Source organism: Helobdella robusta, assembly GCF_000326865.2.
Source record: "Helobdella robusta unplaced genomic scaffold HELROscaffold_54, whole genome shotgun sequence".
NCBI lineage: Eukaryota > Metazoa > Annelida > Clitellata > Rhynchobdellida > Glossiphoniidae > Helobdella > Helobdella robusta.
Window position 1 is genome coordinate 159,115 of NW_008705287.1, and position 65,134 is coordinate 224,248.

At 33.0% G+C, this 65,134-nt stretch overlaps 9 protein-coding genes across 9 annotated transcripts; 6 read left to right on the forward strand and 3 right to left on the reverse strand.

Annotated features, from left to right (window-relative positions):
* Positions 1-2,615: 2,615 nt before the first annotated feature.
* HELRODRAFT_86766 (hypothetical protein) lies at positions 2,616-13,441 on the forward strand (the record flags this gene model as incomplete). The annotated part of the gene is made up of 15 exons (XM_009028215.1): positions 2,616-2,688; positions 3,008-3,125; positions 3,495-3,590; positions 4,124-4,212; positions 4,836-4,893; positions 9,195-9,288; positions 9,437-9,519; positions 9,815-9,875; positions 10,509-10,634; positions 11,040-11,106; positions 11,568-11,751; positions 12,078-12,177; positions 12,472-12,529; positions 12,825-12,943; positions 13,124-13,441. Coding segments are annotated over 15 exons (1,644 nt in total), but the record flags the coding sequence as incomplete, so codon positions are not given.
* Positions 13,442-15,025: 1,584 nt separating this feature from the next.
* HELRODRAFT_185976 (hypothetical protein) lies at positions 15,026-17,216 on the forward strand. Its single transcript, XM_009028251.1, has 3 exons — positions 15,026-15,930; positions 16,019-16,221; positions 16,385-17,216. The coding sequence occupies exons 1-3, from the start codon at positions 15,105-15,107 to the stop codon at positions 16,634-16,636; spliced, it is 1,281 nt and encodes a 426-aa protein (XP_009026499.1). The 5' UTR covers positions 15,026-15,104; the 3' UTR covers positions 16,637-17,216.
* Positions 17,217-18,357: 1,141 nt separating this feature from the next.
* On the reverse strand, positions 18,358-20,747 carry HELRODRAFT_193555 (hypothetical protein; the record flags this gene model as incomplete). The annotated part of the gene is made up of 6 exons (XM_009028252.1): positions 18,358-18,541; positions 18,770-18,900; positions 19,425-19,599; positions 19,719-19,818; positions 19,886-19,992; positions 20,744-20,747. The coding sequence occupies 6 exons, from the start codon at positions 20,745-20,747 to the stop codon at positions 18,432-18,434; spliced, it is 627 nt and encodes a 208-aa protein (XP_009026500.1). The 3' UTR covers positions 18,358-18,431.
* A 7,437-nt stretch (positions 20,748-28,184) lies between these two features.
* On the forward strand, positions 28,185-32,922 carry HELRODRAFT_185978 (hypothetical protein). The gene is made up of 12 exons (XM_009028253.1): positions 28,185-28,333; positions 28,502-28,565; positions 28,655-28,789; positions 29,360-29,419; positions 29,596-29,709; positions 30,210-30,313; positions 30,567-30,677; positions 30,884-31,046; positions 31,127-31,306; positions 31,604-31,751; positions 31,974-32,210; positions 32,312-32,922. Exons 1-12 carry the CDS (start codon positions 28,197-28,199, stop codon positions 32,455-32,457), a joined length of 1,599 nt encoding a protein of 532 aa, XP_009026501.1. The 5' UTR covers positions 28,185-28,196; the 3' UTR covers positions 32,458-32,922.
* A 37-nt stretch (positions 32,923-32,959) lies between these two features.
* Positions 32,960-41,937, reverse strand: HELRODRAFT_193557 (hypothetical protein). The gene is made up of 20 exons (XM_009028254.1): positions 41,565-41,937; positions 40,989-41,094; positions 40,632-40,767; positions 40,090-40,335; positions 39,270-39,394; positions 38,904-39,039; positions 38,463-38,617; positions 38,006-38,312; positions 37,616-37,704; positions 37,080-37,182; positions 36,522-36,620; positions 36,045-36,304; positions 35,690-35,927; positions 35,425-35,535; positions 35,242-35,302; positions 34,982-35,066; positions 34,675-34,801; positions 34,355-34,526; positions 33,955-34,109; positions 32,960-33,718 (listed from the first exon to the last, which is right to left on the reverse strand). Exons 1-20 carry the CDS (start codon positions 41,599-41,601, stop codon positions 33,644-33,646), a joined length of 2,823 nt encoding a protein of 940 aa, XP_009026502.1. The 5' UTR covers positions 41,602-41,937; the 3' UTR covers positions 32,960-33,643.
* A 1,625-nt stretch (positions 41,938-43,562) lies between these two features.
* On the forward strand, positions 43,563-45,943 carry HELRODRAFT_179397 (hypothetical protein; the record flags this gene model as incomplete). The annotated part of the gene is made up of 4 exons (XM_009028255.1): positions 43,563-43,812; positions 44,505-44,573; positions 45,088-45,536; positions 45,842-45,943. The coding sequence occupies 4 exons, from the start codon at positions 43,563-43,565 to the stop codon at positions 45,941-45,943; spliced, it is 870 nt and encodes a 289-aa protein (XP_009026503.1).
* A 1,974-nt stretch (positions 45,944-47,917) lies between these two features.
* HELRODRAFT_179398 (hypothetical protein) lies at positions 47,918-51,143 on the forward strand (the record flags this gene model as incomplete). Its single annotated transcript, XM_009028256.1, has 3 exons — positions 47,918-48,047; positions 49,628-49,778; positions 50,480-51,143. The coding sequence occupies 3 exons, from the start codon at positions 47,918-47,920 to the stop codon at positions 51,141-51,143; spliced, it is 945 nt and encodes a 314-aa protein (XP_009026504.1).
* Positions 51,144-51,989: 846 nt separating this feature from the next.
* HELRODRAFT_179399 (hypothetical protein) lies at positions 51,990-59,589 on the forward strand (the record flags this gene model as incomplete). The annotated part of the gene is made up of 14 exons (XM_009028257.1): positions 51,990-52,738; positions 54,834-54,966; positions 55,380-55,466; positions 55,774-55,878; positions 56,411-56,476; positions 56,626-56,726; positions 56,960-57,094; positions 57,285-57,412; positions 57,664-57,812; positions 57,875-57,918; positions 58,025-58,162; positions 58,416-58,546; positions 58,777-58,925; positions 59,371-59,589. 14 exons carry the CDS (start codon positions 51,990-51,992, stop codon positions 59,587-59,589), a joined length of 2,334 nt encoding a protein of 777 aa, XP_009026505.1.
* A 1,106-nt stretch (positions 59,590-60,695) lies between these two features.
* On the reverse strand, positions 60,696-61,286 carry HELRODRAFT_86767 (hypothetical protein; the record flags this gene model as incomplete). Its single annotated transcript, XM_009028216.1, has 1 exon — positions 60,696-61,286. The coding sequence occupies one exon, from the start codon at positions 61,284-61,286 to the stop codon at positions 60,696-60,698; it is 591 nt and encodes a 196-aa protein (XP_009026464.1).
* Positions 61,287-65,134: the final 3,848 nt, after the last annotated feature.

The window sequence follows — 65,134 nt, forward strand, 5'->3', positions numbered from 1 at the left end:
TTGTTGTTGTGTGTGTGTTGTTGTTGTGTTGTTTTCACGTATTTTCCATTTTTGCCCCTACGTTGATGTTCAGTAATTTCGTTCTGTGGTCAGCTGCTTACTAAAAATTAACAAATAATTTATATCTAGGCATAAATAACCTAACAAACACCAATATTAACAACAATTGAAACGTACGAACAAGAGAAAATAAAAAATTCCACTTTTTATGATGTGGATGTGTCGATGATGATGTTTTGGGTATCACGAACACGAGAAGAACAGTTGATTACCTTTCCACTTCCTGCCTCTCCACATCAAAAACATCATCACCGTCATCATCATCATCACCGTCATCACCATAATTATTTCGTCTTCAGCATCGCCATTGCAAGCACCATCATCATTACTATCTCAACCATAACCAATCATCATCATCGTCATTATTATCGTAATCGTCATCACCTGTCTCTTTCTTAAAAGCTTTCTGTATAACCGGAAACTCTTCAACCTCATCCACTTCCGGTGAAAATTTGCCTGTTGCTTCCAGTGTAAAAGTGCATCGACGAGTGCTAATTAAAATGCAAGCGCGGATTCCATTGAAAGCTTTTAAATGCGCATTTTTTTCTTCCCATTTCGACATTTTAAACGTGTGGCTTAATGAATTTATAAAAATGGCAGATATCCCCGCTGAAAAGTCTCTTTGTTGTTGTTGAGGTTGTTGTTGTTGTTGTTTTTTGCGCGCGAGTCCGTAACCAGGTTGCCGCTGCTTCAAAAGTGTTCTCATGAAATTTTAAAGAAGGTATTGACTAAGAAGAAGTGCACAGGCGGATGCATTTGAGTCTTCCTATCTCATCTTTTGCAGCTCACAATGTAGAAGCGACAAGAGTTGAAGCCGAAATGAAAAAGTATGGAAAATGTATTTTATTCAGTTCAACTTGAATATTTTTTTGAGAAGCACACACCAAAGTTGACATCACGATTCGTCGAATTTACTGAGTCACCAGTTGAGTGATGATTTTTGTCCCAAAACTTCTTGATGCTGATTGGCTGGAAAATTAATAAAAAATTGTATGAATGTAGTACATTTACATGCACGTACATTGTTATTTAATGTTATTTAATTAATATTTTCACCGATTGAATGGAATTCAATTAGAAAGTATATTTTCAAAGTGCTTTCATACAAATGTATAAAATTGAATATAATTTATTGTTCTTATTTACAAATATGTTCTCTAATTAAATGAAGAATATACTAGTTGTGGAAATTATTATCTATTCTCATCAAGTTAAATTAAATAAGAATGTTTTTGATCGCTGGAAAAGATGTTATAACATTTTGATGACGTCAAAAAGAATCTATACATTCGAACTCTGTCTCTGTATCAGGCACCTTAACCACTAAACCATGGCGATGACCTAATACATACGAAGGAATAGAAAGACATGTAAATACCACCAAACTTTCAAAATCCATGGTAAAATATTATTTCTCCAGTTAGACTGTCAATCTGACGCTTACATCACATCCCAGTGACATCATCATCGTCGTTGTCGTCATTCTCATTTTTATTATTTTAATTACGTTCTACCTGGTATTTACGGCTATTAGTTTTACCTATCTTTAAATCTTTGGAGAAAGGTTTTCAAAATCTATTTCGTAAAAATACCTAATGACAGGTATTTCCGTTCGTGCTGAAAATTGGTTATTGTGGTTTTATAATTCACCTTGAGAGTTATTTAAAATTTAATATATTTCAATTAAAATCTATTTTTATAAACAAACACTCCTTCTAACTCTTAATAACTCTTATTTTATGTCATGATCAACACCAATCAGATCTGATCAATTAACTTTCACCCTACTCTAAAAAAAAGTTTAATAAACTCTACCTTTCAAGTACCTACCCCGCCTGACTGCCTACCAGCCTGCCAGTGAACGTAGATCTAAGTAAATTGGCATATAATTGGAAATCAAATATTAATAGATAGGTGCATAGATAGATAACTCATACATAGAACAAATAATATAACTAAGAACAAAGATACATAACTACTGTAATTAATCATTTCAATTGATTAATAAACAACTGATAACCACCTTATGATGGCATCTTCTTCTAATGAAAGCAATGCTAGCTCGCCAACGACAGCCACACAATCATCGACCTTGAGCAACAAACCCAATAATGTAACCCTGAGAAGCATGAGCATTGAGCTGCTGAACAGCACCGGAATGGGAGACCTGACTGTTGCCAAGACATATAAACGGGAAACTAAACATAGGTTCAGTCAGTTCATTTAGTATTTTTTATAATTAAAATTAAATTAGGTGTTTGATTTTAAATTTATCTGTAATTTAATTTAAGCAAAATGAATCGATTGTGCTGTTATTATATTTATTGAAATTAAAAGAAATTAATTATTAGTGTTAAATTATTTATTAAAATTTAAATAAATTAATTATTAGTGTTAAATTATTTATTAATGTTTAAATAAATTATATTGAAAAAGTTTTTTGCCATTCAACTTTTTTTTATGAAATTTTTAAAGAAAACATTGCCAAAATTATAAAGCTGAAATAATTTTACTAGCTAGTAATTTTTAGTATTTTTTTTAAACTCTACTAAAGGATATTTGTCAATAGAAGTTTACACCTGGAAAAGATTAAATTTTTTGGTTTTGATATGGATTACACTCTAGCTGGTTAGGATTGAAAATCATAGTTCAAAATCAAAGAATTTTCCTCATTTATAAATTGTAATTATTCAATAGATTCCTGTTTATTTAAAGATGGCTGTAAATAATTTTCTTAATATTATTATCCTGAACTTTACAGTCTTTAATTTTTGAAATATTGCTCATTTATAGTATACTATAATTTCAATTGAAATTATTATTCCAGAAGTTAATAATTTTAATTTAATAATTAAATATCCACCTTAAATTATTAAAAGTTCTTTCTCTAAAAGTAAAGGATATATTTTTCTAAAATACGTTGATAAATCTTTCCCTCCACGCCAAGTTTACAAATCTCCACAAATGGAGTCGCTGGGTTTCAATCAAGCAGTTGATAGGTTGGTGGCCATCGGTTACCCGGAAGCCCTCAAGATATATCAGTACGATCCTACTTTCCCCGTTAGGTAATCTCTGCTTTCCATACCTACCTCCTGTTGAATTAGATATTTTATTAGTGACATGTTAGAAGCATCTGTGATATATATTGTGATATATGTGGTTGTAGTTTGTGTGGATTTGTATTAATTTTTATAATTGGATGTAACATTTATGTGTGCAAGTATAAAATGAATAACAAAACTGTGGTTGTGTTGTTGTTATTCTAATGTTTGAATTTATTTTCATTTTTTTAAATTAAATAATTAATTTAACAATAATTTACTAAGTTATCAAATAAATATAGTATTGAATTCATAAATAAAATGATCAACAAGTAAATAAATGAATAAATAGATAAATATATGAAAGTATTTGATCATCGTGTTATCATGAAGAGGTTTGTGGTTTGACACAAAGTATGGAAACCTGTTGAAAGTTGATCCTTATGGGAACCTGCTGGTCTGCACTCACGGTTTCACTGTTCTCAAATCGTTTGTTCCTCTTCATTTGTTTCTTTCATCATTATTATTTTTTATTACTTTTTTATTATTATTATTATTTATTACATCTATATTATTATTGTTGTTGTTGTTTGTTTGTTGTTGTTGTTGTTGCTGCTGCTGCTTTTGTTGTTGTTAAGATTATTGTAGGTTTAGTTACATTTGTTCATTTCTGTTTCTAATATAAAAGTGGTTTTTTTTATATAAAATTGTTGGGCTTGTTTGTGACAATGCTTACCTGTATAATTTTTAAAAATAAACAGAATCAGCCAAAAAATACATAAATTGTTTGTTGTTTTCATTTTTGTTTACAGTTTTTAACTCTGGCCTTCAAAATATATTATTATCATATATATAATATATTATTATTATCATTGTATTGTTACATTGTGTTTTGTTTGCTAGATTAAATTTGACTCAATTTTTTATCATGTTTTTGTAGTAATAATTTGTTTTAGAAAAACTTTGCTTTAATTTTCTTCCAGAATTTTTTCATAAACTTTTTAATTTTAATTTGTTTGTAGTTCAGAAATAAGAACACTCTATCCTAACAAGTTCATTCAGCTGGATGAGAACAGGATATATGTTCTCAACACATTATTCAATCTTCCTGGTCAGTGTCTGCACCATGATGGTCATCTGATTGGGTGATCGGTTGATTGATCGGTTGATTGATTGATTGATTGGTTGATTGATTGGTTGATTGATTGATTGGTTGGTTGGTTGATTGATCGATCGATTGATTGATTGATTGATTGATTGATTGATTGATTGATTGATTGATTGATTGATTGATTGATTGATTGATTGATTGATTGATTGATTGATTGATTGATTGATTGATTGATTGATTGATCGATTGATTAGTGGGGACTTTTGATTGGCTGATTGACTGACTTATTGATCAATTGAGTGGATTGATTTATTTGTATTTCGAGAAATATTGAGTTTATATTGGATTGATCATTTGACCACAAAATAAAACTCATTGGTCATTTTCATCTCTCTTGCTTTGCACTGTTAAACCAATTGATTCACTGACTGACTGGCCAACAGTTAATTTTATCAAATAATTGAATGACTGATGACAAACTGAATAAATAAATGTTTAATTGACAGACTGAGTGATTGATAAATTGATTGATTGACTAATTGATTGATTGATTAATTGATTGATTAATTGATTGATTAATTGATTGATTTACTAATTGTGTGATTCATTGGGCTCGATCACAGAGACTTACCTTCTTGCCTGCCTTATAGACTTCTTCAGCAATTCACCTGATTATGTGCAGTTAGTGTATATTCATTTAAACGGTTTATTTGATATAATAATTGTTTATTCAAGTCCAAACATAATTTTAATGAATCCTTCACATAGCCGATGACGTTATTATAGATAATTCATCAGTCTCAACTTTTAATTAGAAACTCGTTTATTTTTATTCATTTTCTGTTTAAATTTTTTTTCCATATCAAAAATTTTTTGTCTTATAAACCTATTGAAAAAATTCTGTGTGTGGGTTGAATCACCTAGGTTTTTTAAAGTTCAGGAGTAGTGCTAGAAATATGTGAGTGCCTGAGAAAGTGAGAGAGAGAGATAGAGAGGAGGAAGGGAGGGATGGAGTTTAAAAATATGCTAGAAATGAAAGAGAAATATATGTAATGAAAGAATTAGGTATGAAAAGACTAACCTAAAAATAGGATTTGATGTACGTTCACTCACGTCTTCAAACGTGCAGTAGTAGTATCATCAGTAGGAATGTGAGTGCAAGAGAGAGAGAGAGAGAGAAATATAGAAATATATAAAAAGAGGGAATATAGAGAATAATGTATAAATATGTAGGTGTAGACTCATTCATGTCGGTTTCTGAAAACATTGGGTATCAGTTGGAGTGTTTCTAACTGAAAAATTAAATTGAACAACAGGCTCCAATTAAATTTGTTTTCATAAAAACATGTAAACTTTTAGTAAGTCACTTAATGATAAAATTTGTAAACAGATCTAACTTGCCGTGAGTTTTATGATGTATGCATGCCTGTCTGCTTTTATGAGTGTATGTAATGGTAGATGTTTGTTTGTTTATTTGTATACTTGTTTGTTTGTTTGAGTGTTTGTTTGTTTTTTATTATGTGTGCATGTTCCTTCGTTTTTTACCATCTTTAACAACTTTTGTATGTTTGTCTTCTTCAGTGTGAGTGTAGTGTATGTAGTGTACTTAACTAACTTAACTTGCTGGGGGAAAATGTCGATGTATTTTTAATAATATCTAAGCACCGCTGCAGATGACTATGCATAAATATATGTCTGTATGTATGACTGAACGAATGTATGTATGTTTGTTTGTATGTATGTATGTATGTAGGTATGTTTGTGTGTATGTATGTATGTATGTATGTATGTATGTATGTATGTATGTATGTATGTATGTATGTATGTATGTATGTATGTATGAATGAATGAATGAATGAACGAACGAATGAATGCATGCACGCATGCATACATGCTTGAATGAATAGATGAGAAGATAACCAGATGAAAGAATGCTTAATCAGTGGAGTATGTAAACAAAATATCCTTGGATGACACGACAGCCACACGGCTTGTATGTGTGCATATTTGATTTTACTGACTTTCTAATATTAGAAACAATTTTTAAGAACTCGTTTTTTGTAACATTTGCTCTGAATCAGTTGACGCTTATTTTATGCAGCATATCATTCGTCAGTTTCTATCTGCAGTGATTTGGTGCTTGCTTGTTTAAATTCCACACTCTCATCTGTTTAATAATTATTTCTTTTATTTTTGCCATCACCGTTGTTGGTGCTTTTATATCCACAATGAAATCAAACTATTCTCTAAATATATCATCAGACCAAATAAGAAATAAACCAAATTTTTTTTATAGAAGTTTATTTTATGAAACGTAAAAACGAAACATGAAAAAAGGTTACAAAGAAGAAAATAAAATTCTAAATAATATGGAACCCTTGCATTGATATATCACAAACCAATTGTCACAATATCAAAATATCACAAGTGAAAAATAATTAAAAATAAAAGTTAACAATAAGCTAAAATCATGTTCAAATGTTTAAAAGCCGATCAAACCATTCAGTTGGGCGAGGGTCCGTCTGATAGCCCTTGGAAGTAATTCTTCTGAAGGATCTATTTTTGGTGCTGGAGGAGGCCATCGATCGAGCAATAGCGGCGACTGGTACGACTCAGCGCCGGCTTTAGCAGTGTTTGTATGTAGGCTCTTTAAAGCCGTCTTCAGAGTGTTATCGTCGATTATTGTTGGTAGAACCGCATTTATTGTTGATGACCATTTGCTATTCTCTTCATCTTACTTAATATTTTCTTTGTAAGTTTTATTTTGTTGATTAACTGACAAGCTGTTGATTAACAATTTGTTTTTTAAATCTTACACCTTTTTACATTTTATTTTATCCTTTACCATCATCTTAAATTCTTTTTCACCCGGCCAATATTTATAGTCCATAGATAGTGCAGATGCCAGCTCTGTTCTGAATGATTTTTTCACTTCATTTTATTACAACAGCCCTGCTCTTCTTTTAGCACATGTCCATTGAATTATTGCAGTAAATATCCATTCTACATCTACTAGCATTTAAAATTATAAATGTACACTACAAACATGCAAATATACGTTAACACGTGAGTGTACAATAAATATACAAACAAATTTTTAAGTGCGTACACAACAAACACGTGCATAAAAATTTGTACATACAAAGATGGTACCAAAAATGTGTATCTACTTTGTGCATGCAGTTTTTGTGTGTTTCTTTTTTGTTTGTCGATTTGTTTTGTTTGTCTGTTTGTTTGTTCATTTTTTTGTTATACCAATTCAACATCGTTGATTCTTTTGACTGTTTACATTTTTGTAATGTAATATTTCATTTTTGAACCGGTGTGATTCATTACATGGCGCTATTCACTTTTATTCACATTTGCATAAACTCTGTACAGTGCATGTTTTTAAATATTTTGTTGGTTTAACTAAGCCCTTATGTGCGTGCATGTGTATGTAAGTTTGTTGTTTGTTTGTGTTCGTGTGTTATTTCATGTTTGTGTGTGTGTGTGTGTGTGGTGTGTGTTTACAGCTAATAATGACTTTTTTGATTTCATATTTTTCATACTCTTATTTAATACATCGATCACAATTTAACAAATTTTTGCACTATGTATTTTATTTTATTTAATAATGATTGATTGGTTGACTGGCTGGCTGGATGAACAGCTGGCAAGCAAATTATTTGGTCTGTTTTTATCGCTTTTGCTATTATTATCATCATCATTATTATTATTATTATCATCATTATTATTTACCTAATTATTCAGAGTGAACTTGTGGCACTGAATTATATTTATCATCTCTAGCTGTTGAATTAAATTTCAATTGAATTTAAATTAGGACAATCTCATTTCACTCACTCACTCCATCCTGCTACCCACACTGTCGTCTCATCAATGATGATGATGATGATGGTGGTGGTGGTGATAGTGGAGAGGAGGAGGAGGATGACGTCATAATTTGATAATGACGATAACACCACACCAATTAAGACGATGATGGGATGATGATGATGATAATAATAAGAACAATGATGATGATAAAAGAATGATAAGATGACATCATAATTTGATATTATTGATTACGATGACAGGTTCAATGTATGATTTATAGAGGTTTACTTTAAATGATCTTCCGTGTACAAATTGTGACTTTACCACTTAGTGAATAATTGTGGATTTTATCACCTCGTTCTTATCATGAACAAAGATTAGAAATATTTCTGCCACACTCAGTCATCTTATTTCGTTGGTCGTCTTATATGGTCATCAAAATCGTTTCAAGTTATTATTAAACGTCATTGTATCCGTTTCCTAGATATTAAATGAAAACTTTAACTAATATGGCACATGATGCAAACTCACTCAAAAATATATAACCAGAATGACAAAATGTACGAAAATAATAATTTTATTGCTCTCTGACATTACCGTTACTACTAATGATTATATCCGTACGAAACTAGATTTATTTTGTAATATAAAACAGAAAATGACACAAGGTTGACCATGTTAAAATTTATGAAATTTATCCAACAATCAACAAACATCAATCATCTTTATTATTGTCATTTTTATTATTATCCCCATCATCTATGCCATTATTGAAGTAAGCATTGTTAGAATTTAGCTCTTTTAAGGTTATTTGGAGGTTCTGCCAAATTTTTTTAAATATTCATTTTTAGTCATTTTAAAGCTAAAAGCCACAACATCGTGAATTTCCTATTAAATAGGAAAGATAACTTTCATAAAATTAAAATTAAATTGCAAAATTTAAATAAAAATCGTTTGTGGGAAGCAGTAGTCCCATGGCACACCCTGCTAATGCTATCATTAGCACAGTCATTGTTTATATTATTATTTTATTAATTTATTTTTATTATAATTGTTTTTCACTTTCATCACTTTACTCACTTTTTATTATTATCCTCATCACTTTTGTACTTATCGTTGTCATCGTCGTCGTCGTCATTATCGTCGTCATCATCATCATCCAGTGAGCCGACAGGAGTGAAATGCAAAGAGCTTTTCATGTCATTCAAGTCTATTTTTCAGGATTGCAGAGATGTCATCGATTGGATACACGTACAGGTGATGATGATGATGATGATAGTGATTATGGCGATGATGACATCATTGCTGCTTGTTTATGATGATAAGAGGATGTTAATAGTGTGTGCTGATGTTGGTGAGTTTCTGACTTGCGCACATGTGCATGCCCGCCACCACATATACGTAGGGTGACCTGAAGTCTATAATATTGGACTCAATAGACCAGTACGTACATAAGGACGCCAGATTGCCTGTCATACTGAACAGGTTGTTTGTTTGTGTGTGTTTTTGTGTGTGTGTTTGTGTTGTTGCTTTTTATTGTTGATTGTTGCCCGTTATTATAGTTTTTTATTATCGAAGTTATTTTTTCAAAATATTGTTTTGATCATGTTAATGGTTTTGTGGCTATAATAAAAATGATTACCGTTTTTATAATTCACTGATTGCTTAAGAACATTATTACGCATTATACCGAATTAGATGGTGTAAAATAAATTAGTGAAGTAATTAATAAATTAATTAATGAGTTAATTAATTAATTAATTACAATAAAACTCAACAACAGAATGAGACAGTTTGGAGCTAAGGTCTTCCTTCTAACAAACAGTGACTACAATTACTCCTGTGTAAGGCTCTGCTTCCTCTGTTCATTTCTAATTTCACATTCCTATTTTCATATTTTTTATTGTGCGTCAAATTTGTTCTTCTTATCTGGTCCACTTTTAGAATAGTTTGTTTATAGTTTTTCAATTTTAGAATTATTTCATTTTATTTTATGATTCTAAAAATATTCATTGCACTCCTGTGATTAATTTGGAAGTTACTTCTTGACAAGCAGGGAGGCAGGTGCACTTTTATAACCATGTAAACGAATGAAGTGCACAACATACTACACTTCAACAAATCTATCTTATCATTCAGTGATGAACATTTAAGTGGTACTAACTGAACTGCCTACCATCTTATCACTGAAGACTGTTTCACGCTATTATAACTCAAGGATAATTATGATGATGTTTACAACGTCAGTAATTAAAGCTGATATCATTAATGACATCTATAAGGGGTGGAAGCACCATCAAAAGTAATTTGTAATAATGGGTATATGAAATATAAAATGGCTCATAGTAATGCGAAATCAGTAATGATATTATGAAATGAGAACATACATCCTCTCTCTGTTTATCTTCCTCTCTCTCTCTCTCTCTCTTTCTCTTATCTCTCGTAACTTCATCTTTACATGAATTATAATTTTGCAGAAAATAATGTCCTACTTGTTAGACAGCCCCGAGAAGACGTGGGAGATGTACTTCGATTACATTGTCGTCGAGAGTAGGAAACCAAACTTCTTTGGCGAGGGGACCATTCTTAGACAAATTGATAAGGTTGGTTGGCTGGCTGGCTGGCTATCTGGTTGGTTGGTTGGCTGGCTGGCTGGCTATCTGGCTGGTTGGTTGGTTGGTTGGTCGGTCGGTTGGTTGGTTGACTGGCTATCTGGTTGGTTAGTTGGTTAGTTGGTTGGCTGGTTATTTGGCTGGTTATTTGGCTGGTAATTTGGCTGGCTTGTTAGCTGTTAACTAGCTAGTTGCTGGCTGGTTGACTGACTGGCTTGTTGTTGTTGTTGGTTGATTGATTGATGAATTGATTGAGTTTTAAGGTTGAGGTTGATTATTCAAATGAATTTTGGCTTGATTTTTGCTCGCGAAATGAAGTTTCTTCATTGAAATAACTGTTAAATAATGTTTGTATGGCAATAATGATTAAATCTTATTTACCTGGAACATTTGTAGAGAACAGGCGCCCAGAAGATTGGCAACTACACTGGACCCCTGCAGGCAGGACAGATCTACTCTGGAGGTATTACATTCGTTTTTTTCATTTTTTATATTTTTTATATTTTTTCAATTATTGTAGAAAAACAGCCAGATGGCACTGCATAAAATTTTCACTTCATGACTACATTGTTCATTCGTTGTCTTTTTTGTTGTACCTGTGGACAGCAACAATTCCGTTAACATTTTCTGTTGTTTCACATAACCAATGCATATATTTTAACGTGGGCACTAACAACTTTTGTATGTTTTACACAATTGTTATTTCATCTAGCTGGATGAGTCAGCAATTGAACCAGATCACTATTAGTTTCTTACATCAAAAGCATGGTGCATGAGCTATCATCAGGAAGTGCATACATTTATGTGCAAGATAATACATTTACCATAATTTTTACAGTGGCCATATTATGTATACAATACATGTTTGAATAAATTTATTAATAACTCGAAATGTTTTTTAATTTTTCAACAAATTCTTTTCAGGCTCGTGTGATGTGTTTTCAGAACTGATTGGAGCAAAGGGCAAGGATGTCCTGTACATTGGTGACCACATTTTTGGGGACATCTTGAAGTCGAAGAAGATTCGAGGTTGGAGAACATTCCTCGTCATCCCCGAACTTTACCAAGAACTTCATGTTTGGACACACAAGCGAACTCTCTTCAATAGGTTTACTCTTTGGTCTTCCTGTTATGTTAATGTATTTCAATAAGTTTTGTGTTTGTTTGTTTGTTCGTTTGTTATCAATTTCTTCTACATGTTTGTTGTTAGTTAGCCAGTTGTTTATCAGCATCATTTTTCTACTATAGAACATTACCGAAATCCAACATTTACTGGTGTTATATGAAATAAAATAATTATGATGAATTTTCCAACTATGATGAAGCTTAAGCATTAAAGAAGTCTCACAAATATTGAAATATTTTGCATTTAAAACTGAAAAAAGATAATAAATAATAATGTAAATGAATAATTAAATGATCGAACTGACACAGACTTCAAAACCTGGATGTACTTCTGAGCGACAAGTACAAGAACCTGGACAGTGCCTCGTGCATAAAACCTGACATCACTGTCCTGCAGGAGGCCATCAGGGTTGGATTCTTCATTTGGAAAATTTTTTCAGTATTTCACGTATGTCATGCATGTCACGCACAGTTGTCATTTTTTCAACTTAGTTGTAGAAAATTGAAGAGATATCATTTCTAGTTTAAAAATCTTAATGTTTTTTTCTTGAAACTGCTTCGGAACTGTTTATAGAATTTATGGAAATGTGAGGATCGTGTAAGACATCAATAAATTGATCGATCTGTGAGTCGAATTTATCAATAAATTAGTTGAATTTCAATATAATCAATCCATCCATCCACCACCCACCAAACCATACAGGAGGTCACTCATGAAATGGATTTGTCATATGGAATTTACGGCAGTCTTTTTAGAAGTGGTTTGTGTCATTCATTCATTTATTTGTTGCACCATTTTACTTGTTTTAATTTCTCTTTGTTATGTTTTGTCACCCACAAAAGTTAGGATATTATTAGTTTAAATTATTAAAACTAATTAAAATGCTTCTTTAATTTTTGTTTTTTCGTTCACAAAAGTTAGGAAGTTGTTAGTTAAAATTATGAACTAATTAAAATGATTAATTAATTAATTAATTACTTGATTAATTACTTCAATGTCCACCACGGATGTACAATTCATCATAAATAATATGCATGTTAATATTGCACGGGCAGGATCGCGTCAGACATTTTTTGCCAGTCAAGTGATGAGGTATGCAGATTTGTACGCCTCCACCTTTCTCAACCTCCTATATTATCCATTCTGTTACATGTTCAAATCGCCTTCTATGCTGGTTAGTGTGTTAGTACGTAATGAGTCTGTGACTGATTGATTAATTGATTGATTGCTTAGTTGATTGATTGGATAGTTGGTGGTTGGTTGGTTGATTGATTGGTTAATTGGTTGGTTTGTTAGTTGGTTGGTTGGTTTGTTGGTTGGTTGATTTGTTAACGACAACAACAACAATCATCAGATGCCACACGAATCAACTGTTGATCACGTGAACTTGACAGCGGAGGATGAATCATGTGACGAGGAAGGTCCCAGAAGGTCGCGTGACTTTGTTGACCAGAAGCCTGTGACCCCCTTGTTGAGGGAAAACTCATTGGCAGTGCCCCATCTCAGGGCGGAAACGCCGATCGAAGTCACCCACCATCACGACGAGGATGACTTTGATGAGGAGGAGGTGCTGGACAGCAGCGAGAACATCCAAATGAATTGTGCTGGCATCAGTAACAAGTTCATCCCTACTGCCTCTGCAGATGTTACCATGGTTGGAGATGGCGTGTGACTGGCTGGATGGCTCGGATGGCTTGTTCTACATGACATTTATTATCACACGAAAATATGAAAATGTAGATCGTAGATGCTCCATGCTTTCTTTATAACAATTTATTTCATTTTTTCATTTCAGTGAAACTTGTTTATAAAAACTAGTACATTTATACAGTTTTTTAACTTATTCATTTTGGCGTTATTTCTTTATAAACATTTTACTGCATTCTAGTTGATGTTTATTTTCCTTCAGACCAGCTAATTTAGTCTAGTTTTCAGTCTTACAACTATATCACATAGTTTAATATCCATTATTCGTTCTTCATTCAATATGACAATGCATTTTTGGCGGTTATATTTTTTGTGATTTCAAATTTACCATTTACAATTCATATTATATAATTATATATTTTCTTTCAATTTTTGAAGCTTCAAAATTAAATTTTACCATAAATTCATATATACACAAATTTGATAAATGAATATTGTATTGTATATATGTGTGTATGTAGATGTGTGTGTGTGTGTGTGTGTGTGTGTGTGTGTGTGTGTGTGTGTGTGTGTGTGTGTGTGTGTGTGTTTGTGGTGTGTGTTAGCGTATGTGCATGTGATTTATGCAATTTATGAAAACTTTTACATAGATTGATCTATGATTTTTGGTTATTCTTAACTGTTGCAGTTTTCTCTTGGGGTTATTTAGGTTTGTAGAAATTGTAGTTTGTCCTCCAAATAAATTTTTTTCAATATTACTAATGCTTATTTGTCACTAATCAATTTTATTACAATATTCTGCTGATTATAACTTTTCAATTCGCTTATTATATATAACATTTCAAAAATTGTAATACAGTTATTTAATTCCAAATGATTCTTTTTATCATTTATTTGATAATTTTGTTAGTTATAGTTACATGTTAGAAATCATTCCTTTTATTCTTTTGGTTATTTGAACGAAATAATTGAACTGCTGTTTTCGATCTCATATGTTATTCAATTTAGAAGATATAACGCTCTTATTTGAACGTTGTTGACCTTCATTTTGTTATCGTAACGATTTTGGAAACGCTGGTTCTGGCAACAAGTCTGTCGTGGCGCGTTGAAACTCAAACAAGGAAAGGCGGGCTTGGTATAATCTTTAACTTCATTTGTATCTTCGGACTCGAAGGAGTATTGTGGCCCGAATGACAAAAAACTAATTGTAAAGTATATCGACAGCTGAAACAAATTTGCTGGTAATAAATTGTGAGGGGCCACCAACTTATCTTCGAGCGAACATTTTTTTTGAAACAGTCAATTTTTTAATCGAAATAAAATCAAAAATTGGTGTTCTTTTTAAATAACAGTTTGGAGGAGAAATAAATGATTGACGTTGGAGAACGATAAACTGGTTAGAATGTTGAATTCAATCAAATTGGTTAAAATAGAAAGTTTTTGAAATCTGCAAAAAGTTGACGGCATCGACCTCAACGGTCTAAAAGGAAAGAGGATGGATCACTGGTTGATTGAATGCGAAAATTTATAATTTCCTATTATCTTTCTTTGGTATCACTTACACGTAGAAAAATTTGTCTGTTTCACTTTTAAACATCGTAGGAAATTTTCTTGTTTTTATTTGGCGTATCGCATATGTCTTGGAAAGAATTGCTTTTTATTTATTATTAAAGTCTAATAATTCAAATATGATTCTAAAATTTTTTTTAATTTTTGTGACGTTGTTTGTAATTAGTCACGGACATGGACATTCACACGATGGACCTGGAGCTGGACATGGTCACGTTCATGCCCATCACGGTGCTTCTCACGGACATGCGCACGATCACGGTGCTTCTCACGGACATGCACACGATCACGGACATGCCCATCATGATCATGATCATCACGATGAAAGCGAACAAAAACCGCCTTCTTTCAAGTATTCCAGGGAAGCCAATGTGAAAGATGTGCCGGTTAAACCCGTTGAACCACAAAAAACTGCTAAACCAAAGGAAGAACACGAAGCACACAAAACTGTTAAAAGAGAAGATGAAACACCAGTTGAATTTAATTTATGGATGACTGCAATTGGATCAACCGTTCTGATCAGTTTGGCCCCGATTGTTATTCTTCTACTTATTCCATTAGACAAGGGACCAGCTCACGAAAACTTTTTAAAGACATTGCTCAGTTTCGCATCAGGAGGTTTGTTAGGAGATGCATTTCTTCATCTCATTCCTCATGCTTTGATGGCTCATGATTCAACTGTTGATATCCACCACGATCATGACCATGTCAGTAGTCATAATCATGGTCATTCACATGGTGATGGTAGTTCTCATTCTCATGATATGAGGGTTGGGTTGTGGATTCTATCTGGCATTGTTGCTTTTCTAGCTGTGGAAAAATTAGTTCGTATTTTAAAAAATGAAAAACATGGTCATAGTCATAGTATAGCAGCTAGTGACAAAAAAAAGGTTGAACAACATGGTGATACTAAAAAAGATGTACCACCTAAAAAAGAAACCAAAGGTGTTGTTATTGTTGTATTGCAAATATTTGGTGTCTACTTGCTAATTCACTCAATAAAATCAGTAAAATATTTTGTTCAACTTTTCAGAATCTGGTATCAAAGTGGCTGCCTATCTGAACTTGGCAGCTGACTTCACCCACAACTTCACTGATGGTCTGGCAATAGGAGCCTCATATTTGGTCAGCCGAAATGTTGGCATGATAACAACACTGACCATCTTACTTCATGAAGTTCCTCATGAGATTGGTGACTTTGCTATCCTCATTCAGTCTGGATGTTCTAAAAAAAAGGTGGGCTTTATTTTTGTGTTAAATCTTTTGTATGCATGTTTTATAGTCTGTTTTAATGTTATGATGATTTAAGCTATAATAAATTCTGGTTAAATTAAAAAAGGCCATCATTAAGTTTAATTCATATTATCACTTTTGTCATTTATAATTTCTTCTGACTCAGGCTATGTTCTTGCAAGTGGCCACAGCAGCCGGTGCATTGTCAGGCACCTTGTGTAGTCTGATGGCAGAGGGTGCAGGGGAGTTGGCTACAAGCTGGATCCTGCCATTCACAGCCGGGGGTTTCATCTACATTGCCACAGTTGCTGTCATTCCTGAATTGTTGGGTGATGCAAAATTGTGGCAGAGTGTTAAAGAGATTTGCGCCATGCTCGTTGGCATTCTTATGATGGTCTTCATTGCACAGATCGAGTAGTTTGTGGTAGTAATGGTATTAATGATGGTAGCTGTTTGTTACATTCTGTTTGAAATAAAGTATTTCTTCTCTCAATTTAAATTGTACCATAGATGTGTGACATTACATCTCATTTTAAGTTTGCATTTTTCAAAATTTTTTGTTATACATTTGTTACAAGTGACAAACTTGTTTTAAAATTAATTATTTTTGTGCATTTAATATAATTTTGGACATCGTACAATATTTTAAATAAACTAATATGTACCTCAAATTAATTTAGTGTGAGCGCAGATCTGCAATTAATGGCCCTATTTTGACTGTTCTGACACGTTAATGTTGAACTTTAAAAGATAAAATTGTATCATGCATACACCAGCATACCTACATATATCGAAAGTATTTCTCAATATTTATGTTTATATATATTATGTATGTATATATATATATATATATATATATATATATATATATGACATTTATGCTAAGTTGATGTATACATGCGATTTCATGTGGATCATAAAAGATATCTCTGCGCTCAGTCAACATTCTCAGTGATTTCAAATTTGTTAAACAAAGTTAAGTACTCTTGATAGATGAATCAGAGTTTGTAATTTCAATTATCCCAAATAACCATTTAATATTCATGTTATTTTCGTTAAACTGAAATTTATAACAAGTGAAAATATTGTTATAACCGACTCCTTGAACTTGTAGGGTACAGTTATTTCTCCCTACGTGGTTTCCTGACTCCTGAACAAACTTATTCCAGCTGAACTTTATCAGAAAGAAAACAGTCCTGGCAATCTCTTGTGTGTATTGCTGTGACCAACAACTCGTTCATTCAATTGATAAAATCGTTAGAATACAGCGCAATAACTAATCAACAGGTAAATCCCGGAATAAAACCAATCGTCAATAATTAAGCTTCTCTCGTTAGACGTGGCCGGTAAATCTTCAGAATTTGCTTTTCGGAAGATTATCTAATTCACTCGCTGACCGCGTGTAGAATTCTTCGTGATAAAATTTTCGTCGGATGTTATCGCTAAATTGCGTTCAGTTCGCACACAAAACTTCTCCGCGATAACAGGACTCTTCTTCTGCTCGAAACTTTTTCTGACTTCTTCATAATCCTCGTTCTCTTATTCTTCGTTGTTCTTCTCTGCTTTTTTGTCTTCTTATATAGATACTGATGTGCTTGTAAATGTGCCAAATAGAAGTGTCACGTCCATAAACGAATACAACCCTGTAATTGACTAGCTGTTCTTCATTCCTCAATGCATGCTTGCTCAACTATTTCTAAATATCTCGACTTCATGATACAATTGACTGAATGTAATGAAGACAACATAATATTTATAAGAATAAATAAAAACGTACTAACAAAAAAGCAGGAGATGAAATTTAATATTTTTTGAGTTGCATTCCAAAGGCTGCATGTGAGTTTGTTGGGTTGCTTGACTGATTACTTACCATTCAAAATTTAGTAACTATAACACGGTGAACCATTGGCAAAATTTTGAAAAATCTTAGTTTATAAAATAGACAGTTTCTTTTTTAGGCCGGTCTTTATATTAGATCTTGGTTTTTGTCACTTAAGTTTGAATGTTACGTTTGTATATGCGTATGTTCGCAGGAGTTTCACTCACTGCACCTATGTTCACATTTAGAAATACATGTATGTGTTTTATTTTATTTATTTACAAAACTTTAGTCACATTAAAAAATAACACAAGGCAAAATTTTTTAAAATTTATTTAAGCATTAGCAACCGAGAACTGTTCAGTCAGGAGAATAATATGCACAATTTGACTGCTTATTTGCCTTTTTTGGCTTTGATCTTTCTGTTGTAGAAATCCAGTTCTTTACCTTCCAATATGTAACCATCAGCACGACCACATTGCCCCGGTCTGGAAGATATGCAAGCTAAACATTGGGAATGTAAAAGTAAATATTAAATTTGATGGTTAGATATTATTTATCATTTGAACAAAGCCACAGACTAAAATAACCCTTAAAAAGGTAATGAAACTTATAATCAATCATAAAAATGAAATATAGTTATCAAAAACAGACTAAAGTATTGACCATTAAAAAAGTAATGGAATTAATATAACCGATCAAAAAATTGAAATATAGTTATCTAAAACAGACCCAAAATTTTTCCACTGGCAAACTGCTCTTCAAGGGCAGGCTCAACCTTGGCCGTCTTCTTCCTAATTTCATATTTGCGTTGGGCCTTCTTGGATCTTTTTTTGTTCAACCTGGCTTCTTCTTCAGGAGTCTAAATAGCAAAACATTTTAAATTACAAGATACTGCCTTAAATGTTAAAAGATGCACAAAAGAATATTGAATTTTTTGGATGTATTAATACTAACATTCACACAATACCAAATGTATCATCACATGCACCAAAGTGTTTAGTGATTGTGCTGGATTAGTTAGTGTGCGATAACAATGCCTTGAATCACAACAATTTAACCACCTGAGCAAATTAAACTTTTTGCCAAACAAACTGACAGCTTACCAACCAACCAGATCTTTTTCAAGACTTACAACATAAAAACCATGAAGTTAAATTAATATTTTGACCATTTTTATGGATTTCTCAAAATCAAAAACTTTTTACAAATATACCAATTTCAAACTCTAGAAAAATGACACAAAACTTAGTCTGTTTTGTAATTATTGTTATTTACACAACAGTAAATTATTAAAGACTACTAAATTCCAACTGATAGTAGATTTCTAAATTTAAAATTTTTTTGGAAAGTCATAACAATCATGAATGATGCACAGACACTTACTAGTTTTACACCCTTCTTCCTGCTGAGAGGCAATGCATAATGCCCTTCATACCAGTTCCTGAAGGGAGCAGAATCAATGAGGATGATGCAGTTCTTCACCAATGTTTTTGTCCTGACCAACTCATTGTTGCTGGCATTGTAAACTACATCAAGAATTCTGGTCTTTCTCGTGATAGCTATTTGTAAAAACAATCAAATGTCAGATGAAAAATCACATAACTGAGCAAATTCCTAATTATGTTCCCACTAGTAACTTAAAATCAATGTTATTAAAAACAAAAAACAATCTACTGACCTTCAGATCCCCAAGAAAAGTTTCCAGTATCTAATCTTAGAGCTCTATATTTTTTATTTCCACCTCGAGTTCTAATTGTGTGGATTCTTCGGGCACCAATCTAGGACAGTATCACAATATTTAGTTAATCTGAATGAACTGCAAAACATTTTGAAAAATATAATTACTTTTGTATGCGCGGGTGGTCGACCAAGCTCAAACTTTCGCTTCTTGCGCACTTGACTCATGCGACCTCCAGTCTTCCTGCGCTTATGCCATTTGTCCCGTGAAATACCTTGTTTGTGGTGGTTAAGATGAAAAAAGTTATAGCTAATTATACATTTTAATTATAAATGATATTGTTTTTGAATAAGATGATCTCAAATTTTATTATATGTAAGTCGCATCAGTGTAACTATGACAATAAAAGCATCACTTTAGTCAGGATCAAATTTTCATCCTTTGCGACATTTTTATAATTATTTTCTTAAATACAATTAAAATTGTGTATCAGAATAATTGAAAAGAGAAAACCAACTATAACTGATGAAATACCCAATGAATTACAATTAAAAAATAATTATTATAATCTGATAAATTAAAGCACCTTATGCAAAGACTATAGAGCAACGTTTAATTATTAAATTAAAATGATTCACAATTTTTCACAACACCTGGCTGGTCGACAAAATGAAAGAATTATTGCATGGCCAAAGTAAAGATTGATTTAGTAAAAAAGATTATCATTAGAAATGATCTAAATTTTAAAATGTTTCAATTTTTAAAACAATTTTAAAAAATATACTAGCCACTATATTAGCCAAAATTAAAATAAATATAATAACACACGAGAAAATCTTAAACTGACAAACTTAGCTAGTATAAAAAAACAATGTTTTAAACCGTCTAGTTTCAACCAACCACAGTTTTTGTAAACATAAACATTAAAAACAAACAAATTAAAATAATATTAATCAAATTTCAACAAATTTTTAGAATATAACAAATCCAAAAATAAGATGAAACAGGATTGAAGCTTTACTCACCCATCTTGAAATAAAAGGACCGAACTTACGGGAAAAAGAAGCAATTTTTATTTTTGGCATAGACAACAAATAAACAATGTTAAAAGCGCTTAACAAAAGAACCGAGTTGATAATTTTAACAATTGATTCATAACAGTTATATAAATTATATAAACCGCTAAAATGTATTAATTTAATAATATTGGAAAATTTAAAAAAAATTCATCTCGTATCATATCGTGTGGCGCAGAATTTGTACAGCGCCTCTCATGAGCAACTTCAGATGTGCTCTCTTCATCCTCTTCGCTGTGTGAGGTTGAACCATATATATAGAACAAATGATTATTCAGACGTTTTTTGACTCACTTCTGATAATGGCCTTAAATTTTTCAGATCAGCAGTTGACGCATTCCAAATTTGAACAGCTCGGACAGAAAATCTTCTTTTCCCAAAAATGAAAAGATTTGAATTTTTGAACTGCAAGGTCACCGTTGCTGGATGATCGCAGTCGACCACTGTATTGAGTTTTTGAAGCTGGTCAGGTAGATTGGAGCATCTCTGACCAAACAATCTTTTACGAGTAGAGCTAGTTTGAATTTTATTCTTTCCTGCATGCGGAGTCAGTGTAGCTCAACTCTGTTGTATTGAAATATTGGATCGAACCTCGAGATGCCAGCAACCGATCTGGCAGCTGCATTCAAAACGGATTTAAAATTATCTTGCGACGACACAGGTTGATCTCATACATCATCACATTACAAAAATCATTTCTACTGCAAACGAAGCTGCAGACGAGAGCTTCTGCTGACTCGGCTATGTCTGATGTCGTCTAATTCCCTAGCCCTTAGTCGTACTCGCACCTTGCTGTGGTTATTATAATTTATTTTTTCATAATTAATTTTTAAAGATGGAAACGACACAAGCAAGATTGTTCATGTATTATCCTTAGGTCAATTTAAAACTTTCATTTATCAGTTGATTCGTTCAAATTATTTTTTATAATAGTGTAACTATTGAACTTTATTTTTTATTTTTCTTTATGTATTTTCTACTAGAAGTTCATTACCTTTTTCAATATTTGATTAATTTGACAAATTTATTGATTTGGTTTCTGTTTTTTAGATGATCAAACGATATCGTTCATTTGTTTCACTATTTAGTTAAGGTGGTCTGCACACGCAATTGTATCGTGATCTCCTGTGCTTTTGCCGAATAAAATTTGAATCTGATTCGAAATGAATTGAAAGCTCGAGATGGAACAAAATCATGGGACGACAGATTTCGATAAAATAATGCAATGTTTTGAACGTCCTTACGTGAATATGTATTTAATAACTATTCACAACTGTTCAATTCGGTCATTTTAATGTTACAGGTGGGCTAAAAAACCATATTGTAAACGAGTAAAAAACGGCACTAGACATGCAAATGCATCTATCTAACTAAGCTACCTCACATAAACACCTGCATGAATAAAGCATTATAAGATTGTACGTTAAGTGAGAGTGTAAGAAAAATTAGTTTGTTGTACATATTCAAGGCATAATTTTATACTCAACCATATAATTAGACTATAGAATATATTCTATTTAAATGTACTCGACTATTTATCACTCCTAGTTGACGCAACATTCATTGTAATGACAGTGAACTTCAACATGTTTTATTTTCTAAAAATCTCTTCACGAGTATTTTGATACATTTCAGAAAAATAATATTAAAAAAAATAAAAATTGCAAATTAATTAATTTTAATTACTTCAATATATTGAGAACCGCTTGCAACGCCAGGTTATTTTTGATTGAAGTATATTAATATTGTTAAAAAAAATTCGTTAAAAATTTATTTAATAGCCATTAACATTTGCACGCAAAACATTCATAATCCTGCTACTGCATTTGGGACATTCTTTGATAACTTAGCGACAAGTTGTTGTGGGGTAACATTCCTTGCTTAAGAATTTACTGCAATATTCAACAATTAATTTGGAAAAGTTGCCTGTTTCTGACGCTGTAAAAGCGAGAATTAGCTCAAGACAAACAGTTTCAACTAAATATTAATTATTTAATTAATTTTTGATTTAAAAAAAAGAAAATGGTTCATTTGGTGACATTATGTACAGTGACGGTGTTCGTGATTCTTTCATCATCAACCATTCAACCATCGTACAGTTTCGTACTGCCTTCTTTTGTACGTATAACTTCACTTATCATTTTTAAAACTATTCATTTCACATGCATTTAATTATGTTCTATTGTTTCTGGAGTTTTTATTCACAAAACGACAGAATTACGAAGACCCAGAGTTAAGCAAAAGAAGCGTTCCAGATGCAACTCTGAAGCTGCCGTCGACCTCGAAGGTGAATCAGCTGACTGAGAAGAATGTCATTTTGACGCCGGAAGATGCTGCTCACATATCTTGAATGAAGGTCACGTGCCAGATTTGAAAGAGTCAAAATGTAAATCACAAATATGTATAGACATTAAAAAATAAAATTTGTTATTCATGGACATGTTGTTATTCATTTGGTTATGGTTTCCTAAATTTCTAGTTATTGAAAAAATAAAAATGTATACAATAAAGATAGTTTTTAGTAAAGAAAAAAAAATGTTTCCATAAACTTTGCATTGCCCCCCATTCCACCACTCAATCAACTCAGCAAAATTAAAATCAGTTGATTTGATATGGTACCGCTTCTTGTATACATAAAATGAACTGTTCAGCCATAGAAATACACGTGTATTCTGTATAAAGGTGTTAGCAATGTTTTCAAACATAACAAACCACACTCTTTAAATCAAGGGGCTTTGTATCAATGATGGTTCCCGAATGCTTAATGGAAAATATAAACCCAAAAGCTTAATGGAAAATATACGTAATATGCTAATTACTCCTTAGCAGCATATATGCTAATTACCACTCAGCAGATTTTTTTTATTCTTTAAAGGCAGTAGTACAAAATTAAACAAATTAGTAAATAAAGAAAAATGTTTAAACATGAAAAATAAAACAATATAGAATAAAATAAATAATAAAATAAATTGGCAATAAAATAAATTGGCAATAAAATGAAGTAATGGCATAAAAACGCATATTAATAGACTAGATTGATGACTTAGTGAGTTAGTGAGGTGATCAATAAATAAAAACTAGTTGTGTGAATAATAAAATTTTATTAAATAAAAACTAGATGTGTGAATGATAAAGTTTTATTGAGTGTTTAGATGTTTGAGGTGTTTTGTGATGAAAGTCTTTTCTTGATATGTAGATTGGGTGGCGACTTGATAGTTATGTTAGCGCTGACGAAGGTAGTGTGTTGTAGTTTTGATTGATGGTAGTAGAGGATGGATGATGTGGTTGTTGTTGTTTTCTACCTTCTTAAACAGTCTTGAATTGAGGTGTTGGATATTTGAGTGACGGTAGGATATGATGCAGGTAGATAGTTGAGGCGGATTAGTTTTTTGATGAGAGATTGTAGTTGCTGAAGTTGTCGTGTGTAGCAAAACCGGACTAGGAGGGAGCTGCATAATTGATGTGTGAGATAATGAGTGACTCAGTGATGACGAATAATTTGATGATTCTGAGACCATGTGAGCGGTGTGTTTTGAGTGCGTGAAATGTTTGAAAGCTTTTTGTGATGATGTGATTGATATGAGGTGCTATATGAAGTGTGGAGGTGAATTCTGCTTCGAATGCAAGTGAACTAAGTGAACTTAGCAGGGAAATGAAGACTGAGTAACCACGAAAAATATTGAAGATATAGAAAGACATAGAAGAGCATGAATTTTAATTTTTTAATTGACTCATTTTTTGTACAATAATATTTTGTAGCAAATTCAATTGATTTATAAAAATTAATTTATGAAAATTAATTTATAAAATATATAAACAAATTTAAAAAGTTACTCTTCTAACAAAAAATTCAATTGACAGTATCAAAAGAACTATATAAACAACGCTTCTTGTGATGAAATAACGACCTGTGATTGGTCGACGTGGAAATTGAGATGTGCTTCCGGTTGTCTGCCAGATGCCATTTACAACAGGCAATTAAACAATTATGCAGTTGTGGACAAGTTACTATAAAAAGCATCAACGTGCTCTACAGTTTCAGTTTGAAAATTTTAAAGAATCTGCTGAAAGTTCATTTAAAATATAATAAATAAAAGATAAAGGATGGTGCACCTGATAACATTATGTTCGCTGACGGTCTTCGCCATTGTTCTCCTCTCCTCAGCAAGCATCCAACCATCTCTGGCCTTCGTCCTGCCTTCCTTCGTAAGTGTAATTTCAAGTTCTTTATTTAGTAATTATTTTTCTAACAACAGTCATTAATTTCGTTTTATTAAAAATTAAAATGGTAATAATTTTTTCACTCGATATAAAGAATTATGACGACCCAGAGTTGAGCAAACGTGCCAACTCCGATGCCACTTTACCGCTCCCAACACTGGCCAAGTTGAATCAGCTGATCAGGAAGAATGTCATCCGCATCTTGGAGGAGCCCGTCAAGAACGCTAAATTAGAAGCCAAAATGAAATCCTATATTTAAAATACGTATAATTGAATTTTATTTATTCATGCGACGATTTAACCTTTAAATTAGAGACAAATTAATTTTGAAAGACATTGAACAATTTTATGAAAGTGTAATAAATATCCGGTACAACGTCAACAAAAGGAATTCAACAATTTTAAAATATTTTTTTTAAATGTGTGCTTCTGCTTGCACACGGGTGATCATGACTGCAAAGCAAATAACTTCTGTTTCAACCAAAAAATTATCGAAGAATGCCTGGCTTGCTTGTTATGCAGTAAAAAGAGTTATGTCAGCCAATTAAGTGGAATCCAACAAATTTCTAACTTCTCTCCACTTATTCATTACTTTCTGTTTTGAATCCTTCATCGTTTTATGACACCAGTTAGCAAAATTTTTAGTTAATTTACTTTTAAATTTAAGTTCAATAAAATGGAAAACTTCAAGGACCTGAGAAACGATTAAACATCCTTTACTACCAGATTTTACGTGAACACTTCGGCACAATTCATATGAAATGAATAAAACTGACCAATTCGTTCTTATTGGTTCATAATATTTTTTTCAATTAAAAAAAAGTTTAAAAAATCGGTCTAATACACTTTCCCTAGCTTTAGAGGAATCAACAACACTCATAAATATCGCACATGAATACAACAATACATGCTAAACGGCTAATCACACAAAAAGCATGTAACAGGAGGGAATTTTTTGTCATATCGGAATCAAACCCACTGACTCCAGGCACTGCGAAACAGCACCAGACCACCTTAACCACTAGGCTATCCCACCGTCCCTATAAATGAAAATGATTTTCACCAAATCTGCAGGTTTGGTAGGAAGGCCTTCCTAGGACTTGTCACAGAGCGGACAAACATTTTTAATTTTGTTACAAAATTTTGAGATGAATTTTGTTACAAATTTTTATTAAATAATCAATCGGCACAAACTTTTTTTATATTGATATAAAAAATAAAGTCTGCAGATAAAAATGAATATTAATCGCTAGAAGTTGTTAGTTAGTAATAGAACAATATTAAACCGGATACTAAATAATCGTCATTCCAACTAACAAATTTTAGTGAAGTTTTTTCATAGTCACTATCTTAATGTTATCACGATTATTAATCATCATTTTGTTATTATCATCGTTATTGTCATCATCATCTTCATCGTAACATAATCGTCATCATCGTCGTCATCATTGTCGTTATCGTCATCATCATCGTTACCCACATGATAACAAACACACCATCATTGATAAGTACTTGTTGATAACGCGAAAGCAAAATAAATGTATTTGTGCTTAATAAATACTATTGAATTTTATTTTATTGACGCTGTTGGATGTTGAGTTTGATGTTGATTTTGTTGTTATTGTTATTTTGTTGATGCTGTTGTTGATGCGTTTGTTGTTTTTGTGCTGATGTTATTATTGATTTTTGAAGTTTATTACCATAATTTTTAATTTCGCTTCTTGTTACATCGTTAGTCTTATCTAGGATTGATTGTTGTAACTCGGTCTACTATGGTCTTCCTGATTCTACACTCTATCCTTTAAGTAAAGTTTTTAACTCTGCTGCTCGTCTAGTTGCTCGTGCCCCTTTCTTTTCTCATATATCTCCACATCTTGTTCTCTTGCACTGGTTACCAATAAAATGTAGAATAATTTTTAAAATTTGCACATTTATGTATAAGTCTCAATCTAAATTATTTCCTAAGTATTTATACTTATCAGATATATCAATTGAACCTAAACGCCCCTGTTTACGATCGTCTTTTTGTTGCCACTTCTTAACTCGTGTTAAACACTCTTTTGCTAAATCTGCTTTTGCTTTTTCTGGATCTTTTCTTTAGAACTCTCTACCTACTTCTCTGACTACGTCTCCATCACTTACGAAGTTCAGGGCGGATCTCAAGACCCATCTGTTTGCAAAATTCATCGATGAGCGCTGTAAACATCGCGGAAATAGCGCTTTACAAGATAATTGATTGATTGATTGATTGATTAGTTGGTTGATTAATTGATTGATTGATTGATTGATCGATCGATTGATTGATCGATCGATCGATCGATCGATCGATCGATTGATTGATTGATTGATTGATTGATTGATTGATTGATTGATTGAGGTAGAGGTGGAGTGAGAGAGATCTCATGAATAAGAATGGGTTCACATCTTGTAGGGCTGTGATATCGTTATCATCATCTCATCATCATTCTCTATCACCAGCATCGTCGTTTGGTATTTCTGGTGGCTAGGTCCAATGAATGCGTCATTATTTTTGTTATTAGGTAAATACTTGTCCAAAATTATAAGATGACGATGTTAAGAATGGCGATATGATTAAGATGTGATAATGTGTTTATTATGCTGATAATTTATCTAATAAAAATGTTACATTTCAAAGGTGGTCGGTTAAACCGATAGACAAACTGATGAAAGGACAGATAAATAGGCAAATAAGTATATAAACAGACCAAAGAATGTGATGCCACATGTCAGATGTCACAGTAAGGTATTTCATCCTTCTCTTTCATCTCCATTTTTTCTTTCTTTTTTCTTCTTTTTTCTATCTCTCTTTTCATATCATTCGTCATCAGCTTTAGCTCAGTTTCTGATGAATGAACGCAAGTATCTGACAATATTTTGATACAGCAGTTTTTATAAAGGTTCCTCAATTCATGGTATATCGTAGACCAAGTTAATTTTATAAACACGGTAAATCTAATTAAATCTTTACAGCGACGATGCTTATATGAAAATTCAAATCATACCAATGGTTTCGATATTCATGCTATCATGGATATATATATCTATGCATGCTATATTCATTCATATATAAACGTAACCTAAGCATTTCAACGTAAAGTAACAAAACAATTGCTGATCACCGTTTACTTTTAAATTAATTCTCGTTGTTTCTATTTTGAAGATGGCTGCCGTAAAAGTGTTGAATCCAAAAGCCGAAGTTGCCAGAGCAGGCCAGGCCCTGGCCATTAACATTTCGGCCGCGAAGGGGTTGCAGGAAGTTTTAAAGTCCAATCTGGGCCCAAAGGGAACGATGAAAATGTAAGGAATTGTTGATAATCGGCACGTGTGATAATCGCGAAAAATGCTTTGTCGCCCTGCATTTTTTTTTACGAAAGTGGTCTAAATGTCTGAATGATTTATATGCGCTTTTTATTTATCATAATTATTTTACTGAATCAGTTGGTAACATCATTTCACTAATTTTAGGTTAGTGTCCGGATCAGGCGATATTAAGCTTACTAAAGATGGAAATGTTCTTTTACACGAAATGGTTTGTGTGAAGCTGAAGTAATTTAATTTGAAATATTAAAATAATTGTGCACGTTTTATATATTTTTATTAAAAATTATTCTGATTCAGCAAATACAACACCCAACGGCTTCATTGATAGCGAAGGTGGCCACAGCCCAAGATGACATAACAGGAGATGGCACCACATCTAACTGTCTTATCATTGGAGAACTGTTGAAACAAGCAGATAGATATATATCAGAGGTTGGTCATGTAACATTTAGATATTTGATTCAATCAATTTTTGTTTAATTAACTAAATTAACTACTTTGTGATTTTTTGATCTTACAACATCTTTAAATGGCATTATTAATAACACTTGCACTGTATTTTTAATGCTTCTTTTATGATGTCACTTGTTATTACAAATGAGTAGTAGACAATTATCTCGTTTAAATTAGTTTGTTCTGTGATAGTGGTATGTCTATACTTGAAGAAAATGTTTAATGGAGCATCTGTCACTTTAAAGCTCCTCCCAAATATTGTGTGATGCTGAGTTAAGAAACTTTCGTCCTTATCCTATCATTTTTAGTGAAAGTAATATATATTAGAGGTTAAATAAGAGACTCATTTCTTTAAAATTAAAAATAAAACTTGTTTAAAATTTTTTTAATGTAAACATGTAAAGTTAAAGCTTGGTAGTGTCTCCCATTAATAATACCCACAATGTTTTTTGTCATAATGATAATGTACATAACATATTCACAAATGGAGCATAAGAAACCTTGATAACCTTTTTCAAATTTTTAATTTGTCCATATAATCATTTTAAGGGTTTGCACCCAAGATTGGTGGCCGAAGGATTTGATCTTGCAAAAGTTAAATGCTTGGAAGTTAGTAATTCATTGTTCATTTATTTTTTGCTATCTTCATGCTTTATTTTGCTATGTTGTTCATTTTTCAATAGTAAATATGTTCATGCTATGTGCATGTCTTCTATAATTATTAGTTGCTGTCATTTGCTATTAGCAGGCATTAAATATCTCATGACAAATTCTTCTCGTGACAGATTTTGGATAATGTAAAAGTTGTAAAGAATATCGATAGAGATGTCCTAATAAATGTTTCGAGAACATCTCTCAGAACCAAAGTACATCCTGATTTGGCAGATTTACTCACTGAGGTTAATTTCATTATTATTCCATTTTTATCATCGTCTTAATTTTTTCATAGTTGTTTGAATTGATGTTATTCATTTGTGTATGTATGTGTTTATGTGTGTGTGTGTGTGTGTGTGTTTGTTTTTGCATGTGTGATTGTATTTGTGCATCTAGCAAGCAACTTCAATCATGGTGCTATCAAAGTATTTTAATAGATCTAAGTAAGGTTCTTAAGAGAATCATTTATATTATTAATAGTAGTTTGAAGTCTTTCATTTTTGATTTAATCAAATTATACCTCCAAAAAATTATAATTATTCCTAAGGCACGATACTATGAGAAATTATATAGATCTTCTTTATAATAGTATGCCTATGCCTTAGTCCTCAGATATTTTCAATAGCTTGGAAAACATGCTGAACAACTCGGTGCTTGGCTTCAATTATGATTATTTCAATTATGATTTTTTATAAAATCAAGTAAGTGGATATTCCATTTACAAACTAAACATGATTGCAAACAGCATGTGGTTGATGCTGTGTTGGCCATTGAGAAGAAGGGTGAGCCTATCGACTTGCACATGGTAGAGATTATGGAGATGCAACACAAAACGGACATGGACACTAAGTGTGTTCAACTTATGTTTTTCATTATCTGTTTGTTTGTTTGTTTGTTTGTTTGCTGATGTGGGCAGTTCAGGTCAGTTTGTACTAAAGTGTGCTCACAAGTTGATTGACATTAGTTATTCATTTAATGTTTAGTAATTTTATATTTTCTCAACTGTGAATATTATTTTAAAAGTTTTGTTTTTTGATGGCTATGTTGTTTTTCCTCCTGTTAATGATATGCACGTCAACCCTTTGAATGCAAAACTGATCAGATTAGTGCGAGGGTTGGTGATGGACCATGGTGGCAGACACCCTGACATGCCCAAGAGACTTGAAAATGCCTATATACTCACCCTCAATGTGTCTCTTGAGTATGAAAAAACGTTAGTATTCAATATTTATCGGTTTTTTCAATGTTCATAATCACTTTTTAAAATTTTAATCATAGTTTAAGATATTTTCAAGCTAAAACATCAACTTTGGTGTTCTGTTGTATGCTATGTATGCAGCTTGGAAAATTTTGTTGAATGATATTACATGATTTTAATTTAAAAGTACATTTAACATCTATTGATATATCAATTTGAAGGGAGGTGAACAGTGGATTCTTCTACAAGAGTGCAGCAGAACGTGAGAAACTCGTACAGGCAGAACGAGCCTTCACAGATCAGAGGGTACAGAAGATCATTGAATTCAAGAATAAAGTCTGCACAAAGGAAAATAAAAAATCGTTTGTTGTCATCAATCAAAAGGTTCGTGTAGTTAAGTGAATGGATAAAATCTGAATCATCATTAATTTGATTAACATAGAGATAACTTTAAAAATAATCAGGGTATAGATCCATTGTCACTCGACCAACTGGCCAAACATGGAATCCTGGCATTGCGTCGTGCCAAGCGTCGTAACATGGAGAGGATTCCACTTGCCTGTGGTGGTGCTCTGATGAATTCCGTTGAAGATCTCAAACCTGACTGTCTTGGCACTGCTGGACTTGTTTATGAACACGTTCTGGTTAGTTCATTGAGTGGTACTAATCCAATGTTAGGATATTTTGCAGTCCATGTCATCACCTTACTTTTTACATTATATTTCTAATTTTTATATATTTTTTGATGAGTTGCATTTCTTGTATCTTCATTTTATACATAATACTGTTATGCTTTTAATATTCTCGATGTTCTTATCTTCAGTCTCTTATGTTTTAAATGTATCTTGAATAAAATGGCACCTGATGCTGCTTACCAGTTTACTCTTATTATTAATTAGATTGTATAGAATTTTCACCCAATTATGTAATAATGTTTGCAGGGTGAAGAGAAGTTCACATTCATAGAGCAGTGTGCCAACCCACAGTCAGTGACCATCTTGTTGAAGGGACCCAACAAGCACTCACTCATCCAGATGAAAGATGCCCTTCATGACGGATTAAGAGCTGTCAAGAATGCCATTGAAGATGGTAAACAATTGTTTGATTCCTGTTTTTGCCATTCGGGAATTTAATTATGATGATTTGAAAGTTATCTGTGGGTGACATTGATATTTATGACAGTGACAACGCTAATGCTATGTAGATGGTTTCTAAGTAAAATTTTGTTAGGTGATTTTAATAATGCAACTAATGTGCTTTCTTTATTGGCAAAACTTTTAAACTTTAGATGCTTTTATGTCATTTGAACAGGGTGTGTTGTACCAGGAGCTGGTGCATTTGAAATAGCTGCATACGATGGTCTCATCAAATACAAGGAGACTGTTAAGGGTAGAGCTAGGTTGGGAGTTCAGGCTTATGCTGAAGCCTTGCTCATCATACCCAAGGTTCTTGCTCAGAATTCTGGTTTCGATCAACAAGATACCATTGTGAAGCTGCAAGAGGAGTTCACTAGTGCTAAACAGCCTGTTGGTCTTGACATAACCACAGGTAAGCAGTATCTCATTTGCCATCATCCTTTTTTTATAAGTTGATTGAATTACGGGTACCAATGGTAATAAGTTACAATAACTATTTATATCGTTGACCAGGTGAGGTACTGATTCCGGTGGATGCTGGTATCTTAGACAATTACAGAGTAAAGAGGCAGATCATTCATTCATGCACTGTCATAGCAACCAATTTGTTGTTGGTCGATGAAATGATGAGAGCAGGCATGTCTTCATTGAAGGGTTGATCAAGCGATTGGTCAATTTAGTTGACATCGATCAATTAATTCAATGAACTTTATTATTTTTATTTATATTAAATGCTAAATTATTTGGTTTGCATTTTTAAGCGTTTCAATATTTTCTGTGTCATGTTACTTCTCTGTGCTATCCTATGGTAGGAAATTAATTGATGATATCCTCTTGTCAAGTGTGACCCAGTCCTTTACATTTCTGCTTTTTAAAGAAAATTTCTACTTTTATAAAAGTTTTGGCTAGATCTTTTTAACCTGCTATGTTAAATATTTTTATTACATTAATTATGTCTTACTATATTTTAAAACTTGTTAACAGAAATGTTATTAATCTCTAAGCTTAAAAGTGGTCAACATTCTTTCTCTGCACTACTATTATTTCATCCAGGTTATTGAACTTTGTTAAGTTCTAAACGTTGTTTTGAGCATAACAATAAAATGACGTCATCGGCTACTAAATGATTTCACCTGACTTTAATGACGCGTTACAAACATAAATAATAAATTACATTTATTTAACGGGTAACAAAATATCGTGTTTTAAATGCGTACTTAACTGTACTCACTAGATCTTATTTTAGCTATAACACATGAATCTTAAGGTGGACACAATATATATTTAAGTATATATATCGTACGTATATGATAGAGCGCTTACCAAGATTAATAACCACATAAGGTCTCATTAACCAAAACTTTCTACAAAATTGAGTTAATTCGCTATTTGACAAAATAGTCTGGTTCTTGAAGTAGTAATTACAAAGTAACCGAAATTACAAGTAGCAAAAATTGAAAAGTATTTATAACAAAGATTCAATCACAGGAATTAATCTAAGAGTATCAATCGCTACGGCAACAACAACGACAAACAATAGTAACTAATTTTCTTTCGCGTTTTGATTAGGACAATGGCGTAGTTGTGATATGAGCAATGATAGAAAAAAATCCAACGGAGGTGTTTGCAATCTAGACATTAGTAAATACGGAATCTAAGCTATGATAGATGAAATATATTATTTGACTGGTGCGACTGATCTTTTCTGTACAAGTGGTTTCATTCATTCATTTTAATATCAACACATTTTTAAAGAGTCACTCTTCGTAGACGGGGGTACTCGTTAGCGCGACGAATCACGCAAGTTGCAGACCAACGGGCACACATTAGGACGTTTACGTTTACTTACGCGTGTAATATAGTCTCATATGACTGTTGGATGACAGGGTACACATCAGCTGCTCTTGACTTCAGGGATAGCTGAAACAAAAGTTTAGATTATTATCTATTGTTAACGTTAAGTCGAAAAGAGTTTAATTAATCTCATGAAGATTTAATAAATTGTAGAACACTTATAAAAATCTATTAAAAATTCGATGAATCAGGTAGTAAACGGTAATCAAGAAATCATCTGACCAAACTGGCAGACGACGCATCAACCGCGTTAATGCGACAGTGACCAAGCAACAAACCAACCAATCAATCGAGCAACTGACCATGAAATTTTGATTGCCAGGTTGTATCTTGAGTTCAGTGAGCACCCAGATACCATTGGTCAACTTGATGGACTGATACAACATGTCTTGACCTTCGACGTTTCGCTTGGCCACAGTGAAGACGTTGTTGTTGCGCAGTTTCTGTGAGACGGTGTCTGCAATAATTTTGTTGTACAATGTTGTAATACTGATAGTTGAAATTTTCATAGACAATTGATTGTCATAAATGTGACAATTAAGTATATAATTTAAAAAAATTGTAGTTAAACCAAATTTAGTTTAGAGGATAGCAGAAAATTATAGATTCCTCCTTATATATATGTATTTTTAAGGTAGTCGTAAATAAATCCAAGAAAATTTGCAAATGTGAATCATTTAAGAGATAACTGGTTCCACCCACCAGCATTGTGTTGCACATTTTTAATCTCATACTGCACTTCATTCTGAACCGGAATGTCTTTCCACGTAGCCAGGAAGGTTCTTTTCTCCATTTCACCATCCTCAACAAACAGCACATGCACTGGAATGAGACAGCTGAAGTAAAATACACTGATGTTGTTCTTTATGGCAACCTAGGCAGAGGTGAACGGATCAACGTGGAAATATTTCTCAAATGTAGATTTATCATAAATATTTTTTAACACATATCCAACGAAGTCCTCAACCATTCAAACCACCAATCATCATCTCGAATAGAAGCAAAAAAAAATCAAAACCTACCTGCAAGTTGTTGAGTGGCTCCATCTTCTGCACCTGTCCAACAGCGCTCAGGAGTATGGAGACGTTCAAACTCTGGTTGGGCATCAGCGATGTGACATTTAGCGGTTGGGCTGGAGATATCGCAAAACTGTTAGATAAAATTAAATTTTAACATTTTAAAAAATTCATAATTAATTGCAGCAAATTACGAATTCTATTCATATAACCAGACACTATCACAACAACATAACACCACAGAATAACATTATACTAAGTTAAGTCTAACAATTATTGCAACACTTTACCACAAGTAAGCCTCAAAATAGACCTGTTTTTGTTGAATTGTGTTGCAAACCCCATGAGAGGTTGAAGTGCCTTGTTTGTTAATGTTAGCTCCATGAACATTTGACCACCTTATTATAAACGTATTGTAGTAATTTGCCAACATCATTCAAGTTCATCTCAAGATCATGATTATAAATAAATAAGTATATTAATTCATATATTAAATTTATGTTGTTAAATACAAGGGCCACAACAAAACATTTCATTTTTAGTCCATTGCTATAATATTACAAAAAAACCCACCTTTCCTAGAGAATGTTCCAGAAACTTCCAAGCCTTTGCCTTTGGCTGCTGTCAACCATACCTTAGTTTTGTTTCAATAATAATCAATATTGAGCAAGTAATCTATTAAATCAATCAGTCAAAGCTGACCGATAGCCAATCAAATAATTCTAACAAATAATCATTCAACGTGTTAAGACTAACTTCTTGGGGTGGAATGTAGCTAGCAGACTGAGCCAATCCAAAAATATCCCTCAATCCACCGAGTGCCTCCGATCCACTCCCATCCAATCCAGATCCCTGGACACCTCCCAGCTGCAGAGGATTGACGACAACTTCACGTCATTCGAAAAACCAACAACTTCATGTTATTTAAATCATCAATAGTTGAAACACAACCATTGGTGAATCTTCACGTTAAATTTCTAAATATGGACAACATTTCATCGATCAAATGCAATCGACTGACCAAACTGTCCAGTCCTTCTCCGAGTAAGTCCATATCGTTGCTGGGTGGGATAGGTGTGTTTGATTGCTGCATGTTGTACCCTTGTTGGTGGTACATCGGAGGGTTGATGTCCATGTCCAGCAGGTCACCAATTAAGGAGTCCACCACGCCAGGGATGACCACAGACACAGGAGGTTGTGATTGCGTTGCAGCTGCTGGTGACTGGGCAACTGTTTCCTGATTTGCATCACTTGATGCACTGTGTGCAATATTAAAGGTAATTTATATTAAAATTGTTTAAATATTTGAAAAAATTTTTAAAAACAGATACCCATTTAACAAATTAAATCCAAAAGGACCTGACAATGAAACTAACACATGTGACTTTGGAAGCACTCTCCTGACAAGTGAACCAGCCCTCCCCTCAACGAAAGCATTTGGTGGTTTGTGGTACACTGATGCCAAACTTGAAATGTGGCAAATGAGCTCATCCAACAACGTTGGTTCTATCAGATCAGTTTCTTCTGAGATGAGAGGTTTTTCTGCAAGGACAACATCTTTGGCAGCTGCAGGGTCAGTGGAAAGCAGGCGCCAGTAAATGTAACCCCTATCGCGAAGGTCAGGGTTGTCACTATCCTGATTATTGAATAAATATTAATAAATCAATGTTTAATCACATTTTTAATAAATAAGTATTATTGATTTTAGTTTAAAAAATACCCCATGCTTCAAACAAACTGAACAAGTCAAAACAAATCCACAAAAGTTAAAAACAACAAACAACTGAAACAGCAGTCATCAGAGAACGAAAATAAGAGCACCAGCATCCTCCATGAATATCACGACGACCAACCTGCGTTGCCAAACTGAGAACTTGTTGTACAAGTTCCTGTGTATCTGTTGGCCTTTTCAGGAACAACTTAACAATGGCAGTCAACAACTGCAGCTGAACCTGGTTTATCAGTGTTTGTATGCATGGATGTTGTTGATACTTATATAAATATACATACATAAGTGTAAGGATATATGCATCTCAATTTATAACATATGTGCCACATGTGCATGTTTACAATTTGTGTATTTATATCTGAAAAACAGCAGCTGAGATTATTATTTTTTAATAGCGAACATTGAATTTTAAATATAAATAAATTAACCAACGCCGGCAGTAAACCTGCAATAAACTTTAACATAAACTTTAACGTGAATCAATTATTTATATACTGAAACATTATTATCACATCGAGACATTCATAATGTGAGAGATAACCGAATAAACTGGAATTACAAAATTCCACTCGTTACTCAGCTACTTTGAAGAGCAGTAAATTAACCACCCAAGTAATCAAATTATTACTAGCTAGTTGAATACATAAGTATGAAATGTAACTAAATTGAGTAATGAAGTTACTTGGGTGTTCTCGTCTTGGAAGCCCTCCAGGAAACCTTCCAGCAACTCATCTGCATTGTCTATCCTCTCTGCGTACTCACCTATAATCCACACCATGGACGCTCTTGCAGCAAGTTAAATTTAAACTTTAAATTACTGCAGAATATACAAACGTAGGAAATCAGGCTGATTACGTTTAATACATTGCATTGTTTCATTGTTATTAGAAGCTAGTAAGGTCTGGAGTTTGGTGAGTTTTTCAGGTAAGTGTGTTCTAAATTATTGAAATGAACCAAACCATTCATAATGAAGACGTGTGCATTTGCACTTATTTATCCATGTTTTCATATCTCAATCCAAACAAAAAAGTGAATGAATATCATACCTTCAAATTAAAAAGTTTCAAGAGCCCAACTGATAATATTTAAATATATATGTGCATGCCCATGAAAGATCAAGAACTATCAGTGTAAAAGTACATGAGAAGTAAAATATTAGCAAATTTAATGAAAACTTTTAATGAAGAATGTTGTGTAAATACTCTAGATGCAACAAACTTTGCTTCAGGTTCATCCAGTGTGTCGAGGTTCTCGCATAGTGTTGATATGATGCTCTCATATTTGTTGGGGTACTTGCGAAATATGTCCTAACAATGAGTTGATATCATCATTATGATTCATTGTGATAATTATCATCATCTCCCTCATCTTCATTATTACAACCATGATCAGCGAAAAAGCCATAAGAACTATCGCTAAACAGCGTTAGTTGAAACATTACTCCTTCTTTGCACTATTATTTATATTTTGCCATAACAAAAATATCATTAACGAATCAAGTATCCTTAAAACTTCATAAAACATTCAACTTCAATTCCCATCCAGCCATTGCAATAAAATTGTCAGAATAAATAAAATACTGAGAGACAATAATTGAAAAGAGGAAACCTTAATGACGACGATGGCTTCTTGAACAACATAGTTGACCTTTGTTTGTATGAGGTCGAGCAGCGTACTGACACACCTCTCTGCTGCTTGTTCCACCTTTATAGCACACCGACCAATGGCACGAACAGATTTCCTCACAAAGTCAACATCAACTTCAGTTGCATACTCTTTCAACTCTGCAAGCACTTGAGCGATGTTGGATTGGTTCGTCAGTCTTATCATGATGTCCAACTTCTCTAACTTGACGTAAATTGGATCGTTGTACTTCACGAAAAACACCTTCATCTCTGTTTTCAGGATATCTGGTCTGTTGATAAGCATCAAATCAATCGGCCATTAACATTAAGAGTAAAGTAATTCTTTTTAATAAAAATTAAACGTATATAATGAAAAACCACCTCAAAATGATGGTAGCAACAAACAGTCTAACTACCAGCAACAGAGTCAATCCTCTAACCTCTTCTGGACGATCAAGTTGATGTTTCTCAGGGCAACATACTGAGTTTCCTGTTCAGCTGATAGGAGAGTGACCATGGGAGGAGCTAACTTCTTGACCAACATGGACACAACTTCAGAGTTTGGATCCATCATTTCAATCAACTTCATTATTACCTGTTGGTGATTCAATTGGTCAGAATATGTACGAATGGATTTTTAAAAAAATTGATATATAGTAATTTTTCAAAAATACAAAAACTAATAATTAAGGATATATTCACACAAATCTGTTAAAATTGAATAAGAAAATCACATAAAGATATTACATAACTACTTTCAATTAAGTATAAAAGCTATAAACAATTAAGATACTAATTACCAAATGTCAAGTTATAACAAAACACATTGTGGAACATAATCAACCCGAAACATGAAAATACGAAGAGCCAGCAGAACAGACCTTAACAGAAGATAGGACGATAGCAGAGTTAGCATGGGCTAGTCTTGGAGTTATGCGCTCGCAGATGCTTTGGGCCTCTCTCTCATCTTTCGGGTCGTAATTCGAAACTGCATCCAAGATGAACACCTGTCCCCATCTGCATATATCGTCATGTGTTCATGTAAATTAATGTGTGTGTGTGTTTGTGTGTGTGTGCTAACTACGCAGTTATAAATTACAGTTAGAATTTGAATGCAACATGGATCAATTAGAAACAAAAAAACTGATCAGCAAGTTTGCTGAATTGAAAGAGGTGCCATGCTTCAAACAAAAATACACAATCAAAAGCATACATACAGCAAAACAACGTCATCAAGCAAAACATACTCAGTGCATTCGTTGAGAGCAGTGAGTAGTTTGTTGATGATTTGCGTGTTGACATCCACGACTTGTGATGCTGTCGAACTCGTCTCCATGATCTCACTGAGGGCTGCCACTGCATTAGCTACCACCTAATTCACACACATATTCACATATATACGTGTATATTTAAATCAATAAACAAATAATAAATGGTTAAATATATATATATATATATATATAATATATATATATATTTTATATTGATATATATATATATATATATATATATATATCAATATAAATACTCAAGCATTCTCATATCAAATTAAAATAATCAAGAAATCAATCACACACAAAACAGACACAATAGCCACATAGATTAACCTCATATAATCTAATAATGATATATATCACATATAAAACTGGCTGCAAGTGAATCTATATATGATATGAAGATATATGATTTCAAATTATCTATTTCTTACATTAAATAATAGTTAATTAATTAGCAGAGAAACAAATCAGTGATTTAATTAGTTTCAAATAAATGCTTCGTCAATTTAAAACATTTAGACACATAAGAAATGAAAAAACAATTGTATATAGAAATAACAATTGTACAACATACGAATACTCAAAATGCATAACCATATTTCATTGGCAAAGTATTCTAAATAAAATGATATTATATATATATATAAATAATATAATATAAGATAATAATATAATATAATAACAGTGAAATAGAACAAGCGAGAAGCGCTTAAATGGGGTGAACTGAAATACCATCAACACAAACTAAACAAACATGAACATAGCAGAAACAATTAAATGCCATTGTCACCATGGGATTAGAATCCGAGAGCAAATCTTTCAAACTATCGAGGAACCCTTGGTCTTCAACGAGTTGAGCATTGATGTCGTACAGCTTGGCCACGCTAACTGCAGCTGTCTTCCTAACATAAGGATCCTCATCTTTGAGACACTTGCGTAGAGGCTCGCACATGTACTCTGTTATCTTATCAACTCTGATGCAGCCCATTGTCCTGACTGCCAGTGCCCTGATCAACGGATTGCTGTCATCACAATCCTGTGTGTGTATGGTGGTGCGGTGGTGGTGGGTTTGAGATTTTGTTTGTTTCTACCGGGGGATTCAATTTCTAAAAATTGTTAAAATACTAATACCCTGTCTTGTGAATGTGTTGGTGTGGTGGTGGTGGGTTTGAGATTTTGTTTGTTTCCAACAAGGGGTTCAATATCTGAAAATTGTTAAAACACTAATACCCTGTCCACAAAATACTCATCCTAAATAATAATATCAACCAGACCACAAATTATAACTATTTCATTATAATAATTTCTTTAATTAATCAAAAGGACAATCACCTTCACAAATGTGTTGACAGCCATAATTGCCATATCTGGCTGACTCTTGGCATAGTTCATGAGGTACAAATAGACAAGTTTCTTCAACTCCAAGTTGTCTGTCTGCATGCAGTTGATAACATCTGGAAAGAGAGCACTGGCAGTGGAACAAAATTTAAATCCAAAAATTTGATCTTAGTAGTCAGTGTTGCAGCAATACATGTTAACAAATTAATTTATATTTCAAAATAAATTAACTAATAAGATTTTTATATGCAAAATTATTTTATAAACAATTACATAAGATTAAACATTATATTTATTTATATGTGTTAAAAATTAAAGTTATACATTATAAGATTTAAAAGGGCAGTCAACCTGACATCTTTGCCAACAGTCATACTGGCTATAACTTTCTTCACTGCCTCCTTCTTTCTTTCCTTCTTGTCACTGTTCAGCTCATTTTTTAATTCAAATATTTCTCCTAAAGGAATAGAATCAAAATAACAACTTGACAAATGAAACTTCAGTTTAATTAAAATTAAAAAAGGAACAATGTCAGTGTAAGTAAAAAAACTAGTAAGTTGCACGGTTTTTGAAAATTTTTTTGTATATAAACTATTTTTTCTTATAAAGCAGTATTTGCTAATTAAAATAATACAAAATTTATTGTTGTAGCATTTATAGTTACAGAGAAAACAAATTTTGAAAGAATTATTTATATATTTAACATGTGTAATGTAAATAAAATTAATTAAAAAAATTACTACTTTTAATAAAATATAAAACATTTTCATGTTTTATATTTTATTAGTTTTAGTAGAATTACATCTATATTTTAATAATGTCAATATAATATGTCAGTTACTATTATTAGTTTTACATTTTCTAATTAAAAAAAATATTAGGTACACTTTGATTATTAACTCAAATTTTTGTCAAAAATCTTACAACCTTTTTTATTGTTGGTGAAATATTTGGAGTCAGTCATTTTGAATTTTGTATGGCCACCTGTTGAAACTTTCAAATCAGAATAATAAATTTCTTCTTTATTGTCAGTCAATCCTCAATCTTTCCTTTAATATTATTTAATTTCAATTCAACGGGGAGAAACAGCAGAAGGAAAAAGACAAGAAGTGAGTGACTGGAGAACTGGAGTGGAGACACTTGGAAACAGTCTCCTAAAAAAAATTTTCAACAATATTAAAAATGTTTTAAATCATAAGTTTGCTGAAAAATTGTAAAATTTCAAACTTTTGAACTGCAGACAAGATAGCAGAGTCAATATCCGAGATTTTAGATATTTATGATAATTTTTATTAATCGGGTTGTGATTAAAAATGGGCGTGAATTTATTTAGCACATAACAATCGCTGAAACAAACTTCATGAACCTTTATTGATCAAACAATTCCTTACGTTGTATAAAGACGAAAATATAAAATCATCAAGAACTTCTAAATAAAAGTAATATGTAAAACATTATCAAATATGTTTAAAAGCTCGGCGAACATTCGAAAAACTTACAACTATCACAGTTACTAGTTTCAGAAGTGCGAGAAATTTAAAAAAAACGATTTAGTTTGATTAGATAGTTCTCGTCGAATCCACAGTTTTTTGGAGAACATTCTCATCTGTAAAAATTGCACGCAAGCGGACGTCTACTCAATTTAAAATAATTAACTTCTAAATTGTGGATTAGTAATGAAGATTTTAATAATTTTCAATGGCTATGGTAGGATGTCCTATGTTGACGTGTGAGAATAGATTGTGTACAACAAGCGGTACATGATTATAAATTTTAAAATGTTATAAAGGTAGAATTTTTTTTTAAATTTCAAACAAACACCTGCGAGTCAAATAAATGAAGATAAATCGCTGTACTTTTGTAATGTTTTTATGTGCAAACAGAAAGCAACTGAACAATGTTCTGTTATAAAACCACATAACATTTAATTACCAAAACACTATACATTCATTCCAGCTAATGACATGCACTGAAATCATTATTTAAAAATGCACGTAATGCAATGAGACAAAAAGAACTATGACTAACATTCCAGTACACTCTACGGATATACTCTCCAAGGTTCCGCAGCCCTAATGCATTCAATGACATGTATAATGCATTACAAATTGCCAATTTACTTGCTATCATTTTCCACAAGTTTTTTTCTCGTGTTTGATTGGACCAGGTGAATATGTTTCGGAAATCATGTAAGCGCTTATAGTTACATCTGATGTGCATGTTTGTATATATGCGCGCACGCATTTATCTACTCTATTAATAAATTGCATAGTGACATTTAATTTTTCATTTTATAGAATGACTTTTACATAGAAATTTACCATCTAATTTAGTTGCATGTTATTAATTTTATTTAGAGTCAAATCAACAGCACATGAATCTCTAGTGTGTAATCTCAAAACTGTTACTCTGTTAACGTACCCTACTCGATCCGACATAACATATGCAACACAGGCACAGTTGCAGTGCATCAACGTGTTTGCCTACCTACTGCTTGTTTCTATCCAGTCCTAACACATGCATCAGTCTGATTTCCGCATATACGCGCATCCATATAAACCTCTGCAATTTTATGCAAGCCTATTTCAATTAATATTGTTATAAATAATTTCATATAATGATGGATTTTAACGTAATAATTAAAAATATATAATATTAACAACAGTAATACTAATTTGGAATTTAATAAAATAAGCAACAAATATCATTTTATTCTTATTTTATTCGTGAATAATTCTACGTCCTAAATGATGGATGGCTGGCTGGCTTACAAACACATGTATATAAGCAGAACACAGTCCTCAGCGTCCAACCGTCAATGTCACTTGAACTAAATTGTGATAAACTTTTAAGTTTAAATTTAAGTTGAAAAAATATTTAGGTATTATTGATGTGAATTTATTAAAAAATAAAGAAACATAGACGATGTTGAAATTCAGTAAAATTCGTCAAAACGTGCACGCACATCTCATCCTATTTTTCGTCATCCGAGGCCTGCAACCATCTCTACCGACCATCGATCGGAATTCCTTCCAAAATTTTGTGGCCAAATGTGAAAAAGATGAAACGTCATGTAACGTGGATTTAAAATTTGTGGAGCTGAACACTTCGTACTCCGAAGAGATTGTCCAGTGGTTGGATCACTATGAGGATATGCCGGACGAATGCAGAAAGGGTCAGTCCCTTGGGAGGGGATGATATGACGGAGAGATGACGTGGACCGGATGTGAGAATGATGTGGAGATGATGTGAGGATGACATGGACCGGATGTGAGAATGATGTGGAGATGATGTGGAGATGATGTGGAGATGATGTAAGGATGATGTGGACCGGATGTGAGGATGATGTGGAGATGATCTTAAGATCATACCACGATAATGTGGAGATGATGACGTGTACGTGATGTTTTTTACTGTTTAGCTGGTATAGTGAGTTGCTGATGTGTAAAGATGATCTAATGATGACGTAAGATGGTGTTGTAGGTATGATGTAAAGATGACGGTGATATGAGGTACGACTACTGCGTCTGATTATTTTCTGTTTACTCTATGTTATGATAAATTGATTGATTGATTGATTGATTGATTGATTGATTGATTGATTGATTGATTGATTGATTGATTGATTGATTGATTGATTGATTGATTGATTGATTGATTGATTGATTGATTGATTGATTGATAGATTGATTGATTGATTGATTGATTGATTGATTGATTGGAAATTGATCGAACAGTTCAGGACTGAAGTAATTTCAATATCATTAAATTTCAATAACTTTTCTAACTTTTCACGTTAATAACTGTGATGTCATTTGATATTCTAATTAGTTACCGTAGTTGTTGTTTCGTCATAATAACAATCAGATCAGTGCGGGGCCGTAACAACAGATGGTGGTCTGAAGGGTGAACACTACTGGCCGAAGATAACAATAGGTCAATCATTATTTAATTCTGAAACAATTATTTGAAAACAAGATTTATATAAAAAACTGTATTTGTTGTAATATAATAATAATAATTATTTGTTATAATATATCAAATAGATATATAATAAAATAGAACTATTTGAAAAATTATATTAAATTATTTCAAATTATATCATAAATAATATATTTTTTTTATATCGGAGGTGTAGCCAAAAAAGGTTTAGGGTAGCAGCTTCCAAAATAGTTTTATTAGAGTTAAGTGTTTAAACTCAAAAATTATTTATAGATAATTCTACGTTTAAATTGATAAATATTTAATTTAATGCCAAATTGTTAATCTGGTCAAATTTTTTTAGAAAGAATACTAATTTTATTTATGAAAAATAGCTAAAAAAAATATGTAAAATGAGCAAAAAATTTCAAATTCCGAGCCAGCCATCCCTTAAAAAATTCTGGCTACACGACCAATTTCCACTCCTCTTTATAACTACATAAAAATCAGATAAGTTTTTTCCAAGCAGGTGACCGACATGTACAAAAGTGCAAATACCACTACGTCAATAAAGTGGTTAAATATTTCCCTGGCAACTTGAAGTACGTCAAAGCTGACAAGCAGAATGTGATAAATAGCAAGAGTCGAAAATTAGGCAGAAACAATAACTACAACAATAACAACAAAAACAACTACAACAGCTACCGATATCATGCTAACTACTTGAACGGATTCATCCTGAACAAAAATTACGACGTCGATGATGGCAACAACTACAACAGCTACCTGATGAACGACACAAAAGACGAGGACGATGATGATTACAACATCTTCCAGGACTGCATGATGTATTATGTCAACGATTTGAATGAAACTAACAAGAGTCAGATTGTCTCAAGATGGGTGAACTTCAATGACGGGGCATGCCCTGGACCCCCGTTCCAAGTACAGGTGGACATCATCAAGGAGTCCAGAATGGTTAGAACTATGCTTATGGTGAAATACGTTGTGGTGATGAAAAATATTTGCGCGATTGTTTTGATGATCAAATCTTTGAAATGTTGACTGGGTTAAGGATGACAATAAGAATGAAAATGACTATGAATGTGGTATCTATAGTGATGGTGTTGATGTAAGTAAGTGAGGACAGAACAGAAAAGGACTAAAAAAGAAAAAATAAGAGTAACAATAATGATAAAGTTGGCAAGAGGATTGCTGTTGATTCATACAATGTTATCAAAGGCCTGCTTTTTTGAAGAGAGCACACACTGACTTAAGACCAGGGCATCGAACCGGAACTGAACAGTCACCGAAAACCGTTAAAAACTGAAATTTTGCTCGGAACAAAAACCGTAACCGAACCGAAATATTGTTTGCTAGTTTAACCGAAAACCGTAACAAAATAAATAACGGTTCGATGCTAAAATTTTAAAAGAAAATATTTTTGTCAAATTCAGAAAAAAAAATATTTAGATAATATTTCGTTTTTTGAAATTTTATGATAATTTTTATTATCTTTGAAAATTTATTATCTCTCTTTTCACTTGTTTTTCCAACCGAGTTCGCCGATAATTTGAGTAAGAATTGCCACGTGAAGAGAAATCCAGTATAATCGGAGAAATTAGAGATCAAGTGCGATCATCTTCAAAATTTTGAAGTATCAGCTACACAAGTGCGCCTGGAAGCATCTGTTTGTAGATTAAAATTAATACTCAGAGACTGCAGAAGTGGTTTCAATGAAAACATTTTAGAAGATATATTAATAATCAGAGGAAATTTTTATCTTTATATGAGTGATTTCAAAATATCTTTGTAATGATTGTATTAATTTGTTGAAAAAATATTAGAAACGTTTCCTTTTATACTGACAACATTTAAAAAACATTTTGTTATTGATTTCTTATTATTCACAATCTAAAATTTAATTCAAATTTGCATTGTGGTGATAGTTAGATGTCCGTATGTCCGTTACATGCGTTTAAGAAATTATGCTTGAAAAAATTAAGTTTCGGAGCGAAACCGAAAACCAAAAAAAAAACGATATTATTTCAGGAACAAAAACCGGAACCGAACCGAAATTCGTTTTGCTAATTGAACGAAACCGTAAACCGAAACGAAAAAAAATTACGGTTCGATGCCCTGCTTAAGACACTGGAATGTTTTCATTTCAAATTTATGCGATCTAACGGCATACGACTTGTTCCGATGTTTGCATAGGCGAGCCGTAATATGGCTTAACTCGTGGTAAATATTTTTGTCAGAAGGAAAAATTGTTTAAAATTATTTGATTGTATTTATTGCATCGCATGGCGCACCGTTTTTATTGCAGTAAACTAAATTAAAACTGCCAACTCGTCGACAAGCATTTGCACAATCCAACAGACGTGCATAATGTTGTTTTATATGCCTTGGAGAAAAATCATTTTTACTGAATTCAATGTTGACATGATAGTTAATTTTTAATTTCGTGCGAGATAATTGAGATAAACGCGAAACTGGTAAACATATTGTTTCATTCAGTTAATTATTTAACATTCTGTGTAATAATGATTGCGTACACATCGCAGCCTACGTAAGCAGCGTAAATGCACATCAGTTTTCACCACTTGTTTGTCAAAGTATGACATTCGGAAGAAGGAACTACTCGATGTATTTTAGTAAAACATTTTTACGAAGTCACCCGTCAATTGAGTTTTAGCATGATAGTTGTCACTTTTCACCACCTCAACTGAAAGAAATTTTCTCAAAACTCTTTTGCCATGTTTGCGTTTACTTCAAATTCTCATTCATAATTTTCAAACTTTTAAATTTTTTTTTGCTTGCAACGGTGTGCAAAAAATTAAACATTCTTTTAATGTAGCGCTAATTACTTTTTCAAAACATTTTCATATTCCCAATAAATCTCGATCACACGTTATTTCACAACAGCTGATGTCCCATCACTCGCACGTAAGTTTACGATTGTCGTTAATTCTTTGAACTTTGCAACTTTTTTGGATATAGGAATTTCTGTATGAAACTGACAGTAATGAAAAACAATGTAATAAGTGCCAACATTTAATTCATTTGAATATTACAGACTAAACATTAAACAATAACATTACACGCGTTACATGATAAAAAAGTAGCGATAAATAATTCAAAATAGCAAAATCAATAAAAGGGCTAACATTGTATACATGGATCGTTCTACACAACCGACAAGCGACAGTACCACACGACATGCGACCACACCACACCACATGCAACTGTACGTCTCGACGCACGACAGTACCACACGACGACAGGCGACACGACACTCGACATTACTATATGACATACTTGAGTACTATACAATACACCACACATTATAGTACCACATGAATAAAACTCCATGTGACGTCACGCTGAACTACCTAAGGAGCTTGCGAGACATCGAGGACGAGTACACTGATGACGTCATCTCCAATGAAATTCTATCCTTTTACACTGCACTGCTCATGGAAGAAGGTCTGATAGATAGATGGATGGATGGATGGATAATAGGATGAATGGAATGGGTAGATGGATAAATGAATGAGAAGTTGATTTAATGGTTTTGACATGTAGACAAATGTCAAAATGGATGGTTGGATAAAATATAGACAGATGGATGGTTGGGAGTGATTGGATTGATAGTTGGATAGTTAGTTAAATGAATAGATGGGTGTTTGAAGCTCAAATAGATGGATGTACGTAGAGTTGGACGGTTAAATGGTTGAGTGAATAAGCTATAAAAATACGTAAAATTTTTGATTTTCGTTGAGTCAGCGGTATAATTCTAAAATTTCAAGTGTTAAGTTAGACGTGGAAGTGAATAATGAAATGTTGGTTGCCTGCACATCAAACAGATACGCACATCCAAAATAGAACGACTGATTCACGAAAATTCACAAAATGACAGATGAAACAAACTTAAATAGCATAAAAAATATATCATCCAACTGTTGGAGATGAATTTTTGTGTTTTTCTGCATTAATACGCCATTGTTGGACATTGCTAATTAACATTGCGCGTCACATCAAACGAGCAAATTCAGATGACAGCTAATGAAGAAAGCTAAATTAAAATTTTGAATTAAAATTGCGTTTATATATGGAAATAAAATTATGAGTGACGTCATAATGAAGGAGGTTGTTATTTCAACTTTCCTAAAATATTTATTCATTTCTTAAGTACATCAACATTTGAGAGGCTGACTTGCCAGTGAGCTTTGTATTACTTTTTTCTTTCATGAAAAACTTTACAATTATTTTTTTTTATTATTAAAAAATGTTAACAAATTTATAAATATAAAATAGAATTATGAATAAAAGAGAATTTGATAAAAAAAAACACTCAATGTACTTTTAAATTGTACGTTTTTTTGGATTTTTTAAGCAAGATCAAAATTATTTACCATGTTTTAATTAACTTTTTGTAAAAAGATGTAAAATTACTTAATTATTTAATAATGATTTTCTTTCGTTATATTTAATTATTCTATCGCGACATTTTATACGTACATGAAAATTTATTTATTTAATTATTTATTTGATAATGAATGACTGAAAACCAGCATAAAACTAATTTATTTTCTGTTTCAAAGTATGAAAAAAATTTCTCATTCAAAAACTGAAAAGAGAGACTAATAGCAGCCGTCTTAAGCGCGCACACTGAATCACAATGCGTTACAAATGCCATCACGTTTGGACCAATTCATTCAAAGTCAAAGTCAAGAAATTAGTTTTTGATGGGATAGCTCGGTTTCAACCAAAAATCGCCCATGTAATAATCAACTCTTGGACTCCTCCAACCACAAACAAACAAACAACAAACAAACTCGCCAATCAGATCCCCACCATGTTGCAGCAAACTTCATAACACAATCCATAAAAATATTTGATTGGAATTAGCTGAAGTTTAAAATAAGATAAACTTCCCACCAAATTTATGGGCAGTATCTTTAATTATTTTACAGAAAAGCCGCGCAATTAAAAACTAAATATGTAAATAATAAAAACATAATAGTATAAAACATAACATAAGGTTTGCACGTATCCACATTTAGGTTTCAGCTGCTTATACAACCAGGTATTTCGAGATGCCACGCAATCTGATGACGTAAGCGACATCTACATGACGTCACTCAGCCTGCTTGATACTGCCTTCAATTTGAAATTTCAAAATTATTGGAATTTCCAACCCAGCGAACTTTTGAAGTTAGTTAGATGTTGAACAAAATAATATTACGATGATAGTTCAATGGATTAAAAATTTATTAATAAATTAATCTTAATTAATTTATCGCCTATATTCAATCAAACATGACGTCAAAATATTACGCAGAAATAAAAATAAATATTGTCTCTTAGTTTATATGGCATCGGATAACAAAAGAATGAAAAACTGCTTAGCACCCAACCACGCAATGTCTGTGTAGTTTCAATGTAGCGTTCATATTAGTATAATGTATAATCATATATCGATATGTTTTGATGATTTATATCGTAGGAGAAAGATCTCCATGAAATGCTACTGGTAACAGAGTACATAACATTGCTCTATTGACAGTATAGCAATGTGGTTTTTTCAATTGATTGATATGCAAGCTACTGTTGCTTAATGAATACAAATGATGTTTTAGCAATCCATGCATCGATTAAGTAATTAAGTAATAATTAATTGACGTGCGTGACAAGGACAGTGCTTACTTTTATAGTTGATAATTAAAAATTATTTCCTGATAGTGCTCAATAAACTTTTTATGAGCTTCTATTTACCAGCACCAGACGATATCGGCCCTTCATCAGTCTTTCATATATCTCTTTCTTATTGGAAAATTGAAAAAGTTGTACAGTTTTCAACACACATACACACATTTATTTACACAATTTATTTCATTTAATGCAACCCTCAACAGTTTGGCAAAGTTACATTTGGAGCCCCTCTTGTCAATTATGAGATTGAAAACGATAGTGCAGTCACCTAATTATATTAATAATAACAACAACAACAATAATTATAATATAATTAGTAATAATAATAATAATAATAATAATAATGAAATTACAAATGACAATGAAAGCATCGATCGTTACAACACAAGCAACATCGACGAAGACAACAGTGATGAGACTGATATAAGCTTCGATAGCAATAAGATCTTGCATAAAACTCCATACTTGCATCAAATGCCAAACGACGACGACAACAACAACAAGCTACAAAGTCAGGCCAACAAGCAACTAAACAAATTGCATCGGCATTACAATAGAGATCAACAACAACAACATCAACAACATCATCAACAACATCAAGTACATCGCCAACTGAAGCTAAATCAACAAAATAGTCAACAACATCATCTAAAGCCACACCAACAACAACACTCGAACAACACACTTTATCCCAGTAACACGCAACAACAACACCAGCATCAAAATGTGGAACACACAGACTACTTTCCAGGACAGAACATTCAATTGTTATATAAGCACTCCAAAGCAAAACGCATATCGCACTATTTCAAATGTTCTCACGGCAAATCAGTTACATTGAAGATTGAAAAAGTTGGAGGTTGTTAATATAAATTTTTTAAATATTTTTTGAGCGAATGCTTTTAAGATCAATTTTCGCATTTAATTACAATTTTATTTAAAATTATTGAAATTTTAATATATTATATTTACTTTTAATATGATTGTTGCCTTTATACTTTATAATGGAAAAATTGCAATAATTATAAATTATAACTCTTGAATAGTTTCGAAATTGTTATATAATTATGAAAAAACCCCTTTAAACCATTTGTTACTAACTGCTGTTGTTGATTCTACAAAAATTGAACCAAGGAGCGTATCTTCCCATTGTTGTTGTGGTTATTGTAGTTGTTACTGCTGCTATTGTTGTGGTTGGTTCAATAATTTCATTAATGTACTGCTCAGTATGCAATGAAAAGAGCCGACAGTCCAACAGTTCTAAATGCATATCAACCGGCCAAACATGCCAACAGAAATAACGAAGAATTTTTTCCATCATTTGTTTACATTAGCGCTCTGACGTTGCACTTCTTTATTGCCCCAATGTTACGCTCGTTATTAACAGTAATAATACTACATTTCGAAATATTCATCAGAGGTTTTTAATACTACTTTTGTTCTCCACATTGTCTCTACTGTCTTTTCAATTTTTCATTTTTTCTCTTGGTTTGCGTTCGACGAGTTAAATATTTTCTTGTTTTATTTAAATGACCCATTTGTTTTTTTTTATTGAAATGGCACTTTTGGAGACACTAAAATAGCATTTTATTGCTTTTTAAAACCATTTTTTCATGTTATTTTGAGAATGAATGCTTCTAATCAAATCAAAAAATTGCAGGAGCTGAAACAGTCAGTAAAATAAGATCAATATTATTCGTTCACTTTGAAAAAATGAATATAACGGATAAGGTCACTCATTACGAATATCTCAACAGTATGTCGTTTAATGGTTCAAAACAGAAAATAACGAATGTGCTAGAACCGGAAATGCCGTTAACGAAAACGTATCGCGTGGAAGGGTTCCTTGCGGAAGTTGATGATGATGATGACAAAAGTAAACAGGAAATTGGTAATTGGAGTGTGTACGTAAACAGAGACAAAATGATTCATTACAGCAACGTGACGTCAACAATTCCAACGTCATCACGATCATCTTTAAATCCACTTGTATCATTTTTGCTATTATTCAGACCAGCCATTGTCAAAAGAAAATCGCCACCGTCCCAGCCCTTGCATCCAATAACCAGACCAGCATCGGCCGTCGCGCTTCCAAGGACACATGCGTTACACACATTATCCATGTCATCGCCGTCATCGCCACCACATTCGCCACTCTCGTCGTCACCGTCCTTCTCATCATCCTTGCTTACTCTAACGTCAACTCTGGCTCCTAACTTTATGGCATCAGAATACATAAATTCCAATGAAGGTAAAAATAGTAACAAGAATATTAACAATCTTAAAAGTTACAACATCAATAATAATAATATTAACAATAATAATAATAATAATAATAACAAAAACACTAATAATAACAACAACAACAATAATATAAACAACGGTAATAATAATAATAACAGCAAAAATAACAATAATAAGCATAACACGGACACTGCAAGAAATTCGAATGGCCCTAAAAGGTGAATTCAATTTTAAATTAAATTTCAATGTATAAAATGAATAATGTCGTTGTCACGCGTCGTTAACGTCAGAGTAAAGTGTTAAACTGCACAAACTATTATCTCAAATGCTAAACACGTTAGTGGGATTTGTATGCCGTTTAAGATCAATCCGAAAATTAGCTCCAGCACCTGGTACTTAGTTTTATGTGCATGTTTGAGTTAATGTTTAAATCGGCATCCGTCTTTCAAAAATCAGCCAACTATTACTTTCCGCCATAATTTCGACATCGAATGAGCAAATAGTAAAAGAAATTAATAATGTGATAGGCACATTTATGTACGTTATTTGGCTATGTTGCAAATAAGTTGAGCGGTTATTCAACGAATAAAAAACAAACTCTTCATTTATCGCAACTGATTTGCATTCACATTTAATTAACAAGGATATGATAACTATAGAAACATTTATCCAACTTTTACAAAATTGTTTTTCAGCAAAGCACTTGTTGTATTACGTTCTGAAATTACACAAACACTTGCCTGAGTAAGTACTGCACTTCATCATGAACACTTCACATATACATGTGGACAGTTTTCAAACTGGTCAACTTTTTCCGAAATGATTTTTGAGACATGACACTTCTTTGTTTTGGAATGGTAAGGTACGAGTAAAATTGACAAAATGCTGCGAAATTTTTAGGTCCAAAATTTTTAAACATTCATTTTTATTTTACGGCATTCATTTTATTTGTCCACTACTTTTCGCCTTCCACATTCTGTTTTTATGACTGATGCAACGTTTCCATTAGAAGAAAACTAATATAATTATTTTATACAAAAATGTTTTTTAGTAAGTGGTGCTCCATCAAAAAACATTTTTCTTTTTTTCTTTTCAAAAATAACCTCCAAGCTTCGCACAAAAATAAACTTTTTGTCTTTTTGTTGTCAATGCTACACTGCCGATAATTAAATTTGTTTACTATAAAAATTCAACGCATGAAGTTTATCTAACGAAAGATGATTTGATGCACTTTCGTTAGCCCAATGTAGACCAACGATCAAAAAGTTTCTGTTTCACTAGTCAACTATATGCTGATGATTCTTATATTTATACTTCTTCAATAGAGTTCTATAATCTATCTCTATGTCTTTCTTCAATTATCGCTTGGTCTGACTCTATGTGTCTTAAACTTAATCCTTCCAAATTTGAATTAATTTGCTTTAGGAAATCAAAACACTCTATTACTATTCCTCCTCCTATTATCTTACCTGATTCTAAAACTCTTGATGTTTCTCACAAATTTTGTAGTCTAGGCTTTATCTTTGATTCTAGTATGTCTCTTTCTTCTCAGATTAATAGTGTTGCTAGAAATTCTTACTTTCATCTACGTAGAATAAAAAAAACTTTTGACTATTCTTGATGATCCTACTCTTCTCCTTCTTGTTACTTCGTTAGTCTTATCTAGGATTGATTATTGTAATCTTCCTGATTCTATACTCTGCTGCTCGTCTAGTTGCTCGTGCTCCTTTCTTTTTTCATATATCTCCATATCTTGTTCTCTTGCACTGGTTACCTATCTATCTATAAAATATAGAATAATTTTTAGAATTATGTATAAGTCTCAATCTAAATTATTTTTTAAGTATTTATCAGATATATTAATTGAACCTAAACGCCCCGATTCACGATCGTCTTCTAGTTCTCACTTCTTCCTAACTCGTGTTAAACACTCTTTTGCTAAATCGGCATTTACTTTTTCTGGCCCTTTTTTCTGGAACTCTCTACCTACTTCTCTGACTACTTCTCCATCACTTACGAAGTTCAGAGCGTATCTCAAGACCCATTTATTTGCAAAATTCATTGAGGAGCGCTGTTGGACATCGCGGAAATAGCGCTAGTTGATTGATTGATTTGACTTAATGCGGAAAATTTGTACGATTTCGAATTTTACCACCGAGGCAAAATTTGTGTATAATTCGAATACAATTTTAATACGATATAAATTTATTAATAATATCTTCAAACCAGCACATCATGTCAGATGAAAACGGTACCTATATAACCACATAGTGCTTATAAAGTAACGTGATTGAAATTTTCCTTTCTGAACAGGACGGAATCTCAAACAATCGGATTGCACATAATCAGTCCGCTCTTATTTGTTGACGTTGTCACCTATGGAGAAAATGGCGCACCAGAAACAACGAATATTGAAATTAATTTTAAAAGCGAATTAATCAAAAAAGTAAGTCTTGGTGACATAAATTTGAAACATGTTTATTTAAACTGAATAGGAAAAGTGTATTTAATTCTGTAACCAATTTATCTTTGGAGTGGCCACCATAGAATTTTAAAATAAAATTGCCCTGTTGCATTTTTCATACTTAACCAAATAAAGATCAGCATTAACATAACATTTTTATTAAATTTTAAGTATAGAATCTCTAGATAAGTTTGGAATATGAATTGTGGGTGGTTATGACACAAAGGCTTCCAGCTTCACCTTATACGTACTCTAGTTCAATTGCTATGAAAAATTTCCATGATGAGCGAATCCACTGCACGATCTATATTATTTGACTTGAAAATTAACGAACTTTATTATAAATTATCTAAATTAATTACTTATTTTTTTTAAAGTTTAATAATTTATTATAGGAAACCACTTCCGAAAGTTCTTATTGTGGGCGCTACCTGTCATCGAATGGAGGGAGGAATGAACATCTAACAGATGTGAAGTTCCAAGTTCATGTAAATTTTTTCAATTTTGTTAACTTTTTAGTACTGGAAAAGATGAAGTATTGGTGGTTTCAGTTATAATCGTGGGGATGATTTTGGTGGAAAATGGTTGAATAGTAGTAGTAGTAGTTGTTGTTGTTGTAGTAATAGTAGTAGTAGTAGTAGTAGTAGTAGTAGTAGTAGTAGTAGTAGTAGTAGTAGTAGTAGTAGTAGTAGTAGTAGTAGTAGTAGTAGTAGTAGTAGTAATAATAATAATAATAATAATAATAGTGGTATTGGTACGGTAACTAACGATGATACATTAAAATTCAAGGATGGCTGGGTATTCGATTGTAGAACGGAAATGAATAAATTAAAAAATGACGTCACATGTCACTGCCAAAATGGCGGATATATCGGAGTCTTCGTTATAACCAAGGTGTCCCTTTTCACTCTAATGATAATTTTTATTATCATTAATATAAAATTATGTAATGTCAAAACCAGTATATGTCAAGAATTTATTTTAAATATTTTTCGGAGACTACCTTGCATTGTCACGCGTTGCTGTCTGAACAAATTCGTCTTATGCTTCTTTGCACTTATTGCACTTGGTATGGATGTAGAGATTTTTAGCTTACAATTTTAGATTACACCGTCGTGAAAAGTAATTGTGGTCATGTGTGGGCATAAAAAAAATATAATGAAGTACTAGTATCACTGTCGGTTGCGCGAATTTTAAGTAAATATAAAATTTTAGTGAATAGCGATACTTTTTAAGCAAAAGTATTAATAAAACAGTTGGCACTAATGTATGCCCTCATATAACATATTTGACACAGAAACGACTGCAACTAGATAGATACCTATAATCTTACGTAAATCAATTGAAATAATATTTTGTTGAATATAAAATGCAGTAAAATTATTTATTAATGATGTGACTTACAATTTGTTCACCCACATTTCAGCCAGATCCGGAGATGACCATTCGACCTCCGGTTCAACCTCCCATCACTGACCTCGCTTCATTCTACGTTAGTTCAGCTATTCGTCCGTCAACTAATTTTATATATTAAAGTTTAATTTTGTTAAATATTTGCTTATAATTGAAAAAATTATTAACTCAAAAACGTATGACGAATGTTATTGAAGTTGTTAGTGATGATTGAATGAACTGTACTAGGGTTTTCCGTATTCATCGGAGTTGCACCTGGCAGACATGATTTTGAGGTCGGTCTCCCTGGCAGCCCTTGTAATCACGGTTCTCACTTTCTCCATCATCAGGTCGGCATTTCATTCATATGTTTCATTTCTGGTCGTTACGATGATTGTCACGGCCAATTTTTAAAACGCTCCAACATAGAAATTCTGCCGAATAAGTTATAAAATTTATGCAGATTTTTACATTTCAATTATTAAATAAGTTCGCCTACCTACTCCGTGAATAAAATTTAAAATTTACAAAAACGTTTCTAACATTGAGAAAATAATTTTCAACGTAACGTGACGCGACGAAGGAAGGCGAGGAAAGGAGCAGCGACGCAGATTCTCTTGAACCTCTGCATGGCACTCATCAGCTTCATGCTCATGCTCTACGTGGCTGAGAACAGGTCTCACATAAGGAAGGAGTGCAAGATTTATAATCTCCTCAGGTTTCTATGCTTTTTGATTTTGCTTAGTTAGTTTTAAAATCTGAAGAATCAATCATTCTATTAATGGTATTATCATCATCGGCATCATCACTTTTATCATCTCCACCATCGTCACCACCACCATCATCATCATCATCATCATCATTATTGTGATCATCACTTTTATCATCACTATCAACATCACCATCAGATACTACCTGGCCCTGGTGACACTGATGTGGAACGGTGTGGAGGCCTACAACATGCACCGCATGCTCGTCAAGGTCTTCCACAAACACGTCAGATTCTTCATTCGCATCGCTGCCCTCCTCGCCTGGGGTACGTCAAAATTAAATAATAACAATGACCACCACTGAGATTGAACTGATGGGCTGATGCCTTCCACCCTTCTCCCCAATAGTTTTTAATTTAGGAGAAAATTTAAAAAAACCACTCGCAAAAATTTAGCAACAACTTTCTGTATTTTGTTGATTGTTTATTGAATTTTCAGCAACAAAAGTAAAATATGTACAATGTACATTGATTTGATTATTTTGTCAATTCGAAAATAATAAAAAAAAAAACAAAAGCTTTGGCCTCCCACAAAATACGACCACTGGTGATGGTTGCTTTTTATTATGCAGCTGGCGAACTTATTGCTGCTCAAAAGTGGATCCTTGCTTACTTGCACTTAAACTTTTGCGCCATGAAATGTGTACACTGTGCATTGTACAGACACGTTTGTATGTACGCTGAGCACCGCATTGTTTCATGTGCATGTGACTTATTGTAATCTTCCAGTCGCAGTTGAACCGGCAGATGAACACAACGGGTATTCGAACCTGGTCAGTCTGCAATAAAACGACGAGGAGCACGGCAATTCTGTGTCTACTTTGAAGAGAATGGTGGTGAGGATGATGGTGATGATGGTTATGACGACGACAATAACAGCAGTGATAATGGCGACTATGATGACGATGATGACGATAAACATAAACTGAACTCAGGCATTCCACTGCTCTTGGTCATTGTGATTCTTTTGGTGGATAGGAAGGCATTTGATGGCACGTACAACCGTTGCATGTTCAAGTTGGTATTTAGTCAAGTTTGAAATTTGATGGAGTATTTGATCCAGTATAATCACAATCATAATTATACTAAAATATTCTGTAGACAATATTCTGAGAATGATGACAACGCAACCGATATGCAACGCAATGAAAATTAAATATTAAAAAAATTGAAACAATTTTCGATTTTACTGTTATAAAACTTTCCATTAAATTACAACCGAAACAAAACCGTCACCGACGACGAACTTGTCGCATTGCTGCACACTCAGGTGCGCCTTAAAGGATAGGACATTATACTTTGCATGGCTGATTCCCATGGTCATTATCATCAGCCACAACAGCATCGTCTTCGCCATGGTTCTTAGAATCATCTGGAAGAACGATCCGAACCAGGGCAAAGGTGCAAAGTTCAATGCGAGCAGTTCATCCTCGTATATTTATAGTGAAATATTTCTAAATTTGCTAGCTCTTATGTTGTTAATTAAAGTATTCAATTTGTTAGTATTTGTGAAAGTTATATGCAAGTAATTTTTTCGTTTTTTTATCTCTAACTATTTAAGTTTTTTTGTTGTAACGTATTTAGATTAAATTAAAAACTTTTTTAATAATTTTGCATGGGTTTATTATCAGACCTGGAGAAGAAGAATTTGAAATCTCGTCTGGTGGGCGCCTTCACGTTGTTGGTGCTGTTGGGAGTGCCCTGGCTCTTCAGTGCGTTCGGTGTCATCAAGAACAACCAACAAGATGGAAACCTGCTCATGTTCCAAGGAATTGTTAGGGTATGTCTTGTTGTTGTTGTTGCTTTTGCTGTTATTGTTGTTGCAGATGTACATTTCATCTGTTCAGTGTTATGTTCGAATTAATTCGATTTCCAGTTTCATTGAATACCGAAAATGTTCACTAAAATGTACATTTTACATGTAAATTTACATTTTACTAGTAAATTTACATTTTACTAGTAAATTTACATTTTACTAGTAAATTTACATTTTACTAATATAAAATGTAAATTCTATCAATTCGGTTTATGATATGAAACTCTCATTTTTTGTCTTTTCTTGTTTTATTTATATTTTTGTGTTGTAGCCAAAATAATATCAAATTATTATTTGTATTTTAAAAGCTTAAACATTTTTCGCTAAATTTTTAATTGTAAAAAATTATATAAAATCTACGGTAACATTTTTTCATTGATCTAAATTTTGTGACCCAATCAATCGCTAGGTAGTCTTCGTGGTCTTCACGAGCATGCAGGGTCTCTTCATATTTCTCTTCCACTGCGTTCGCAATCAGCAGGTTCGAACACAGATCAGAACTCTCTTCCGTCGGTCCAATGACAAAAGTTTGCAGTTGAGTGGCTCTTCTAAGAACACCAAATCATCTCTCATCGCTACCAACTTCTCTAATGTCAACAAGCCCATCAAGCCCTACGTTAAAAATTAACTTTACTTAATTAATTAAATGATTAATTAATTAATAAAATAATTGGTTAAAAATTAATTAATGCATCGCCAACAACGGCAACATTAATGCAGTAGTAACAACAGTAATAATACTAGTTAATGGTAACGAGTAATATTTTTTTATAATAATAACATAAGTAATGAAAATAAGAATAAGAGGCATGAAATTATCAATGAAATTAATATTTTTGATATAAGTAGTAAGCAAAAAATGAAGTGATATTTTTATAACTTCGTACTTGAATATCTATTGAAACACGACTCCATCATCTCATCCTCATCTTCTTCATCCTCATCATCTCCCCGCCCATTTTTTCTTGAGGAACACCTCTCGTTCAGTCAAACGTTTAGGTGTTTGTATTATTTCTATTTACATTTGTCGTTAAAAAAAACATTTTTTTGATTATTTTATATTTACGTTGAGAAAAAGACACAGTATAATTCAGAATGTAATATTTATTGTACCATTAAAAAACCAAATTTTGTTTCTTATTTGTATCTATATAAACTTGTGATTTTTGCATTTTTGATAAATAAAAATAATCATCTTTAAATTAATTATTTTAAAATTTATAAATGATAAATTTAAATATTTAACTATTATGCAAAAAAATTAAGGAGGTAGATTTATCTGGCGTATAACTTCAGAACTTCAGAGGTCTTACCAATTTAACAGTTTGACTAATAAAAGGGAATTTGTTGGGAATGATTGCACACTTAAAAATAAAATGAATAATTTGATAAAGTATAATTCACGCATATAAGAAGTATTTTAAAATCAGATGTTTTTGATTTTGCCACTATCAATAGAGAAACATATTTAAGTTCGGATCTTTAATGCATAAAACCCACAAAAAAAAGTGTAGTCGATGCCACACAATAAACTGAAGCAAATAGGCAGACGTAAGTTTCACAAACACGTTCATTCAATGTTCACGCACAATAACTCTTGAAAAACGGATCCAAAAACACGATTGGTAGAGTATTTACAATGATGACATGATTGAATGAGCAGCATAGGGCTGTAAATATTTGAAATCAATTTCAACAACGGTCGAACTTATCGACGGAGGAGAAGCAAATATCTCAAGAAGAACAGCAATGGACCCGCATGTGCCTGTTCAGGTTGCCTGACTGCGAGAACCTGAGCAGGCAGATTTTGCACCTGTAGGGTTTTTCCCCAGAATGAATACGCAGGTGCTTCGTCAGGGTCGAACTGTCGGAGAATGTCTTCTTGCAAGTCCGGCACCTGTAGGGCCGCTCCCCCGAGTGCGTCCTCATGTGCGTCGTCACGCTGGAGCTCTGTGAGAACCTTCGATCGCATACGGAACAACGAAACGGTTTTTCTCCGCTGTGCGTGCGCACGTGCGCTGTCAGGTTGGCGGCCTGTGAGAAAGATTTGCTACACGTGTGGCAGACGTAAGGCTTGTCTCCCGAATGAGTTCTCAAATGAGTCTTCAGAGTGCTCGGCCTGGCATATGATTTGCCGCAAATTCGACACAAGTTTGGAGCATTGGAGATTAAAGATGGCTGTTGCGCTTGAGAATGTTGTTGTTGTTGCTGCTGTTGATTGTAATTTGGTTGTTGCTGATGCTGTTGGCGATAAAACTGAAAGTTGCTGAAATTTTTGTAAGAGTCGTATGGGGTAGCTGACGGAGAAAGAGAGTTTTTTTCCATTATTTGGTAAATGTTGTGGTGGTGACCGATGTTGCTGCTGAGTTGAGTGACGTTGTAGTGGCAGCAGCGAAGGTTGGGTTCCAGACTTGTGTAGAGTTGATTGAAGGTGGCGGGGCTGGGTTCAACTTCAAACGATGACATTCTTGTGAAATGCGCTTTTGTGTAGTTTGATATTGAGTGATAATAATCATTATTATCATTGAAGTTGCTGATGTCGTTACTGATTTTGTTTGTAGTGTCTTTGTGGTTTACAACTAGCGTTTCAATGCTTTTGTTACCATAATTATCTTCAACATCGTCGTCCATTTCATCGTCGTCGTCGTCATCGTTATCATCATCATCATCTTTACTGTAATCAAAAGTTTGATTGCTAGTCACTTTTGGACATTGCAGTTTAAAATATTGATGTTGTTGTCTGTTGTGGTGTTGGTACTCTTGCTGGCTGCTTAGCTGCTGTGTTAGCTGGTTGAAACGAATGTTGCAAATGTCATGTTCAGGAAGTACAACACTGTTGTTGTTGTTGTTGCTGCTGCTGCTGAAGTTGTAAACTTCTTCGCAGTCTGTTAACATAGGGTTTAATGACATCGCGTTATTGTTGTTAATGTTGTTGATGTTGTTTCTGTTGTTACTGCTTGCTACAGTTCTATTGATGCCACTAACATTGATGGCGTTTGCAAGGTTGGCGCCATCATTAATGACATTATTACTGTGACTGTTGCTCCAAATTCGATTGTGATCATTGGCAGGATAAGTGAGGCAGTACGGAGCGTATTCTTCGGCCTGAGATTCGCTTCTAGATGACTGCTGAAGGCTTGTTGTTGTTGCGTTATAAAATGATGAAGCATTGAGATTCTTTTCGTAAACATCGTTCTCATTAACATCGGTGACGTCATCGTCGTTGTCGTCATCCTGATCGCAAGCCATCGTACTAATTTTTTTGTTGCTAGAATTTTTTAAGCTCGAGTTTGATGACGATAATGACGACGACAGCAATGATGATGACGTAGATGATGACGTTGTAGATGACGTTGATGTTGAATGTATTGTTGAATCCATACAATTACGTCTGCTGCTTAAGTCGGAAAATATTCCAGAAGAATTAAATGATGCTTCGTGGTTGCTTTCATCATCTTCGTCGTCCTCTTCATCGCTGGTAGTGTTGTTGCTATTGTTGTTGTTATCCATGTTGATGTCATTAACAAATTTGTTGCTCTGTGCTTCATTGATGTTAATGTCACTGATGATATTGTTATTAATGTTGTTGTTGTTATTGTCAATGTTTTTTCTGAAATCATAACTACAGGTGTTTTTGAGGCTGTTGTTGTTGTTGTTGTTGTCGGTCATGTTTAGATAAGTTTTGATGTTGTTGTTAATAACGTTGTTGTCTGTTGAAGTGTTGTATACAATGAACTGATTGGTGTTTTGTAGACATTTGTTGGCGTTGATGTTTTCATGGGAAGTCAATGCATGCCTGTAATCATCACTTCTATCATTGTGGTTGTTACTTACGCTGGTATTAGTGTTGGTATTAGTGTTAAAATTATTATTATTGTTAATGGTGTTGCTGTTATTAATTTTATTGATGCTATTGATGTTGATATTAGTTTCGTTCTGACTATTTTTGATGTTATTACCGTTGTTGTTGTTGTTGTTGTTGTTGTTGTTGTTGTTGTTGTTGTTGTTGTTGTTGTTGTTGTTGTCATTGATGTTGATTGTACTGTAGCTGCCAACATTTCGAGCCACGTGTTTTTGCTGCCTGTTGACGTTCAACATTTGGTCATAACTTTGCAAATGTTGAAACTGATTGTCTGCACGTTTGGTTGGCTCATAAAATTTGAAACTCTCAGCGAGAAAGGAGCCAGCGTCGGTCAGATAGATCTTACTGTCGGGCGAGACGAGAACTTCGATATCAGCCGATGGTCCTCTGTTCAAGAAATATTCGTGTTTCGAATTTGGGAAATAAAAATTCGCGTTGTCACTCGAGCTCTGCGTCGATGGATGGAAATATATTTCGTCGACGTCTGCTGTCGTTGGCACGGCTGAAGCGAAAGTGCCGACATTCATGCTGACGTTGAGGCTCATGCGCGCTGGGAAGATGGGGGCAAGTTTAGAAATGTGGCTGCCCGTGTGTAGGGCTGGTTGGTGTTGAAGGGGTGGAGAGGCGTTGTAATGGTGGTAGTGATGGTGGTACTGAGGGTGATATTGGTGGTTGTACTGATGGGGGTGGTAGTATTGGTGGTAGCATAATTGGTTGGAGGTGGAGGGTGGAGGTGGAAAGTATGAATAGTAGTGGGGCTGTGGGGAAGACGCCATTGCTGGGGAGTGAAATGCAGAAATTTTTTCCTCAGTCAGTATGTTGGGATCCTTTGATTTGCAATGCATCTCTTTCATATCGTGGGATAAAAATAATTTGCTGCTGCTGTTGTTGTTGTTTGTGCCTATATTTGTTACATTATTTATGTCGTTGCTGTTGTGGTTGTTTTTGTTTGCACTGTTTTTCGTATTGTCAATCATGTGGCCACTTGTGGTTTTAGTGATGTTGGGGAGCATTTTCGTGTGGTAATTTATGACTTCCTCGTCATCCTCAACGTCGTCGTCGTCGTCATCCGAAAAGTTGGAAATCCTTTTGAAGCTGCTTACTTTGTTGTTGTTGTTGTTGTTGCTGGGGATGTTTATCATGTCGATGTTTTTATTATTATTGACGTCATTTCAATGATGTTGTTAAAGCCGTTGTTGTGATTGTTGTTGGAGTCTTTGTTAGAAATGTATCTATGTCCTGTATGCTAGTATTTTAATTTAGTCCTGTTTGTGTTGTGTTGTTGTTGTGTGTGTTGTTGTTGTGTGTGTTGTGTTGTTGTTGTGTGTGTTGTGTTGTTGTTGTGTGTGTTGTTGTTGTTTGTGTTGTTGTTGTGTGTGTTGTGTTATTGTTGTGTGTGTTGTGTTATTGTTGTGTGTGTGTGAGTGGTTGGAATAAAATTTTATTGTTGTTAATAATAATTTGCATCATAAGTTAAAAGAGTTAAAATCGCTATTAAACCAAAACAATTGGTTGAAATTTCAAAAAGATGTTCATACCAAAGTGGGGTTGCTATTGTCAACTAAGACTCTAGCGTCAAAAGATACTAACAAAAAAATACTTCAATGTATTTTAGTATCATTACAAAGACATTTCAATGTATTTTACTAATATACGGTTAATTAAAAATTGTGGTTTTGCCTGTAAAACATTTATTAGTAGTAGTAGGTACTACTGCTATCATTGTAGTGGCTGCTACTAATACAATTACTACTTTATTACTTCTACTACTACAACTCTACTACTACAACTCTACTACTACTACTTCTACTACTACTACTAGTACTACTACTACTACTACTAGTAGTCTACTACTACTAGTAGTCTACTACAACAACTACTACTACTACTACTACTACTACTACTACTACTACTACTACTACTACTCTACTACTACCCTACTACTACTACTACTACTACTACTACTCTACTACTACCCTACTACTACTACTACTACAACTATTACTGTTGTTACTACTACTTCTACAACTACTACAACTCTCATTAGTATGACTAGTAATTATTCTTCTTCCTTTACTACTAATACTGCTACTACAGCTACTGTTGCTACTACAACTACTACTACTATTTACCATTAATAATACTACACGAAACTGCTTTTGTTACAATAGCTGCTGCTGCTACTGCTACTACTAAATTTACTACTCCGACTGTTATTGGTACTATTACTAAAATTATTACTACAACTACATCTATTACTACTACTACTAATAATAATAAATTAATAATACTATCAATAGTAATAATAAAA

Bases quoted from the DNA above. Each gene is read 5' to 3' on its own strand.
- HELRODRAFT_193557 (XM_009028254.1), bottom strand. From the start codon at position 41,601: ATGACTGACTCCAAATATTTCACCAACAATAAAAAAG. The intron at 35,928-36,044 runs GTTAGTTTCATT...TATTGCACACAG, and splicing joins GTGCTTCCAAAGTCACATGT to TGCATCAAGTGATGCAAATC. The intron at 35,067-35,241 runs GTGGGTTTTTTT...GTTTATAATAAG, and splicing joins TGGAACATTCTCTAGGAAAG to GTGGTCAAATGTTCATGGAG.
- HELRODRAFT_185978 (XM_009028253.1), top strand. From the start codon at position 28,197: ATGGCTGCCGTAAAAGTGTTGAATCCAAAAGCCGAAGTTGCCAGAGCA. The intron at 30,314-30,566 runs GTGTGTTCAACT...AAAACTGATCAG, and splicing joins AAAACGGACATGGACACTAA to ATTAGTGCGAGGGTTGGTGA. The intron at 31,047-31,126 runs GTTCGTGTAGTT...AAAAATAATCAG, and splicing joins TTGTTGTCATCAATCAAAAG to GGTATAGATCCATTGTCACT.
- HELRODRAFT_185976 (XM_009028251.1), top strand. From the start codon at position 15,105: ATGATTCTAAAATTTTTTTTAATTTTTGTGACGTTGTTTGTAATTAGT. The intron at 15,931-16,018 runs GTGTTGTTATTG...TCAACTTTTCAG, and splicing joins ACCTAAAAAAGAAACCAAAG to AATCTGGTATCAAAGTGGCT. The intron at 16,222-16,384 runs GTGGGCTTTATT...CTTCTGACTCAG, and splicing joins CTGGATGTTCTAAAAAAAAG to GCTATGTTCTTGCAAGTGGC.